The sequence below is a fragment of the Acinonyx jubatus genome, chromosome B4 (assembly GCF_027475565.1).
Source record: "Acinonyx jubatus isolate Ajub_Pintada_27869175 chromosome B4, VMU_Ajub_asm_v1.0, whole genome shotgun sequence".
NCBI lineage: Eukaryota > Metazoa > Chordata > Mammalia > Carnivora > Felidae > Acinonyx > Acinonyx jubatus.
The window spans coordinates 93,888,394-93,944,431 of record NC_069387.1 but is presented as its reverse complement, the minus strand read 5'-3'; the positions used below and the strand labels follow the sequence as shown (position 1 = coordinate 93,944,431).

General features: G+C 37.8%; 2 long non-coding RNA genes across 2 annotated transcripts; both read left to right on the top strand.

The window, feature by feature from the left end:
* Window positions 1-15,653: 15,653 nt before the first annotated feature.
* On the top strand, window positions 15,654-30,143 carry LOC128316435 (uncharacterized). The gene is made up of 3 exons (XR_008300348.1): window positions 15,654-15,748; window positions 22,215-22,576; window positions 30,037-30,143. It is a non-coding gene; the product is annotated as an uncharacterized LOC128316435 (long non-coding RNA).
* Window positions 30,144-30,235: 92 nt separating this feature from the next.
* LOC128316434 (uncharacterized) lies at window positions 30,236-40,279 on the top strand. The gene is made up of 3 exons (XR_008300347.1): window positions 30,236-31,836; window positions 36,828-36,875; window positions 38,649-40,279. It is a non-coding gene; the product is annotated as an uncharacterized LOC128316434 (long non-coding RNA).
* The last annotated feature ends 15,759 nt before the right edge of the window (window positions 40,280-56,038 follow it).

The window sequence follows — 56,038 nt, the reverse complement described above, 5'->3', positions numbered from 1 at the left end:
GTGAGAGAGAGAGAGAGAGAGAGAGAGAGAGAGAGAGAGAGGGATTTCATTTATCCTGCTTTGATGTTTTAATTTGAAGACTTCTGTTTTCAGTTCTGATAAATATTATTTTTAAAAAATCATTATTATTTCCCTTCTCTCAATTTTACTTTTCCTCTGTTTCTGGAACTTTTAAAAGAAAATTGTCTGATTCTGTATCTTTTGTCATTATTCTCTCATATTTTAAAAATTATATCTTTTTCCTTTACTTGTATGTGATGTTAACTTTTTCCACCAACTTTCTATTGAAAATTTATTTTGGCTTTTAGACTGTTATTTTCCAAGAACGCTTTCTTTCTCATCATTCCTTTTTAATATTTTCTTTATTTATTACTAAAATTTCCTTAATATCTTTGATGGCATTAGTTAAAATTTCTCTTGATTGGATCTGAATTATTTTTGTTTCCTCTGGGGTCAGTTCTGTTTGTTCAGCTTGATCCTCCTCTTTGGTGTTACTGGTCTTCCTCAAATGTCTGATATCTTGGTTTACTATACATATTTGTGCATGAAGAATGAGGTTGATTCATATAGGTACATGCTTTCTTATTCACCTGACAACCAGCCTGTGTCCTGAATGACAGTTGGCTGTGTTATGTGTAATGTGGACAACTTATTGGCTGCTAGATCTCACTCTAGGTTATACAGGCTTGGGACAGGAAGGCAGAATTTTTCCTCCTCCAACCTCGCACAAGACTTGCCAAAACAATGAGGGCCCTACTATGTGGCTCCAGTCCCTTACTTGGAATCCTTAATTCCTTCAATGCAGATAGCTCATTTTATTCGCAGCATCATTTTCTGCTTTCACTTGGGTGCATATGACCCTGCTGCACATGAAGGAGGGGGAATGTCAGCCAATGCAGGTATTCAGTCAACAGATCTTCAGCCAATCGCCCTGTTTTCTCTCCTTCTTTCTTCTTACTCTCACTGTTTATTCTTACTTCTGCTTTCTGTTTATCTGCTGCCTAGATTGGGAGAGGGCTGGCAGAGCTCAACAATTTTTTCCACTCCACTGTTGTCTTCTCTTGTGGATCCCAGGGTTGTAATGACCAATATTCTTTAGCATACTTTTAGTGTCAGTTAAATGAGGTGGTCATTAGGTTACCTTTTATCTTGGTTCAAATGACAGGCCTAGTCAATTCTCATTCTCTACTAATACCTGGAGAAGATAGCTTTAATGTCTCATGACAACCAGATGGCAATGTAGACAGGCACATCTACTGACAAACTAATTGATGAAGCATCCAGCTGAAGAATTCTTAAATGGCCTGCTTTTTATGTTTCAAACATTACCTGAGGAAACTTGACACATAGACCTTCAACCTAAGTCAGTTAGAGAGAGATCTGGAGTCACCTAGAGGCACAGGGAAGGAACAATTTGATTCAGTGAATGCATGTGTTACGTTTTTATAACAGCCTTCTAAAATGACCCTCTCCATGATGTACATAAGCCTTTATGAACAAAATACAAAGGTTTGCCAAACGATATTTTTAGGAAGCATTTAGTGAATGCCAGAATGCCTACAGGACACTGAGAGGAGAATAACAAATGCTGCATTTTATTGATGTCAGCAATAACTTGTAAACCTCAGACGTGACTTCACACCCAGAGATTGCTTCACTGCCCAGAATGAAAAGCCATTTTCAAGGGAACTCCTGGCATCACTTTTAAGAGCACTTTGTGCCTGGCCATACCACTAGGCTTCGTGCAAAGGGCAGAGGAACAGCAGCTGGTGAGTACATAAGCCTCTCACTTCTGCAGGTCTGAGTCCATAACTTAGCCTTACTTTGGCCACAAGAAAACATTTCCTTGGTTCATTCTCTCTCTGCTCAGCCTCATTAGAAAACCACCACACCATTTGGCTCAGTTTGCTCCAACTGGCAGTGTCTGTTGAAGAAGGGGCCAAGGATTGGGTAAACATGGTCCGGTGAGGTGTGCTGGCTCTTCTGAGTGGAATTCTGCCCGCCACCTGCCTGGGCTTGAGTTTTCTTCAGGCCAAACTCTATTAATCCTTCTCTGTCGTGAACACTACATCCATGTCAAACTTCTGTTTTATCTTAAAACTAATTCATTAGGCATTTGCTCTTCTTAAATTGGAATTGGTAAAAGTTTAAAACATGAGGCTGATTGGTAAGAACTGACTGGTAAAACTATTGACTGGGATGGGATTCTTTTTTTTTTAAGTTTACTTATTTATTCAGAGAGAAAGAGAGAGAGAGCAGGGGAGGAGCAGAGAGGGAGGGAGAGAGAGAGAGAGAGAGAGAGAGAGAGAGAGAGAGAATCCCAAGCAGGCTCCATGCTGTCAGTGCAGAACCTCATGAGGGGCTCAATCCCACAAAATGTGAGATCATGACCTGAACCAAGATCAAGAGTTGGATGCTCAACTGACTGAGCCACCCAGGTGTCCCGGGGTTTTATTTTTGAAAACATTATATCTTCATCTCACCAGGGTATTCATGGACTCCCTAGTGTGTTACTGTAATTTGTGTGTGTGTGTGTGTGGACTGGAAGTAAGATGTGGGTGTTTAAGGTTTTCCATCTGAGACTTTAAAAATATTAGGAAAAGTGCAAGTCTTTTGAAATAGCTTTAAGGGAAAAAAAGGGTTATTAGTTCAATAGGATGGAGAGATAGTGACAAATTCTGCCCTTTTTGCACCATGGATCCTAAGGAACTTCTGGATCCAATAACAATATGAATCTAGCAACGTTTTAGATTCGAGTAGGAAGTTCCCAAATGGGCTCTTCTGTTGCTCCATGTCAGAGCCCCTCTTAAGTCCAAAATGGTCCTCACTTTCTGTCCTTTTGTGGCCACCATCAGCCACACCATCCTCTTCCTCTTGCCTCTGCCCACCGTGGCTACTGCTCTCGGGCTCTTTTAGTTTTAAAAGGATGTTCAAATTAGCCTCAAACCTCCAAATGCTTTAGAGGAATTTAAAATCTTTTTCTGAGAATAGTGTAGTATGCTGTGCATCATGAAGTGGTCATGAAGTCAGACCAAGGAAACTGATGAGGAAACCTTTTTAAATTTTGAAAAAAAATTAATTTCAGCATTTAAAAGTAATACAACCTGATTGTTCCTTGACAGACAGATTTTTAAGGTGAGGCGTAAAAGACCTGTCATTCACTGTACTGCTCCAATTCTGTCTTTTGAAAAGGAGAGTGGAACTATTTAAGAAGCCAAGATCGAAGAGGAAAAAAACCCCACACACTGTAACTTAAAGGATACAGAATCTCTGAGGTTATATTCTGTGATCTACTAGAAGCAAAGAAGTGAAGATATAAGGTGTGTTTCTGCTAGAAATCTAAAAAATTAAAGGGCTTTTGGAGAGGCTTGGTCTCTGAATGATATTTTCAAATTCTCATAGCAGAGTACGGGGGAGACTGGATGCAGGGGAGCAGTCAGAGTTGACCTTAAATCTCACTTCTTTCCTTGAAACTTTTGTCATCAGGGAGCCCCCAGGAATTACCACGCCTCCTTTTTTGAATTTAGATCTCTACTTCACACTTACGAAAAAAAATATTTATTGAACACCATCTATTTACCAGCAATGGTCTAAGTGTTGGAGATACAGTGATAAACAATGTGGATATGGTGTCAACTTACAAGGAGCTTACATGCTGGTGGAAGAGACAGCCCGTGTGTTCTGAGTTTCACCCTACAGGCCACCTTTTAGTGAATGCTGTTAGAAGCGATGAGATGCCTGGATCTGAGATGAAAGACAGTTTATTACTCATAGTAACAACAGTCATAGTAGTTGCCAGAGAGCCAGCATTTATGTGCAAGTTCTCCAAGCCCCCATTCCCACAGGGGGAATGTGAAGAGAGTCAGATGATACCTGCCTATGCAGGAGAGGAATGCTCCTGTTTAGTTTAGGAGCCTGAATCCATAATAACGAGCAGCAAGCTGGACTGCCCTTTGTTTTGGAGAGAGATATTATCATTTTTATGCTGGATAGTAAACATACCTGCCCTTTCCTCCAGAGAGAGACCTTACCTTTTGCTCTCAAGACTCTTCATTATACAAACATCCTGGAGAAGGTGGTCTGAAACAAAGAGCAGTCAGTGCCTCATTTGCAAGACATGCAGAAACAGGAGAGACCCGTGGAAAATTCTGTTCCATCAGTTCAAAGCCATGGCTTGATTTGTCAGATTAGAGACAGCTCTGCCTACAGGAGTGAGAAGTAATTTTTTTCACATGCTGCCTTCTGGGGCTTATGGATGTGACCACAATACTGAAAAGGGCATGTCTTTGGGTGGGATAGAGGAGGAACAAGGCTAAGCCAAGGAAATCTCTGATGTGACAATTCAGTTGGCAGCTCCTAGAAACCTTCGCAGTCCTATGACAACATGAAACATTAGCTACGCATCTCAGGGTCAGAAGTGTTGGGCTGCAGGTGGCAGCCAGGCCAGCTACCAGGGTGACCAGGCATCCACCTGGGGTGGGGGAGGGAGGGCTGAGCCACTTGGAGGAGACATGGGATCCAGTCATGGAATAATTGCATTAAAAAAACTTCTGTTTTTGAAGTGAATTAGCCTAAATAAGTGTCTCATGTTGGCCAGGATTTATTTTATTTAAGCCTGATATACAGGAATTTAGAAACAGCCATATGGATTTTCTTGAAGGTTGGTAAAAACAAAATGTGCTTCTTTGCAGTCTGCCAAGTTTCAGCCTTAGTTAATTTTTATGGATGAGTTTCAAACTCCTAAAAAACAAATGTATAATAGAAGTGCTGACGTAGAAACAGATTTAACTATAAAAACATGCAGGGGAAGCTGAAATATATATCATAGAGTTTTTGCAGGACAAATTCGATAAAGGTGTATTTGGCATAATAATAAGTTTAAAGCAGTAATAAGATGTAGTAAAAATAAGAAATACCGATACTACTGGTGGGAAGAATGTATAAAGTGAATTGAAATGTCTCTTAATCAGAAACTCAAGGATATTTCCTGAAATGACTGTCTTTGAATTAGACCCCCTGACTGAATTCTTCCTTACTAATAGTGTTAACAAAATAGTAGCTGTATAGCTAATTTCCTAGGCTGCCTAGGAATAAAGCTATTGTGCATTTAATTAGTCTTACTTAAATTTAAATTTTAATTTTAATTCCTCTTTTCTACACTCCCTGTGCCAAAGTTTGCCATAGACATGCTGGAGAAGAGTATTTGTGTTAAAAAAAATCTTTTCTTTAAATTTACAAAGTGCTTTTGAATTTTTTTTAATGTTTATTTTTGAGACAGAGAGACACAGAGCATGAACGGGGGAGGGTCAGAGAGAGAGGGAGACACAGAATCCGAAACAGGCTCCAGGCTCTGAGCTGTCAGCACAGAGCCCGACGCGGGGCTGGAACTCATGGACCGTGAGATCGTGACCTGAGCCAAAGTCGGACGCTTAACCGACTGAGCCACCCAGACACCCCAACAAAGTGCTTTTGTATAAATTATTGTTTGACCCCATTTAGTCCTAACAATTACACTTTGCATGGAGGAATTATACTTTTTGCAGCTGGAGAAACTAAGATAGTGAAACTTCAGTGACTGCCTAGAGCTAGGTAGCCAGTGAGAGCAGAGAACAATGGATTGTCAAAAAATACACTGATTTGGTTTCTCCTGAAACAACCTAATTATTATGCAAACAACTTATTCACTTGGTAGGATGACAGTTTCTAGTTTAGAGTAACATGAGAATGGAAATATCTCCATTAAGAAAAGTAATAAAAATATGTAGACAAACCACCACCACCACCACAACACACACAGACACACACACACACACACACAGTATTGTCTGTGATTCAATTTTGAATTAGACCAGTTTTGCCAATGCTTCAGAATGAAGGAAGAATGAAAATTGAAGGAGAAAAGGATGCCAGGCAATGCCTGAGATTCTTTTTGGACGTAACCTTCTGGCTTGTGATAACCTCAGAAGTAGGGTCAGAACTGCTGGAAGGTTTAGGATTCAAATATTGACTTAATTTTAATTTGCACATTCTGTTTTGTTGAAAAATTCGGGAGGGAACCTTAAGAATTCATTTACTTAATAAATAGACTTTAAGAAAGCAAATGTTTTTAATAAGGAGATCAATTTTAACACGCAGGAGGCATAAAATACATTAAAACCAATTTAATTCTAGCCCCTACAATTTTGAATTACTTCCCTTTCCAGTTTAAAATATAAGCAAACTTTAGGGCTGGTGTAGTACTAAATATAATGGCAACTGACATTTTCATGGCGAAGAAAGCTTCACTATCAAATGGGTATTAAGTTCAGCAATAGCTTAACAAACAGAATTAGAAAACCATGTTTATTAACATAATCACAAAACTTTTATTTATTTATTTATTTATTTATTTATTTATTTATTTAGTATTTATTTATTTATTAAATGTTTATTTTCAGAGAGAGAACATGCACATGCACGTAGGGGAGGAGCAGAAAGAAAGAGAGAGAGAATCCCAAGCAGGCTCCACATTGTCAGCCCAGAGCCCAACTCAGGGCTCAATCTCATGAACTGTGAGATCATTACCTGAGATGAAATCAAGAGTTAGTCGCTTAAGCGACTGAGCCACTCAGGCACCTCAGAAGTTTTTAATCTTAGTCAAAGAAAGTTGCAGCCAAAAGGGATATAATGTAACTGTTATAACTCTTCTTATACACAGAGAATAATGACAGTCGTAAAACACAAAATAGTATGAGACCACAGAGATTCATTCAGCATATGTTTCTATTTCTGAAAGTGACAAAATCCATTGTTTTATGTAATGGCTATGGTAAGCTTTTAAATGAAAGCTCCCACTCCCTACCACTTCCTTAACCCCTCCATATACAGTTATAGATAAGTGTAAAAGGGATATTTTGCTTTCTCCTGAAAACTTGTTCTGGAAGAAAGTAGAAGGAAGTTGAAATTTAATAAGGCTTATGGGATTTTCCAAAGTTCAAAATACTATTGTGACTATTTGTGTGGTTCCCTGCCCCAAATACATGCCCTACCAGATATTTGAGTGCTTAAAAATTCACAATGGACTTATTACTTTGGGTTTTAAGATGTCTTTGGATCATTGAGAATCTCTCTGGGAGTGATAACACCCAGTATGACACATACTGAGTGTCCAATAGATGTTTTTAAATGGAAACTTTATTACATTCTTATGGGGATTAGTTCACAGCCAAGTGAGGTTAAATTAGGTCCTCAGTTAAGACAAGGAGAGCAAATAGAGAGTACTTCAGAGGCCCGGAGTGAGGGAAAGGAAAATGAAAAGAGAGCACACAAAAAACTTTGTTCAGTTTATAGATGCATTGAGGCTTTGTCTTTCCCATAAATAATTTGCCAGAACTTACTTTCTCTTCCTTTTATTCTTCCTCCTTTACTGATTTTTTTCCTTTCAGATCCCTTTTCTCCTTTCCTTTTTTCCCTCATCTGTCTACTCCCAAAACAGATTTTTTTTTAAAATATATGAAATTTACTGTCAAATTGGTTCCCATACAACACCCAGTGCTCATCCCAACAGGTGCCCGCCTGGAGAGTGTTATGCTAAGTGAAATAAGCCATACAGAGAAAGACAGATACCAAACAGATTTAAAAGTGTACTAAAAACTTTTTTAGAATCACAGGTAGCATGAAGAATAAGTAATTGGTACAGATGGTAAATTAGAATTATTTATTGGGCTATGCATCAAGTCAGAGATTTTTCTTAGGCCTTACTGCACTACTCTTCTTCAGGATATTTGGGGACATTAAACATACTTGAAAATAGTGTGCATTTTACTCTGTGAATTCACAAATGAGCAGTGAACTTGCCTTACCTATTTTTTAAAAATCCCAATAGTTAGCATTAAATAAATCTTTATTGAACTGCAAAGGGTGTTGAGATCAGTACTTAATATCTGAAATAAAAACACAATACTGAATTTATTTCTCATAATGAGGGAAGACTATGCCAATCACACACAGTGTCTCTGAAAAGAGTAGACTTCTGATCCTATGCAGGGTTCTTGAACACCATGAGGTTCAGGGATTGGCATACTTTGAGAGGTGTAAGTGGGTTGACTTTATCCATTTCAGCGTGATTACTCAGGTGAGATGGTTGTTGATTGGTTGGCATTCAGAGGCATGTTTCTTGAAACAAATCTGTTTCTCACTGGCTGACTTTCAGAAGTGAGGGACTGTTATTGACTGGTTAGCTTGTAAAAAAAGCATGTTAATTGAGGCAGAGTTGTCAGTGGTCAATCAAATAGATTTAAAAATGATCCTGATGGTTACTTGCTACTATGGCTAAGGAACAATCATTCTTTTCCCTAAGATTGTGTGAACATTTTTATTCACACTCCCACATTTTGGTCCTTATCCAGATAAAGCTGCAGGAAGATTGCCAAAATATTCACTACTGTTGTTTATTCTCATGAAGATGAGATTTCATTTGATCAGCACGTTTTCATTTCTGAATCATTTGTTAAATCATCTGTTTGGATAGTGGCTATGCAGAATCATTCAAGAAAATGGACAACAAATATTGAATAACTGTGACACAAATGAGTGTAACCAGAAGTGTTATAAAAAGGGCCTAGATAACATTTTGGAACCATGACATAGATTTCTCAGGTCTGGTCAGGAAAACTAATTTCCTGTGTCTAATTAAGAGAATCAGGATGTACCTTTTCTTTTAGCTTACATATAGATTGTTCCATCTCATCCATAGCATTAATCCAGGTATAACAGGAAGTAGAATCCCAGGTGACATAAACAAACACACACACACACACACACACACACACACACACACACACACGTAAATAAAATCCAGGGCTATTGTATTGAGTTAAGGAATTAAATTGGTTTATTGTGCCCTTCTTGTCTGGGCTTATTTGTTACTACGGGAGTGAGGAAACAAATATTTTTGGTGACTATATCAAATTGGCTAGCTATGGATGGAGTCCTTATCAGGTGATTTATTATTTATTCCCTCAATTATTATTTGCTATATATTTATTAAAAATATAATAGAGGTTAAATAGAGTGGTCTGATTTAAGAACAAAAAGAAAAATTATATAATATCAGGTATGATAAATATAATTATAGATGGTATTGAATTTAATAAAGGTTTTAAAATGTTATGTACAACAGTCTGGTTATAAATTAGAAAATTTTTTAAAAATCTGAATGTAGTAGATGCACAACATTACATTAGTTTCAAGTATACAGCTTAATGATTCAATGACACTATACATTATGCTATGCTTAAATTAGAAATTTTATTATATAATTTGTTAGATAATTTATCAAGCAAAATATAAATGCCAGACTTTGCCCCAGAAAAGATAGAAAATCTAAATAGACCAATTGTTCTAGAAGAAATTACAAATGTTATAAAAAGTTGTTACAGAACACTCAGTATTTTTAAATACATGAGATCCAGATGGTTTTACACTTGTGTTCTGGGTAACATTCAAAAAGAGGTAATTCACACATAATGCAATTATTCAAGATTATGGAGAAAGTACACACACCATTTGCAAAGCTAGCATAACATTAATTTCAAACTCCATACTGAAAGTATAAAAATTGTAGACCTAGACATATATAGGCAAATCAAATTTATCAGTGTATTCAAAGAATAATATATGAAGTAAGTTTTGTTCCAGGAATGCCAGGATAGTTCAACTAAAAAAGGCCAGCAACATAATTCATTTCATTATCAAATGAAAGAAAAAAGCACCACCATTCTGTCAATACAGTCTAAAAAAAGAAAATTAAATAAAATTTAAAGTTAACTGTGTTCCTAATAAAAATGCTAAGAAAAATAGTGACAGAGAAAACTATCACAGCATTATAAAGACAATTTATCTAAAAGTTCAGTAGCATGCCTCTTAGTAAAATATTAGAGTTATTCTCATTAAAAGTAAGACTAACACTAGGATAATCACAGTTTTTTCTCATTATTAAATGCTATTTTGAATTTTCTAGATAAAGCCATGAGACAAGAAAACAAAATAAATAGCATAAATATAAAAAAAAGACAAATATCTTTATTTGCATGTAATCCAAGTGATTCTACTAAAGGTGTTAGAACTGTATACAGTAGCTGGATATAAGATTAGCATAAAAACAGATCAGTTGCTCTTCTTTATTTAGCAATCAGAGTAGGGGGAATACATTTAAAAGAAAGTTTCAGATTATGTGTGGACATAATGTTATTGAAGATTCCAAATAAATGAAGGGACATGCTCTGTTCCTGAACTGAAAGAGTATTATGAAAATATTAGTCCTTCAAAAATGAATATGTAAAATCAATTTATATTTGTTCAATCAGAATTTCCACATGTGTTTTTTAAGATTAGACAACACAATTTTAAAGTTTATCTGGAAGCATGTGTGTTGCAGAATTACCAATAATTCTAGGAACAATGTTAATGATGGGATCCTTGCATTGCTGGATATCAAAACTTACCATAAAGTTACTATAATCTAACTTGTACTGTTTGGCCCAAAGATAGATGAGTAGAAGAGAACCAGAAAGAGAGCCCCTGTATATAGTAGAGCCTAATATATCATGAAGATGGCATTTCAATGAGGTGGCAAAACATGGTATATTTAATACGTGCTACTAGCAGAATTGACAATTTTGTTGAGAAACAGAAAGCTAGATTCTTCTGTGGTGTCATATACAAACAAATTTTAGATATCTTAAAGGTTTAAGCTATAAATAAGTGAAAAAAAAGGAAAAAAGAAAATTAAGAAGGAACACCAGAGACCTTCATGAAATAAATATATGGAGGACTACAGAAAACAATTAAATTTATCTATATGTTGAACTACATCGCAAAAAAGGTCAAATGACAAATTCAGATAAAATATTTCCTTTTTTTTTAAAAAAATGTTTATTTATTTTGAGAGACAGAGACAGAGGAGGGGGAAAGGGCAAAGAGAGAGGGATAGAGAGAATCCCAAGCAGGCTCCACACTGTCAGGAGCCTTGAAAATATTTTCAATACTAATGACAAAAGGTTATTATTACAAACATTTAAAGTATTGCTAGACATTGGGGCACCTGTGTAGCTCAGCTGGTTAAGCATCAAATTCTTGATTTCGGCTCAGGTCATGATCTCATGGTTCATGAGTTAAAGCCCCGTGTTGACGCCAGTCAGAGTGGCCAAAATGAACAAATCAGGAGACTATAGATGCTGGTGAGGATGTGGAGAAACGGGAACCCTCTTGCACTGTTGGTGGGAATGCAAAGTGGTGCAGCCACTCTGGAAAACAGTGTGGAGTTTCCTCAGAAAATTAAAAATAGACCTACCCTATGACCCAGCAATAGCACTGCTAGGACTTTACCCAAGGGATACAGGAGTACTGATGTATAGGGGCACTTGTACCCCAATGTTTATAGCAGCACTCTCAACAATAGCCAAATTATGGAAAGAGCCTAAGTGTCCATCAACTGACGAATGGATAAAGAAATTGTGGTTTATATACACAATGGAGTACTATGTGGCAATGAGAAAGAATGAAATATGGCCTTTTGTAGCAATGTGGATGGAACTGGAGAGTGTGATGCTAAGTGAATTAAGCCATTCAGAGAAAGAGAGATACCATATGTTTTCACTCTTATGTGGATCCTGAGAAACTTAACAGAAACCCATGGGGGAGGGGAAGGAAAAAAAAAAGAGGTTAGAGTGGGAGAGAGCCAAAGCACAAGAGACACATAAAAACTGAGAACAAACTGAGGGTTGATGGGGGTGGGAGGGAGGGGAGGGTGGGTGATGGGTATTGAGGAGGGCACCTTTTGGGATGAGCACTTGGTGTTGTATGGAAACCAATTTGACAATAAATTTCATATATTGAAAAAAAAATAAAATAAAAATGCACATTAGAAATGTTCAAACTAGATCTACAGACAGAAAGTTGCTTTAACTGGTAAGGGGGGAAGTTAGGAGGAAATGAGGAGTAAGTGCCAAAGGGAAAGATTCTTTTTGGGATATGAAAATGTCCTAAAATTGATTCTCGTGATGAACACACACGTCTGTGAATATATTAAAAGCCATTGAGTTGTATACTTTAAATAGATCAAGTACATGATATGTGAGTTATATCTTAATAAAGCTGTAATTAAAAATGTAAAAAAAAAAAAAAAATTAAAAAAAGCCCCGTGTTGAGCTCTGCACTGACAGCATGAAGCCTGTTTGGGACTCTCTCTCCCTCTCTCTCTTTCAAAAAGAAATAATTAAACATAGAAAAAAATAAAGTATTGTTAAACATTGATTAACAAAAAGACAAAAACTATTAGAAAAAGTAATAAATTTAAATGTCCAATGAATATTTGAAAATATGATTAACTTCACTAGTACTCAAGAAAATATGTAATAAAGCAATAATGAAACATAATTTTTCACCCACCATTTTGGAAAACATTGAAAAGTTTCATAACATCAACACTCACATATACCTGGAATGAGCTCATTTAACCCTTCAGGAAAGTTATTGGCAGCAAGTGTCTCTTTTGGAACTAGGTCTTAGAAGAATACTTGCACAAGTGCGTAAGAAAATATGTCTACAGATGTTTGTAGGGAAAACATCTGGAAGAAAAATCTGAATGCCCACCAGTTTAGAGAAATATTTAATATATATATATAATATAATATATTATATTATATATATTATATAATATATTATATAACATATATATATTATATATATATATATTCAGCATTTCCAAGATACATTTTTTAAGTGAAATAAAACAAGTTGTGAGTAATATCTAATGAATAATATGAATTTTTAAAAAAATGGAGTAAGCAAAAATCAATATATGGATATGCATGTTGGTATATGCCTTGATGATTATAGAAATAGGTGTGGAGATTAAATACCACACAGGTTACACTGGCAATTTCTTTTTTTCTTTCTTTTTTTTAACATTTTACTCATTTTTTGAGAGACAGAGAGAGACAGAGTGCGAGCAGGGGCGGGGTAGAGAGAGAGAGGGAGACAGAATGCAAAGCAGGCTCCAGGCTCTGAGCTGTCAGCACAGAGCCTGACACGGGGCTTGAACTCACAAACTGCAAGATCATGACCTGAGCCGAAGTCAGACGCTTAACCAACTGAACCATCCAGGGGCCCCTCACTGGCAATTTCTTGAGATAGGATTGGTTGGGGGTTAGAGGAGATTATTAACTTTTATTTTTCTACTTACTGTTTAATTTTTACAATAAGCATATACTACTTCAAACAATTATGATAGTAAAAAACAAAATAGATGTTTATCCATAAATCACGCAAAGCATTTTAAGATATTAAACCTCTAAGAAAATGAGGAGTTCTATGTAAAAGAATAAATGCTATAGGGGTGCCTGGGTGGCTCAGTTGGTTAAGCGTCCAACTTCGGCTCGGGTCATGATCTCGTGGTTCGTGGGTTCCAGCCCCACATCGGGCTCTGTGCTGACAGCTCAGAGCCTGGAGCCTGCTTTGGATTCTGTGTCTCCCTTCTCTCTGTCTCTCCCCTGCTCACACTCTGTCTATTTCTCTCTCAAAAATAAACATTAAAAATTAAAAAAAAAAGAATAAATACCATAAACCAAACACGTATACTAAACCAAGGGAACCAAGGGAAGGAAGAGAGATAATAAAAATCCTATGAATTTTTGGAGTTCCTGTAAACCATAGCAATACAATTATTACAACACTAGATAACTAATGCTACCAGATGTTAGTTATTATATCTTACATCTATATATTCATGGCCAACTTGAATTAATATAAAAAAAAACAAGCGAGCAACAGGCAAACAAGTACCTTGAAGACAGACTTTTTGAGATGTATCTAATGGTAGGGATCTGGAATTATCAGTCCTGACTGTTCTTTTGGTTCTCATCCAGCTTTGCTGTCTGTATACTGATGTGGGATTAAAGTATTCTCTGAATCCCCAGAACTTGACCAAAATAATTATTACAAGAAATTAACAATGAGGAAATTTGTGACCCAGAAGGTTCCAACTTGCCAAAGTTGAGGTGAGTCAGTGGTGATGTTGAGATGTGCCCTGGACAATCATTTTAAATCGAATCCTCCTCCTCTGTCTTCTAAATTTTAGGTACTAAGATTGATCCTTATAAGATAATGCCTTTTCCCCCCAGCCAACCATAAATAATGCTGTTTAAAATAAAAATGAACACATGTGATAAGACTGTACTTGTTTGATTTTTTTAAATACCTAAAGATTGTCTCATTATTCATAGTTTTGGTTTTCAGTTTGCTTTCTACAGCCAATGTATAAACTGACTAGATTAGTAGAGATTTAAATCTCAACAGATATCCTGTTCCTGTTTTTTCCTGCATTGACATTTTACAGGAGACAGACCCAGAGATAACAGAAATGCAATATAAATAACAATGTGGATGCTTATCTAAACTCTGTAAACATACATAGTTAATTCATTTAGATTCTGTACATAAGTTTAAAATGCACACACAAAACGTATATCATGAAGTTTAGGCTCCCTCAGGAAGACTCTGAGGGGCACCTGATTACTCTTATATTTCTGGAATAACCATTGGTTTTCCCAATAAGTGATCATTTAGAAGAAGAAAATTGTATATCGAGGGAATATATCTCTTAACATAATATATTTTTCGACTTACGTTCACAGTAAAGGCTCTCGTGTCTATCCCATGATGTAAGTATATCAGGTCAACCACTGAAGGTTGAAAACTAGAATAAACTTACCATTTGTATGTATTTTGAGTTTGGTCCCATGTTAAAAAAAATACTTAGGAGCTTTGAAGAAATCACTTTAGATTCATTCCTACTGGAAATAATTGGAAACAGCTTTGCATGGAAACATTCACTGATACTTGTTGCATGGACTAGAGTCTTGCTTGTTTTTCTATGGCCCACGAGTTAAGAGCGATCTTTGCATTTTTAAATGGTTGAAAAAAACCACTATTTTATGGCGCATGAAAATGATAAGAATTTCAGATTTCAATGTCCATAAATCACACAAACATTCCTTCATTTTTGCATTGTCTATGGCTATGTTCTTGCTATGTGCAATGGCAAAGTTGAGCATGATCACAGATACTATGTGTCCCCCAAAGTTTAAAGTATTTACTGTATGGCCCTTTACAGAATAAGTTTGCTGACTTTTGGATTAGAAAATCCCTGAAGGTATTTGCTGTGAGGAGTTTTTATGTAATGTTTCTTTTGTGGTAAGCTGTATGACATTAAGTAATTCATTCATTCATCCTTTTATTCTTTCGCTCAATAAAAGCTTTTTTTGAATGTTGACACTGAACCAGCCTGAGAAATAGAGAGAAGCGTGGGACAAGTTCTTTGTCCTAGTGATTATATGAAATGATTGCATGTCAATAAGACAGTTGTCCAAATTTCTACAAATGAATGTCTTATTGGGCAGAGAACCATAGTAATTTTAGGTCTTCCAAATTCTTTCCTAAGAGGAGCTCAATCCCAAAATGTGGTGCAATACATGCAGATTCTGAGCTTTTCTTAGTATCTTCTACGTCAGCATCCTGAACTTCCTTTTCCCTGCCCACAGGGTTACATGAGTTCCTTGCTCTCTGGAGATGAGCACTGTGCTTCCCTATCAGGACAGTTTTAGATGTCCAGATTAGCAGTCACTATTACGGAATATTTTCTATCTGACAGGTGCTGTGTGAGGAGCTTGACTTGAAATAACGTCACTGAAACCTCACACTCTGCAAGGTAAACGTGATCATCCTCATTTTTGTTTTTTTAAAAAAACTGTTAATGTTTATTTACTTTTGGAAGGGAGGGAGGGAAGAAAGAGAGATAGAGAGAGATAGAGAGAGAGAGAACGAGCAAGGAAAGGAGGGGTAGAGAGAGATGGAGACAAAAAATCAAAGCAGGCTCCAGGCTCTGAGCTGTCAGCACAGAGCCCAACAAGGGGCTTGATTGAACTCATGGGGTGTGAGATCATGACCTGAGCCAAAATTGGACGCTTAACCGACTGAGCCACCCAGGTTCATCCTCATTTTTGTAAATGAGAAAACAGAATTTCAGAAATGTCAAGTAAACTGCTAGTAAGTGGTTGAGGCAAGGCTTCAAACATAAGTTTGCCTGTTTCCAAAGCTAATCCTTTTAATGACAATTTACTGAATTTGCTTTGTTTTCAAGACTCAAATTCTCTCCACACGACGTTATCTTTTGGTTACTCTCGAGATGTCAATAGTTATCTAAGTCTTTTAGGCTGTGCCTATGTGATGGAAAACAAATATTTTTCAGTAAATATGCTGTTCTCATGTTTTTGGTGACAGTGTCACCCTGTAGGGGGCAGAATTCACCCTGAATTCCACTTTTGTTTCCTACCTTTGTTTTTGAAACAGCTGTGTTGACTTGAATGAGAAGAATTTTCCAGGCTGTCATGACTCATTCTAGGTCAGAGCCACAGGATAGGTGACAGAAGGAACACGCATTCAAATTTATACTCTTGTCTTGATGTGAGCTTTTGTCAGTATCACTTCTCTTAGTTTCTTCATTAATAAAATTATTCGTGGTGGAATTTGAGGTATGTCTGTGTGTTCCACATGTGCGTATGGCCATCTCTGGAATTAGTTTCCATTCAATGCTATTAATAGTAATCTATTTGGCTGGTAGGATCATAGAGTCTCAGAGTTGGGGTGAGCAGTCCAATGTATAATTTCTGAAGGCAGATAGACTGAAATCATTACTAGTTGAAGGATCTGAGGGAAACTGACTTCTTTTGTTTAAGTTTCAATTTCTGGATGTATAAATGGAGAAATGATAGTACAACTTCATAGTAATCCTAATCTTGAGTCCTTATTGTGTGCCAGGCACTGTTCTAAGCACTTTGGTTGAACTGAACAATTTAATCCTCATAACAACCCTGTGAGGTTGTTGCTAATATGAGCTCCATTTTTTGGGAAAGGAAATTGAGACATGGAAAAGTCTAGGAAGTGGAGAAGCCAGGATTTGAAATTTAGCAGCCTGGTTTTTGAGTCCAAGTTCTTAAAGATTATGTCACAGCATCTACGGACTGTGTTGAGGTTTAATTAAGAAAAAAACATATAAAGCCCTTAACGCAGGGTGGGTTTTCGGTAAATATTGGTTATTTTCCTTCAAAGAATGTTTTTAAAAGTGTGACTCACATGCACATGTACTGGAATCACCTGTTATGAGAGGTGTATTTGTCAGAAATGCTGATTCTTGGACTCCAGCCTGGACCTACTGGATTCTGGGAATTTTACATTTTTAAAACATGCTTCCTGACTGATTTTTGATGCAACAAAGCTTGGGAGACTACCTTAGAATAACCCAGCCCAGTTCACTAACAATGAGGAAATCCTTTCATGGCACTGCTCCAATTACTCCCAGGCTTCTGGGGAGCTCCCAGTGATGGTGTGCCTCCAAAAAACTTGGATTGTTAGAAAAATTTTTCCTTGTAATTGAATGAAAAAAAATCTTCTCCACCTTATTTTATCTCCACTTCACCTATTCAGGCTTCTGAATCACACAGATTATCATTATGGGGAGGCAATGGGAAAGCCATTTTGGGGTGATTGGACTGCAGATATGTTTATGTACCTGGCAGGTAGAACAGTTTTCAGGGTCGACAGTTACCTAAGGTCCTCAAGGTGATGACTGTCCCAGTTGAGTGACAGGGAGACTGTGAATGGATCAAACACAAAAATCCTAAGGAGGGAGGCAGACAGATGATGACATCATCAGGAAGATGATCAGAGCATGAAGAACAAACAAAGACTCACATGCTGAATGGGGAATGGAGTTATAGTTTGGTCATGGGGATAGAAGTCCATAAAGTTATTGTAGAGTCACTAACAATTTCACTTGACCCTGAGACAACTCAGTTACTAAATCAGGTTTCTTTAAGTTTCCCTTAGTTGGCATGAGATTCGTATTCCCACCTATTGCACATTAGAGACGTTTATTGAGTGAATAAAAATGGTGGCCAGGTGGCCCTAGCCATGGAGATTGCAAGGCAGGGATCAGAGCACATTTTTCCCATCCAGTCATCAAAATATTCAAGGAAAACCTTTCCTTCTCCAGCTTAAAATTTTTTGAGTTTTTTCCCCCTGCTATCCATCATAGGAGCATATGATCTGGTTTCTGGAGCATTTTCCAATTGGCAGTCATCTTCAGGCACTTGGTTTGTCAATATCTCTCTTAAAATGTGGTACTCAGAGCTGAATATAGGGTCCTGATGTGGCATGACCGTACTGAGTGCCACAGGTCCTTCATCTCTCTTGTTCTATGTACTATATCGCCACTAATGGCCACACCAAACTATTTTTTAATTAAGTGGGCTGTATGTACATTGTGAATAACTCACTTCTGCTGAGGTAGCCTAAGATCACATTAGCTTTTCTAGCAGCCAAATCACGCGCTTGGCTCATATTAAAACTTCTGTCAGTGAAATCCCTGAAGTTCTTTGTCATATAAAACACAACTAAACTGAGACAAATTTGGTTTGTATTTGTGCAACTGAGTGTTTGAACGGGTTTTTACATCTCTTTCTGTTAAATTGCATCTTGTTAGTTTTGGCCTGATTGTCATGCCTGTGGAGATATTTAAAAATTCTATTTCTATCACTCAATATATTTAGCTTCCATCCTTGTGCCATTTAAAATATTAGCAAGCCTTCTATACCTTCGTCTAAGTCACTAATAAAAAGCATTTAACAGTAATAGGCTTGTTGTATTTTTCCGGGATCTCCCTTCAAGATGACATTATTTCATTTGTCAATATTCTCTTTGGTACCTATTATTTGCCAAATGCCATGTTATATCCTGGGGATAAATATATGAATATGGCCTAGACCCTGCTCTCAAGAGATTTACAATCTAATGAAGAAGACTAACAAATTAGTGGACAAATGCAATACTGTGTAATGAGAGATGTACCAGAGGGGTACATAAGGGATAATGGTAAAATCAGGACTTTGGTAGAATAAGCATAGAATGATGAAAATCCATTTGGATCGAGTAGACCATAATTTAGAAACACTTATCTCATGTAGTTCCAATCATACAAACTCTTTCTATCACTCTTATGAAACACTTTAAAAATTACCACCACTTTTTCTTTGGGTAAATACCCAGTAGTGGAATTATTGGATCATATGGCAGCCCTACTGTTAACTTTTTGAGGAACCTCCGTACTGTCTTCCATAGCGACTGCACCAATTTGCATTCTCACCAATTGTGCTTGAGAGTTCCTTTTTCTCCACATCCTTGCCAACACTCGTTATTTATTGTCTTTTTGATTCTGGCCATTTTGACAGGTGATCAGGTGATATCTCATTATGGTTTTTATTTGCATTTCTTTGAATGACGTGGAGCATTTTTCAAATGTCTGTTGGCCACTTGTATGCCTTCTTTGGAAAAATGTCTATTTAGGTCCTCTGGCCTTTTCAAATTTGATTATTTGGATTTGTTTTGAGTTGTAGAAGCTCTTTATATATTTTGAATATTAGCCTTTTATTGAATATATGATTTGCAAGTATCCTCTTTTCTTCAGTAGGTTCCACTACTGAGTATTTACCCAAAGAAAACAAAAACACTAACTTGAAAAGATATATGCACTTCTATGTTTATTGCAGAATTATTTATAATAGCCAAGATATGGAAGCAACCCAGGTGTCCATCAATAGATGAATGGATAAAGAAGGTATGGTATATACAGACAATGGGATATTATTTAGCCATAAAAATGGATGATATCTTGCCATTTGCAACAACATGGATGGGCCTAGAGGGTATGAAGTAAGTCATACAGAGAAAGACAAATACCATGTGATTTCACTTACATGTGGAATCTAAAAAGCAAAACAAATGAATAAACAAACAACAAAAAGCAAAATCAGACTTATAAATACAGAGACCAAACCAAGGATGGTTGCCAGAGGGGAGGTGATGTAGGGCAAAATGCGTGAAGGGAGTTGGGAGATACAGGCTTCCAGTTATGGAATGAATAAGTCATGGGAATAAAAGGTACGGCATAGAGAAAATAGTCAATGGTATTATAACAGCAGTGTGAGGTGACAGATGGTAGCTACATTTGTGATGATCATAGCATAACCTATAGAGTTGTTGAATCACTGTGTTGTACACCTGAAACTAAAGTAACACGTGTGTCAACTGTACTAAAAACAAACAAGCAAAAACTAGCACAACTGTGTTTTTGTTAAACATTAAGTTGAAGGCCCAGCTATGATATGGTGCTGTCAACTGTATTCTTTATCTTCTCTGGATACTCTTACCAGCTAGATGCGAACAACTACTTATTGCCCTCCTGTAAAGAATGGTTTTTATCCTTTGCCTTTTATGTAACTTACCTATGCTCCCCCCACTTCCCCAATTCTGCCCCATACCTGTGACTAAGGAGACTTCACTTAGTCACAGATGGCAACAATTAGCTCTGTTTCCATTTCAAATTACAGTGTGTGTGTGTGTGTGTGTGTGTGTGTGTGTGTGTGTGTTTGTGTGTGTGTGTATTCTTTAAATGCAAGTGGCTGTAAGGTCCCACCTTACAGTCTTGTTCAGCCTAAGTTGGGTGCAATGCCAAAACTAGTTCAGAGGAGTTCTCATCAGCTCTCCTGCACAAGGCAAAGTAGTTGGAGGAACAGTCAGCCTGTTGTTCTTCACCCACTTAACATCATTTAGGCCAAGAATTTGGCTTCAAGTTCCCATGGAAGATATTAGTTATTTTTATATATACAAATCAGTTCTGAATTAGTTTAGAAGCATATTTTTCTTTTTTTTCACCATAAAATTAGGCTAGAGAAATTTGGAGAACCACTAGATTAAAATTGGGCTAATTCAGTATGTGCAACTTGTACCATTTTTAGTCATTCTCATGTGTTAAAAAAGGAGACTGGGCCCCTCAGGATTGAGCATTGGTGCTGGGGGTTGGGGAGGGTAAGAGCTGATTAAGTACAATTGGGTCTCATACAGTAACTTATTAAATCTTATTCTTTCTTTTTTTGGGGAATTGCCTTTAAGTTTTCTCCTCTTGTTTCTATTTTCTTGCTATTGCGGAGAACACTGGGGATGAAGGACTTGCTTCTGGAGTCAGAAACAACCTGGGTTTGTACCCCATTTCTCTGTAGCTTTGTGACCTGGATGGGTCACAACTCCTTATGCCTCAATTTTCTTTACTATAGAATGGTGACAACAGTTTATTCCTCATTGGTCTGCTAGGAGGATTAAACAGCATATGAAAATGCTTAGGATAGCACACTGTAGAGGGAAACTGCTCAATAAATGTGAGTAATTTTGTTGTTGCTGTTGATAATGCTTTGAGGATATGGATAATGGAGCTGACAAAAATAGAAGTGACACCAGTGGATTCCCACAATTGCAATACAATAGCTCTAGAATATTTCTAACAGTGTCTCAAGGACATTGTTCTCTGAACTATTGATAAATATATCAATATATCAATATATTATTTGCAACAAATAATTTTTGTTTTGCTTTGTTTTTTCCCTTTGGTGGGTGGTGGTATTGTGTTGTGCATGGTAGAATGATTAGTAGCATTCCTGGTCTCAACCCACTATATGCCAGTTGCACCCCTTCTCCCCCCAGTTGTTAACAATCAAAGCCAATGTTTTCAGACATTGCCAAGTGTCCCCTGAGGAACAATAACCCCTAGCAGGCAAAGCATAATTGTAAGTCACTTTCTTCAGCCCTAGGGTCACACAGTTCCCCTTATCTTTACTGAGAGCTATAAAATTGAGTTTAAAAGGATCCCCTTGGCTTTGATGGACTGGATCCCTATAACATTTAAGTAGGTGTGGTCTTTGGAAATGAGATGAATGCTTTCTTATTGCTGAAGTATACCCATCTGGGATACATGCAACACTCCAGTGGGTTCTCTTGTACAATTCTGAGAACAATTGTGCATTGTGTTTGCATGTTATTTCACTTGCTACTTTTGATCCAGCACTCAGTTCTGAAGGAGGAAAGAAGGAATTTTCATTAACAATAAATGCCATTTTCAATAAATATTCTTAGGGCTCATTAAAGACAAAACATTGAACTAGGGAAAATAAATGGCATAAAAATGTTATTCATGTAAAATAAATGTGCTAATTGACAAGAGTGGTTCAAAAAGACTTCTCCGCTCTCCAGACACTTTGAACTTTGCCCATTTTTTTTCCTTAGCTAAGTGTGGTTTAAAAATGGAAATAGATTCTTAGAGCCTCTTGATGACATCTTGTTGGAATATAAGACATATTGCGTTGAGATTTGTGATCTGCAAGAATTCCATCTGCACGATTCACCGGAGACAGTGCCACTGATGATGATTCCAAATGGTCTATTCTGCTTATTTATTTACCTGCTTAATAATAGCAAATTCAACTGAAAGGACAATTTGATTTGGAAGCTTCAGTCAATTATTCTATTTCTTGGAATGGCTTGTGTGGAACAAAGAGTGGTCCACATTTTGTTTGAGGCAGTTAATTTTATTCTTCCTGAATATACTTCAGGGATTTGTAAAGAAACCACTATCCAAGGACCATCTTACCAGGTGAGTGCTAGAGGAAAACAGCCTGATAAAAATCCACGATTATTTAAAAACAATTTCTTTTTGCCCTCATCCCAACCCAAATGAATAGTGTCAATGAATTTAATGAGTCGACATTGTACCATTTCCTAGATTCTTTCAGGGACAGCCCTCATGAGAATGAAACATGAGTTGCTGGTTCAACCTTGGGGGACCAATTATGCAGCTTCGGTTAGCAGCTATTGTCATGGCCACTTAAGTGTCAAGGCTTTTGATATCCATTTGTAACCATAACCTTTCATTTAAAAATACTACTACTTTCTTTGGCAGTCATCCTAACCTAATTAGGAACTAACGCAGACTTGTACATTTCTTATAAACACATCAGCCGACCAGAGGATCCGGCCAGGGCTAGAGCACGATTTGAGCTTGATTGAGGGGTTTATCTTTTCCTCCTTCCTATAACACACGTATAGGTCTGGATTATATTCAGCAGAACTGCTTTTCCTCTTATTTTCTGGTTTTGACATTCTGCATTGATTACTCTCTTGCTCTCATTCTCCTGCTTTTACTCTTCCCTGGCATTGTTTTCCTTTCTCCTACAACTTTGTTTTGTACCCTTTCCTTTTTTTTTTTTGATTGTTACAACTTTACCATTTGAACATTTACAGAAAAACTAGTCTGACAGCCTCTGGACAGTAGAGAACAAGATTTAATGATGACATCAGAGGTGATCATTTTTTTTTTTTTATGAATTGTATATTTCAAATTTGATTTTTTAAAAAACTTCTTTGAGAAGGGGGCTGCTCTGTTTCCTGCATGGCTTTAGTGGTAGAAAGCCATCAATGAGCACACACAATAAGATACCAGGCTTGAAGGAAACCTTGGTGAAATGGGTAATTACAAGTGGCCAGGGGCATACAGTGCTACCCTAGAGATGAGTTGTGTGGGACCATGTATTTTAGGTTTTGCAGATCACCAGTAGTAAGGACATAATCATCAATTTGGACTATAAATGTAGTGATAATATTCCAGCCAATTTTGTCTATTATATGCTAGGTTCTATGCCAAGTCCTTGACCTACTCTTCATATAATCTTCACAACACTGTAGAGACAAAAATCATTTCCTCACCATTTTGAGATGAACTTACTCTCAAGGAAGTTAAGTAGTTTCCGTGCAATCTTGCAGTGACCAAGTTTGATTCTAAAATCTATATTATCAGCTAATAATACATTTGACTGTCTTCCTACTAATTTGAATAGAATTCTTTTTATAATCCTCTAGAATGAGAGTATGAAAAATTGTATTGAATAAGATAAAGATGAGCAAATGCTTCTTTTAGTAACTGTCTACTGGGCCAAGAAAAATCTTGTTGAGTATTGGTATTTTCTGTGCTTCATATTATTCTGTGGGTGTATTAATAGGTTTTAGCAAATATGGAGCTGATATGCTTTTCTTTTAGTCTTTGGTTCATTTCATCTGAAAAACTTGTTCTTTCAAACTAGCTCTTGAGAAAGAAAATACTGTTCAGCACAGAAATAAGCATAACATGAAAATAAGATCTTTTCTGTGGCCCTTGTCTTAGGAGTGAGTTTTCAGCTAATGAGAAGGGATAAATAATGGAGCTGGAATAAGGACACAGTTATTGGACTTCACATGGTGAACTAGGTAGTGTTGCTGTTGGCCAACACATCCTCTAGGCTTTGGCTTTTAAGATAAAAAGGTTTCATGGCTGAATAGTTGTTTCAAGAATAATGTGAAAGTAGTAAAGTAGACAGTTAAAGCCAGGGCTTTGTTGTTGTGATATTTACAGGATGATATGCTCTAGTACAGGAATCTAGTCCTCAGTGGCCCCTGTGTGCCTTCGGAATGCCTATGGGTATACCAGGAACAAATGGGGACAAAGGAAAAAGCAAGAGAATAAGAAAAGGATGAGAGAATAGAGCAGAAAAAAGGAGGATGGAAAGAGGAAGGGAGACCACCAAGGGAGTCAGATTGATGGAATAAAAGGAGATCAATAGAAGAAAGCTGTCTCCCTGGTGGGAATAACTAACAGGTTATTCCAATGGTATACTGGTGTGTAGAATTTATTTTATCATTGAATGATATGCATGATGGGATAACAAACCATTTGAGAAACCATTTAAAAATTTCCTCTCTCTTCCATTAAACAAAACTTTAGCAACATAATATACAGTTATCTTCCTCTTGCTTGTTGTACATCATGATATATCTTGGAGGTCTTCTATGTCAGAACACTGAAGTCCTCCTCATATAAGTGGCACAGTGTTCCTTTGGTGACATAGACTGGTGTATAAAATTGGTCTCCTGTGTTGTTTCTACTCATATTTTCAAACCACCCTGCCATTATCAATATTGTGCACGCCATGTTGTGTTGTGTATGAGTAGGTTTCTCTATGGAACAAATGCCCAAATACAGGATTACTGAGTTAAAAAGTGAATGCCAAAGTGAGCTCCATTGAGCGCTACCATTTTTGGACTTCCCGATGTAGGATATGATTATTTTTTAACCCATTGTATTAATACTGAATGACAATAAACATTTAATGATTGCTTACTATTTGCCATATATTGTTCTAAGAGCTTTAAAGAACATCACTGCATTTACTCTGCCATATGAGGCAGGTAGAATTATCTCTTTTGTACACTTAAGGAAAATGAGACCTAGAAGAATAAATAACTTGCACAGTGTCAAAGATATTGTAAGTGGTAGGGTTAGGCTTCAAATCCTGGTGGCCTGACCTCAGAACCTGCATTCTTTCTGTCAGCCGCTGCTCTGCCCAAACTGGGAAGGTCACCAATGACCTTCTTGTCTCCATTTCTAACAATTCCCAGCCCTCATTCTTATTTATTTTTTTTTTTTTTCAACCTCATGCCTCCTGCAGCCAATGCAAGGGACTACAGGCTTTGAAGAGCCACACCTAAATTGCCTCCCATTATGTGTATTTTAGGCTTTTAAATAAAAGCAGAAGAGAGAAAAGAAAATGTGTCATTTCCAAAATTATTGAGGAAAAGAAATGGTATGTAATACATCAGTTCAGACCTGACAAAAAAGCCCTGAATAAAAGATGAAAGTGTCAGGAAGAATTCTTGAAAATGTTCTACCATTTAATAATAATGCTAAAAGTTTGAAGAGTCTCTAGTAAAGCTAAGGATTTTAAAATTTGGAAATATATTACTTCAACATTTATTTAGCTGGAGGAAACTTTTTATGACATTCTTAAATATTTATACTTTATTAGTCACATAATTGCTTAAGCAATATTTATTTATAAGACTAAAATTTTTGACACTTATACATCAACTTTTTGGCCTGGCCCTCAGAGTTCAAGATAATAAATAGGAAAATATAGTACTTCTGACTCTGATTTAATTTGAACAAATAAAGGATCAATATAACATATATTGATATTTTTTATTTCCATTATTAGGTGGAAGGTAGAGGAAAGTATAAAATATAGTTATCAACAAAATGATATGTTAACTAGTAGTTAATTACACATTACATCACACATCATCAGGGAAATGCAAATCAAAATAATGAGATATATAACTTCACACCAGTTAGAATAGCTATCATCAAAAAGACAAAAGTGGTAACATGTATTGGTGAGGATGTGGATAAAAGGATTTGTGCATTGGTGGTGGGAATGTAAATTGGTGCAGCCACTATGGAAAACAGTATGGAGGTTCCTCAAAAAATTAAAAATAGAACTGCTGTCCCACTTCTGGGTATATATCTAAAGAAACTGAGACCAGGAAGTCATAGCGATATCTGCACTCCCATGTTCCTTGCAGCATTTCTCACAAATAGCCAAGATATAGAAACAGTCTAAGTGTTCATCAGCAGATGAATGGATAAAGAAGATATGGTATGTATACGCAATGGAATATTATTCAGCCATGAAGATAAGGAAATCTTGCCATTTGCAACAACATGGATGGAACTTGTGGCCATTATGCTAAGTGAGATAAATCAGAGAAAGACAAATATCATATGAAATCACTTTTACGTAGAATCTAAGAAAAAAATGCAAACTCAGAAACAGAAGAGTGGTAATTACTAGGGGTTGGGGGTGGAAGAAATAGGGAGATAGGGTCAAAGGGTACAAACTTCCAGCTATATGATTAACCAGTTTGGGGATCTAATGTGCAGCATGGTGATCATGGCTAATAATACTGTATCATATGCTTGAATGTTGATTGTAGCCAATAATAGTATATGCTTAAATGTTCTTACCACAGAAAGTAAATGGTAACTAACTGTGTGATGTGACGGAAGTGTTAGCTAATACTAAGCTGCTAATCATGGTATGGTTTATAAATGTATCAGATCAATACTTTGTATGCCCTAAATGTATACAATGTGATGCACCAATTATATCTCATAAAGTTGGAAATCTATATATGCATTTCCATGAGAAAAGGACTAAAAAATTGACTAGAGTAAAAAAAAATTTTTTTTAATGTTTATTTATTTTTGAGAGAGAGAAAGAGACAGACTGTGAGCTAGGGAGGGGCAGAGAGGGAGACATAGAATCTGAAGCAGGCTCCAGGCTCTGAGCTGTCAGCACAGAGCCCGACGCAGGGCTTGAACCCACGAACTGTGGATCATGCCCTGAGCCGAAGTTGGACGCTTAACAGACTGAGACACCCAGGTGCCCCCCAAATTGACTAGAGTTTTGAAGGAATTTTTCTTTTTCTTTGTTTCTGAGAAGGTGAATGGACAAAAATATAAAATAGACTTTAGTGAATTGCTGAGAGCATCTGATCTCTCCGTTCTACCCCCTCTCCTTCTCTATATTCCTCTCCACATTTGGGGCTGAAAGCCTGCAAGCTATTTTCCTGGGATTCCATCACCAGTTGCCTCCCTGTTAGGTTCTACCAGCGGGAGACATTGGCAGGTAATTGGGAACTGGGAAGAGGGAAGAAACCTTTTTTTTCCCCCCTTGGCTTCTGGCAGAAGCTTCCGGTAGTAGAGGCCACTGGCCAGTGTGAGCTCTGGGTTCTCATTCAGTGTGTCCACTGGCAGTGGTGGGGAGTGTTTGAGCAGGCACTGGCACCACAGGCCGCAATAGCCGCATTGACAGTAGGGAGCTCTCAGCAGACTCAGAGGCTCACACTGTGGGTTCTGGGTCATACCATTTCCCCCTTCACTTCTTGTCTCCTCAGCATAATAGTGATTCTCTGCAGTTACTGCTCTTTGGGTGAACTTCTCTTTTCTGGCTCATGTAGCTCTTCCAGTATCTTTGTAACCAGTTTCCAGTGTTAAATTGTCGCTGTTTGAAATGACCAGACTGGTTTCTGCTATCCTGGCTGCATACTGACTGATATAGTTCATGGAAGTTTTTCCCTTGTCCATAAACGAGAGCTTATTATCTTTAAGACAGTGGTACCCAAACAAGGTGGTGTCACATTTCTATGCCAATGGAGATATTTATGATATAACTTGACAAGCCAAAGCAAGTGACTGTGAAACCAAAGTGAAAAGAATCCGTCTTCTTGTGCTCTGTATGGTTGCCCGTGCTCCACTCCTGTCAGCATGTTCTTGGATTGAACCTCCAGCAACTGGTAAATATATTTTTTTCGTTTTTATTTTTTTATTAAAAAATTTTTTTAATGTTTATTTATTTTTGAGAGACAGAGTGTGAGCGGGGGAGGGACAGAGACAGAAAAAGACACAGAATCTGAAGAGGCTCCAGGCTCTGAGCCATCAGCACATAGCCCGACGCGGGGCTCGAGCTCACAAGCCGTGAGATCATGACCTGGGGTGAAGTCGGACACTCAACCCACTGAGCCACCCAGGCGCCCCTAAAATATATATATTTTAATGTTTATGTGTGAGAAAGAGAGAGGAGACAGAATCTCAAGCGAGCTCCGTGCTGTCAGATCCATGAGGGGCTTGATGCCAGGAACTGTGAGATCATGACCTGAGCCGAAATCAAGATTCAGACACCCAACTGACTGACCCACTCAGGTGCCCCAGTAAAATCTTTGATACTGCACACATATGGATGTCTTTTTCTCCTTATCTGGAGGGCAATAAAGTTGAGGGGTGGGGGAAAGACCACCGAGAGCAATACTAATTTCTACCTTTTGTGGCTGCCTGTCTTATTACAGGAGCTCGTCAATATTGTTGTGTAAAACGATTGTCGACAACTTTGTAAAATCTATGTGTACATAGGAAATTATTGTTAAACTTCTGAGACAGACATTTGCCTCACACTTTTCATTTTTATTGTGTTTTATGAAGTAAATGGTTCATTCCTGGTCTAAAAAGTGTTATGAATGTCAGAATGTAAATCAATTGCATCACTAAGCACACAGACTTAGTTCATCAGTTTTATAGCTATTTTTTGGTAATAAGATTTTCCTGATGAAGGAAGCAGTATATTGACTTATTTTATTTTATTTATTTTTATTTTTATTTTTTTATATTGACTTATTTTAAAGAACACTGCTTTGGAAGACTTTAATAACAAGTTTAAACTTAGTGCTTTTTAAAAAAAATTTCATATCATTTTACATATACCATGATATAGAATTTAAGAATAATATAGCATAGAATATTATAAATAAGAATTGTAAATATAAATACAAATATTTATATTATATTATACATATTATAATTATAAAGAATATATTATAAATTATATATGATAACATAAATAAGATTTAATTGATTGGGATTCTGTCTTCCTTCTTGATTGTGACATCTTTGAAAATAGCCTGTGGCCTAATGATAACCATAACAATTTTTTCCCCTATCATTTATTTACCATTAGGCACCTGGTTAGCATATTGTAAATATTTGTTATATAAATGAACACATGGATATATAAAGATACATTTAATTCTTATCGAGAGAATAAGAATTATTAATTCTTTTTCTTTCTTTTTTTAAAAAACATTTATTTATTTTTGAGACAGAGAGACAGAGCATGAACGGGGGAGGGTCAGAGAAAGGGAGACACAGAATCTGAAACAGGCTCCAGGCTCTGAGCTGTCAGCACAGAGCCCGATGCGGGGCTTGAACTCACGGACCGCGAGATCATGACCTGAGCCGAAGTCGGACGCCCAACCAACTGAGCCACCCAGGCGCCCCTATTAATTCTTTTTCTTGAGAGAAAGACTTTATCTTAAAGGTAAAAGAATAAAACTATTTACGTATATAAGGGACAACTCAAGTACAGTTTATTTAAATAATGGACTATGAAGTAGGAACAGTGTCGGAACCAAGGGTTCATAGCTCAATTTTTATCACTCATTGGTACAAAGGGATGAAGCAGAGAGCAGTAGAAAGAACTACAAAGAACCATGAGGGAGAGAGGATTACCTTGAGTTGTATAGAGCAGAGCAATGAACTTTGGTGGAAAAGCAGGCCAATTCAAGGCGATCTCCAAGAAGACAAAGGAATGCTCACTTTGATTTTGGTTTCCCCTCTCTGTCTGATTTCCTAAGGGCTCATCATTGGCTGAACCCAGCCAGAACCCAGAGGGTGTGGAAATCCTGTTGATGCAGAGGATAAGTCAGACTTCCAAGATAGAGAGCAGAGGGCAGAAGTTTGGCAAGTAGAGTGGAAGATGCATTATATACAACTATAGCTTTCTTTTCAAGAGATTTTTCTTTAGCTCCATTGAAAGAAAGGATTTCTAAAAGACATAAATATACATTGTACATTTATTTAAATGGAAGTCTCTCTCTACACAGTATCGCCATTTATTCCGAAGTCATTTAATGATTTATTCATTTTGGAAAATATTTCGGACATATATAAGAGGGTTTGTATAGAAAGAAGAGTTATATAGCTAAAATACAGCTTAATATATAAAACATTATGAAAAATGAATCAAAGTCCTTAGATGTTCTCTCTATTCACATTCTTTTCCTCCTCTGCAGAGGTAGCCAGCCTCTGGAATCTGGTGAATATTCTCATTCATTTCTTTGATTGTTAATATTTATCTTTACCCACCCAAACAATATATAGAATTGTTGTTGTTCAGTTAGTATAATTCAGTTATACAAGATGCATACATTCTAGAGATCTAATGTATAACATAGAGCCTGTAGGTAACAATAATGTTTTGTGTAACCAAACATTTGTTAAGAGGGTAAATATCATGTTGTGGTCTAAGAAAGAAAGAAAGAAAGAAAAAAGGAAAGAAAGAAGAAAGGAAAGAAGGAAGGAAGAAGAAAGAAAGAAAAAAAGAATAAAGGAAAGAAGGAAGAAAGAAAGAAAGAAAATAGGAAAAGAAAGAGACAAAGGAAAGGGAAGGCAAGGGAAGGGAAGGGGAGGGAAAGGAAGGGAAGGGGAGGGGAGGGAAGGGAAAGGGAGGGGAGGAGAGGGAAGGGAAGGAGACACCAGAAAACTTTGGATTGAGGCGATAGTTTCATAGGTGTAGGCATATGTCCTAACTTATTAAAATGTATACATTAAGTTTTAACTCAATAAAGCTGTTAGAAAACCTTATATAAATGATATCACATTTCATGAATTAGTCTGCAACTTGATATTTTTCACTCAACATTTTAATTTTGGGGCATATATGCCCCAGGTTGGTATGTTTAACACTCTTTCTTTCTACTTCACTTTCATTGTCCCATAATTTTCTGTGACTTAATGATGCAAGTCCACTTATTGTTCTCATTAGAATCCTATGATTTTAAAAATCAGGGTCTTCATTGTAGTCATGGTTTTCTTTATACTAGTTTCCTTATCAGAATGCATGCTGCACTAGTGGAGATTAATGAATTGTAACTATTTTCTTTTTAAGAAATTTACCTCAGAAGAGAGGAAGCCCTAAGTAAATTTTATTTTCCTCTATCCCTATCTGCACTTTCAACCTTGAATGTGTTAACCTATGCAAAATACTTGGAAGGGAACCTGGCAGAGGGTAAGTGCTAAAGAAGCATCATCTGAAGGATGCTGGAGCATTAGGATAAGGAGCCAGACTGTCTGGCTTTGAATCTCCACCGTGCTGCTTAATACCTGTGTGGCTTTGGGCAAGTTACTCAGCCTTTCTGTGCCTCAGGTCCCTCGTTTGTAAAATGAGGGTATAACAACAGTCCCTACCTCACAGGGTATTTTGGAGGATTAAATGTGTAAATGAAAACATGCAGAGAACATAGAACGCACCCAGCCAATAGTAAGTGGTTGTGTTTGTTATTTCAGGTTCCTTGGGCACTTGCTCTGGACCTCGTGCTCTTTGGACCCTGCATTCTCTGCTGTCTTGGAACTTGGATACACCAATTCTTGCCAAGGTTGTAGTGAGTTGATGAGTCACTCCGTTCCGTGGTATTTCCCTTTAACACACTTGTGCTGAATGAGCCTGAAATATCATGTCCTGAGGGTGAGCATGTCTTCCCGGCACTGATAGAGTGGCACCACACATCTATTTCCAGTCTAGGGGACACCATCTCCATCCCTCCCCCTTCCTTCACAAGCGTTATGACATGGAGACTTTGTTGTTTCTTTTTATAGGAATATACATTTTTGTTGAAAAAGCTACTAGCAGCCGAGTTGGTGACATGACCTAAACTTTTAAAGATTTGTTTCTTTCCTCCCAGCTTAATGCTTCTTCCTCATATAACTTGTATTTCCTCTAGCTGGAGGTGGTGGGTGGGAACCAATGTTGTGAGCATTGTTCAGTTGGAGTGCCAGCCTTTCTCACCTCATGGAGCTTTCACCAAGTCCAGGGAGGTCTCACACATATGTTCTTGGATCCGCTGTTCCATGACTCCTTTGTTCCAGTGAGCAGCACTAATCTGCTGCCACCCTTGCTGCCCATTTGCTGGTAGCCCGCAGGTCCCCTGCTCCCCTCCACCCGGGCTCACACTAGGCACCGACCCAGCAACGGCACATAGTTCCTGGAATCTGGCTTTCTTGAAGCTCACTCTGCTCACTCAGCCTGGCTTTGTCTCCACTTGGGCAGTTTTTCTTTCAATGCTCTGCCTTTCTTCCTCCAGTCTGCTCTCTTTTGGGGAAACTCAGTCCCGTGTAATGGAAGCACACTGGAGCCACAATTGCTGGCAAACTTTAAGTTCTTTCCTACAAAGCTCCTGAGCCCCACCTGGATTAGGGTCTTTGGACGTGCCATGTCAGGAAAGAATCTGGGCTGCTCAGAGCACCCAGGAGACCTCTGGAGTGCAGTGGCTTGACTCTTTAAGTTATCCTGATGGGCTACTCTTTATACCTAAGTTAAAAGCAGTTGCTTGAGTTTCCATGAGGGTATGGCCATCATTTTGGAAGCAGAAAAACCTAGAACCTGTAAAGCTTAAAAATGACAAGTATTTGAATATTCAAATAAGAGTGTTCTTATGAGACCACATGAATCAAAAATATCAGTGATGAAAAATTTAGAAATCACTATTATATAAAAATCTTAAACTGTGTTTTGTCTCTAAGGTATGAAAGGAATATTGGAGCCTTTATAGTTTACAAATATCTAAAAAGACTGATATAACACTGTTCCCTTCATCTTTTTGCATACTAACACAGTATTCTTTTGTGTCACAAACTTTATTGAGACTAGTACTGACTCTTGCCAGACACTGTTCTATAAACTGAGATACAATGATGAACACAAGGAAACTCCTTTCTGTCATGGAGCTTATGTTCTAGTAGTTTTAGGATTTGACTAGACTACATTCTAGAGTATTTGGGAATCTAGTCATTTCACATCTAGAAAAGATGGCTATTCCTAGTGTGAAAGTGTATAGTATGAGAGACAACTGTCCAGTTGGGGACAAAGAGCAAAAATATGTTCACAGTCTAGTTGGGAAGTCAGATGTGGGTATAGCGAATACATAATATGGAAGGTGCTATGATAGCATATGAACAAAGTATAGCTAAGAACAATGGACATTAATCAGATTTCACAAGAGGATAAATTTAGGCTTTAATACACTAATAAATGAGTTTTAGAAAACAGCACAAGACTGGACCAGACTACAGTCTTCCAGGGCTGGAAATCAAGGAGATATCCAGGGAGTAGTTATAGGATAGCTTGGGGCATCTGAAGCATAGAAGAACATTTTCAGACACCAGATTCTCACCAGAGGGAGAAGCTTCCTCCTGCAGGGTCAGGGATAAAGGCAGGTCATCTAAGGGTCCTAATATCAAGGAGGAGGGTGGTGCTACCAATAATGGTGGAGCCATTATTATTTACCTAAAATAGTAAAAATATTCAGAAGCTCAGTTTCATAGGTTGAGAAGCTCTGCTTTCTGGTTAAGCTTTGTGTCATTGCGAAACAGAAAGAAAAAGTTGATAAAATAATTCAGGTTCTTACTAATTGTAAGCATTATCAATAACAGAAAGCTCTTGCAGGTCAACGTTTATTAAATGAAAGTTACCCACTAATTGTGAGGATTTAGAAGGATGATATATGAGTTCCTTTTCCAATTCCCACTTAAGAAAAGGAAAAGACTTTAGTCAAGTTGGATGGGGTCACAATAGGGCAGGAAAACTTTATCCAGCTCCAGAATACTCTTAATTTAGTTGTAATGGTAACATTGTCTTTCATACATGAAGATGAAACTACTGAACCACAATAAGGAGGGAATCATCTTTTGAGGGTTCCCCTAACCATGCCCTCAAAGGTGAGGCAGCTGGGTCGATACTCTGTCCTCATGTGACGCTAACATGCGGGCTACCAAATACAAGTGTGCAAGGGACTAGGAACGTAAAGAGTCATAAGATGTGGTGTAATGGTCCCACCTTTCATAGAACTTCAAATCTTGAGGGGTGTGTGGGTGGTTCCGTCAGTTAAGCATCTGACATCAGCTCAGGTCATGATCTCATGGTTCTTGAGTTCGAGCCCCGCATCAGGCTCTCTACTGTCAGCATGGAGCCCGCTTTTGATCCTCTGTACCCATCTCTTTCTGACCCCTCTTCTTTCCCTCTCTCAAAAACAAATACACATTAAAAAAAAAACCTTAAAATCTTGAAAGAACATAAGATAAAAAAAATCAGTACTATGTAGGATAGGGTTAAGGTACAAACTAAACTTTTGGGTCACAGACCAGCTATCATGCCCATACACAAACCTGCATTCTTCTTTGATGGAATAATGTGTAAGCAACTAAGGCTAGATATTTATTCAAACTAGAATCAGGACAATTCACTGAAAATCAGTTTCCAAAAAGTCAATTTGTCAAAATTGATGAATTCTGGAAGATTTTTTCAAAGTTTTAGTTTTGCCCTAGGCTTTACATCTCAGCTATTTTACTAAGGATTCATCTGTTCAACTTAGCTGGATGCTAATTTCGTGCGTATTTTATAATTTGGATGCCTGGTATTGCTCAATGCTTAATGCTTTATCCGTGAATGGGTGGTCTTTTCTTAAACCCAGTTTATGGCCTTCTCTATTTTGGTAGGCTCGCATCCCACCCCTGAAATTGCCCTCAAATGGTTGCAACCAAGTTTCCTATTACCTCAGGATATGAAGCTGACAGTCCTCCAGATGGTCTTTTGGTGGGTTTGCTGTGTGCTGAAATAGCTTTGAATCAATTGGCTTTCAACAAATTAACCCAAAGCAGGTTCAAATGAACCCAGAGCACTCCAAACTACCTCTTAACTATCTATCTCTTAATGTTTATTTATTTTTGTGTGAGAGAGAGAGACAGAGCGTGAGCAGGGGAGGGGAAGAGAGAGAGGGAGACACAGAATCTGAAGCAGGCTCCAGGCTCTGAGCTGTCAGCACAGTGCCCACAGCAGGGCTTGAAGTCACTAACCCTGAGATCATGGCCTGAGCCAAAGTTGGACACTTAACTGACTGAGCCAACCAGGTGCCCCATTAACTATCTTATCTCTTAAAGTGAAGTCTTCATTTCCCTGAATTATAAAGTTAGAAACCACTTAACTTATTTTTTAGTGATGTAACAACTTTCCCATTATCTTTTCTCCCAGTACTGATGATAAATAGTAGTAAAAATAACTCTTAATATATTTTTTAAAGCTTCCCTTTTAATTCCTTCCAGGAAAAGAATCCTGGATCTAATATAATCTAAACAAGCGCTAAACAGGTATCAGAAGCTTAGATTCCGGTCCCCAAACACTTAAGTAAACTTTTAAAATCCTTGACACTCAAATATTTCTCTATAAAATAGAAATAAAACATCAGCCTCTACCTTCCTTGTAAATAACATAGTAAAAAGGGAGTGGAGGTGATAAAGTAACTACTTTGGAGAAGAGTAGATTGATAGAGCTTCACTAATGGTCACCAATTTGATGTATTCCAATGTAATATTTACCTAGCACCTCTGCTCAAGAAATGGTGTTATGGACTATTAAAAAATTTTTAAAAGTGGCCAAGACACAGATCTGACCCAGGAATAATTTTTTTTAGTCAAATGAACAAAATAAATACATAAAACGACAGGGCCCAGTACAATAAGGGCTGAAAGATAATAGAAATGAAACACATTGTTGATTCCAAGAAGACAAATTACACGGGACACGTGGCCAGAAGACCAGAAAGTCCTGAGTAGATGAAAAACAGAAAGGGCATTTCGAGGAAGGGCACAGAGTTGGAAACCATAGCACCCATGTGTAAAAGGTGTGTTCATGGGGGGAACAGGAAATGGTGGTGGAGATTCATTGAGGGGCATAATGTGTAGGGATTTCTGCTGCATTTGGCAGCAGTGAAACACTGAAGGTTTTCAAATGTAAGAGATGAAATTCAACAATATAGTTAATCTGGCAGTAGCGTTTAGGGTAATTTGGAGAGGTGGATAATGAGATTGAGAGTATAGCTAGGAATCAAAGGAGTTTCAAGTACTGAGTGGCAAAAATGAGACAGCAGACAGAACGTGGAACCTCTTTCCCAGTGCTAGTCAGAAGCCTAGTGACTATAGCCACACACAAGGAATGGGTGGGACAAAGGGCAAACTCTTCAATATGCCATACAAAGTCCCTTCTAAACTGGCTCTTAACTGCTTTCTTAGCTTCATCTCCCACCATCTTCCTGAACTTGTCTCTATAGCCATATGGCACCATGCACATCACCCCAACCATACCGTAAGGACCTCAGTACCCCACTCTGCTTTGCTTTGCCTTCTGCCAGGGGCACTCTGGTGGCCCCCCCCCTCCTCTGTCAAGCTAACTTCCCCTGGTCCTCCTCTTTCCACTCTCTCCTTCTTCCACCCTTTTCTTACACTGATTTAGAGGGTTTCTTTGTTAATTCCATATCTGCCTACAGATTTTGCACTCTGGTGTAACTATCTGTTTTCTTGTTTTTCTTTTTTTCTCTAGACTATGAGCTGTGGGAAGCTGGGACCACTTGATTGAGCAGCTAGCACAGTGAGTGACACTGAATAGATGATCACTAAATGCTCGATGAATGGAATAATGACCAATTTAATACAGTACCTCAAACGTCTATTCAGAGTTGCATTTCCAGTATTTGCATAGACAGAAATCATGATACAAAAGAAGACAGAGATGTTTGGCTGGTAAGCCAAGGCAATTATCAGCACACACACATGTACACACATGCATACACACACATCTAGCAATATGTTTACAACAAATACACAGTGGTTGATTGCATATTTAATGTTTATTTTGTTTAATGTTTATTATTATTTCTTCACTTTTGAGAGAGAGAGAGAGAGAGAGAGAGAGAGAGAGAGAGAGAAGGCAGGGGAGGGGCAGAGAGAGAGGGAGACACAGAATCTGAAGGAGGCTCCAGGCTCTGAGCTGTCAGCTCGGAGCCTGACGTGGGGCTCAAACTCACAAACGCGAGATCAGGACCTGAGCCTAAGTTGGTTGCTCAAATGACTGAGCCACCCAGATGCCCTGGTTGATTCCATATTTTAGATGTAAATGCTAGGGGATGGCAAAACAGAGGGATGTCTCATGGGGCCATTAGTCACGGAAGGCTTCAGATCCGCTGTAACAATTTGGGGGAGGAGGAATTAATGATTGAAAAAAGAGAACAAAGGAGAAAATAGGGTCAGTGATGTGCAAAGAGGACCATTTAAGGTTTATGTGTTATTGAGACAGGAGAGGCGAGTATGTATTCTTTCAGATCTCTCCTCTGTTCTTCCTAAGGTCCAAGTAAACAAAAGGAAGACCAAAATGGGAGCGGGAAAATCTATTCAAAGCCATGAAACACAGACATCACAAAATTGTTTCAGCAACATTTTATTGTCAGAAAGATTGAAAAGATAAATCAGCCAGGGGCTGCCTGGGGATTATGTTATGGGAGTTTGGACAATCAACTAACTAAGAATTACTCCAAGAGGCATATTTGTAGTCATTCCTTGCTAGGGATGAAAGAGGATGATGTAAGCTTCAAGAGTAAAGTAACGTGTGATGAATTTTGGAAGAAATAAGTGGAAAAAAATAACAAGAACTTCTGGCTTGATGTTCCAGGAATACAGCTAAGCAGGCCAAGATTTTATTAAAAGAAAAAAAAGTGCATATTACAGAAATGAGAAGACAATGTTGTGTGGGTAAAGAAGCACTGTGATGTTTTAAGCTGGCTGAATAAAATAGAACATGGCAATGGAAATATGAATCAAAGGCACAGAAATGGGGACTAGAAAAATCCAGATGTAGAATGTTTTTTTTTTCTGGGAACAGATAGAAGTTGATGTTGATAAAGGAATTTACTGTGAACCTGCTTCATAAGGGAATTTGTAAATTTTGAGGAATTTGTTGACTTGGGTTCACGTGGTTAGCATACTGGGAACATTGCATCTAATGCAGGCTTAAAAATCTTAATCTTGAGGAGGAACATATTTATTCTAAGCCTTTCACATATTTGAATAGAAAACATGAGATAAAGATAAACATGAGATAAAGAGAAAATGGAAAAATCAGAGGTAACAAAATTTGAGCCTGCCTGTATTTTGTAGAAGCAGAGGAAGGAACTCTTAAAGGGAAAAGTAAAAATAATTTTATTACTTTAAAGAGAGAACACTCATTCAGAGGGACTGGAGGACATAAGGTATGGGGAAAAAAATCCCAGAATGATACAGTATAGCAACTGGATTCTTATGTTGTAGCCACTAGCCTGCTAGAAGGTACTATCTGTTTTAATGTGTTTTTTATTTTTTATTTTACAAGAACCAAAAGGACATTGCTATAACTCAATTTAGATGGCAGCATTATATTGGGACAAAGCGTCCAAGAAGTTCCAGTCTTGCAAGGGCAAGATTCCATAAGAAAAAGATAAGATATGGAAAGAAGAGAGAAATAATGAAAATTGATACCATAACTATGTTCTGAAGGGGGCAATAAAATTTAAAATGGAGCACTGGGGAAAGCAGTCTGGCTGAGGCCCAAATTGTCAGGAAAAGCCTTTAGAAAACCAAAGGATTCAGATGGGATGATGGGTCAAGTCTTATTTAATATCCCAATGTGTATTAGTCCAGTGGGCAGTAGAAAGTTAAAGAATCTGTATATTTAGACAGAAAATCCCATGATCAAGCACCCACAAGTTAACTACCTTCGCTTTTAAGTGGGTACCTTTGTACCCTGCAATGTGATGTGGGATGCCAAGTCAGTAGGTCACACATTCTGTAAGCACTTGGGCAATGGTGCTGGCTGAGGTCATGCAGGCAAGGAAGGCAAACCCATATTGGGAATACGTGTTGATTTCAGTCAAGATAAATGGCTACATTTCTGAGAATGAAAGGAGTCGAATGTAATCAACTTGGCACCAAGCTGGTCTGGAGAGTTGGTGCCATACTGGAGGCTCAGCATTGGTTTCGATTGCTGGAAGGTTTGGACTTTTGGCAGAAGTGGTATTTAATCAGCTGTGGCGGGTGGGATCCCACGCAATCAGGCTCATGCTTCCAACTCTGCTGCCGTGGTGATACTGTTCATGTGCCCACTGTGCCAAGAATAGGTGGTCTAGGACAAGGTTGCTGATGTTCATTGGAAGTCATTCTATCTACTTCTTTATTAATTAATTTCATAAAAAGATGTATGTGAAAGACTTTTTCACATACATTGTGTCCCCCAATCCCTCTGAATAAGTGTTCTCTCTTTAAACTAACACAAATATTTTAATTTTCCCTTTAAGAGATCCTTCATCTGCCTCTGAAAAACATAGGCAGGATCAAATTTTGTTACCTGCATGTTGGATAACATGCAGTGCTTGTCCCCACTCCCCTTCCCAGACCTCATTGTCTTCAATTTTGTTATTTATTCTTTATGCCATATTTATTCTTGCCTTAAGCTTCTTCTCTTTCCACAAAAAGTGGATGACCAGGTAGACAATCTGAAGCCCTATTTATTGGGAGGATTTCCTTCCCCACTTACATTCAGGGCCACCTGTTTTTGGTGTACAATCACTTATTGAACCCGTCAGTCTGTGGAAACAAGCTTGGCCATTTTTTCCTCCTCCATTAGTTGATCATAATGGACTTCCCATGAAGCAGCAGGTGCAAGCTGGGGGAAAAGGTGCTGGAGGGAAGGTGAGGGCACCTGCTTTACAGCCTACTTGCTGTTCCACCAGCAGCTGATCCCAGGTGTACCATTTCCATTGTATGGGATACTGTGGGCCCACCCAGCCTTGTGATTTGGCAGATCTGGTGGGACTCAGCTTGTGATGGACCAATAAGTCAACTCTCTCACATCTTTTCTGTGGGAGAAGAGTCCCCTAATTCACTTGTTATTAGGCTCTCTGTTATTAGCAGCTGAACATAATTTCTAACTGACAAAAACCTGACGTTTTACCACATGCTCCTCAAGCTGTGTTGTATAAGCTACTGTCAGTCCACAAACTTTGCTATCTGTTGCAGTAAAATCAGAAACCAGCGCCAGAATATAGACCAATTTCTTTACTAAACACCCTGTAATTCAATTGACATTTCCCTCCTCCTCCTCCTCCGCCTCCTCCTCTTTCTCCTCCTCCTCCTCCTTTTTCTTCAAGCGGTGGGGGGTGGGGGGTGGTTGGGAGATGTTTTCAATGAAGGGAGCAGTATGTTGATTACATTGCAGCATAAGCTCTTTATCTCATAGTGGACCAGCAGCAAGCAGTTTGGACAGAGACACCTTCAGTAGCACCGATCTAAGACTTACATCCCTCAAAGTGTAACTTTGAGATAGATGCACTTGTTTATAAACAAAAATCTCTTCATTTAATTGTTGATTCTGTTTTGAAATTTAAACCTGTGATTATTGACTGGGGCTACTGCTAAGTTTTCTTTTAAGTAATCTCTTTACTTCACTATCTTGGTCGTGGATAGTGAAAAATTATTACACAAGATGTGGTTTCACAGACTTCTGTAATCACAGCAGTGCCTGACATTTTGTTTACTTCAAAGCAGAATAAAAGCCTTTCATTACGTGCTTCTTTTTATGCTATTTGTCTATCAAACTTTGCTGTACCACAAAGCAACTGTTTTACACATAGATTCTGCTTCAGTTTCAGAGTGGAGATTGAATTATATGGTTTAACAATACATGTAGGAAGGGTTCTTTCATTACTGTTCAACTCCCCCACTGCCTCCATAACCTACTCTAGATCCCATTGTGTTTATCAGAAGATGTTTTGTATGGGTATCAGTAAATAGGCAAAGATGAGTAAACTAACGGCAGTCTTTATTAATGCTAAAATTTCTTAGTTAAGCCCCAACCGAACCACTACAGCTCTATCTTTATCTGTAGGAAATTGTGGAATAACAGCCAATAGCTATTCACTGCTCTAGATACCATGGTTCTAAACTTCCTTGTGAAGTCAAAAAATAATCTAAGTTCACATTATTCTTGGGAGCATTTTATTCTGACTGTATGCACAGCTTTTCTCACCGTGTAAATTCAATTGGCATTAATTCCATTAGAAATTTGGGGGTAGAAATCTTTCCTTCTCGAAAATGATTGAATGGTACAATTCTCATAATCCTTGTAGTCTAAGGAGGACAGCCTTCAAGATACGGCAAGGATAATGCTTTTTAACTACAGACCTTGATTTCCTTAGCCCGACTTTCAAGGAAATGTACTGTTTGAAGGAATTCTATGACTGGTAAAGTAGAAGATATTTCTGCTAGATCATCTGCAAATTAGTGGAGAATGCTAATATTAAAAGGGACAATAGCTGGAGTTTTTTCACCTTTGAACAAAAACTGTCTGTGACACCTGGGCATGACTAGGTTAGCATCTTAAGTTCCTGCAGAATTAGAAAGGGAAAGAAAGTAAGGAACAAATACTCTCAACAGTGAATAAACCTGAAAGAAACCAGGAAAGAGAGAAGGCCAGGTGGGAGAGAGGGATTGGAGAGGGTAGAACTGAGGAAAACCTCACAAGTGGGACTCAGAAATAACCAGGTTTCCGTACTTTTTCAGGTCAGTCCTTTGGGGGTGAATCAGGCTCTTTCCTGTCTTGTTCTCACTTTTCTTATTCTAAGTTCTTAGTGTATATGCATTTAACTCAGTTTGTAGAAGGAGAAATCATGTCACCTTTCTGGGCTTTTATTACCTTATAGGTATATCTGATATTAAAAATATTTAAAAACCGGTATGGCATGGGCACTGGCTAATCAGGAAAAACACTACAGTCCATCAGAATGATCATAGGCCACAATAAAGTGGCCATATAATTAATTGTCCCAAAGAACCCAAATGAGGACACTTTTGAGAATGAAATGAGGCACTATTGATAATTGTGCCAGGATGGGAGGCATAGACTGAGACCGTCCCAAGAAAACTGAAATGTACAGCCACTCTAGTCATAAATAAACAGTAAGACTCCACTGGTATGTCCTGGTTGAATAAAATTAGAAGATTGGCTTGGGTCTCTTTCAAATATGTAACATTTTATATACCTACTGAACATATTTACTTTTTAAAAAAATTTTTTTTTAACGTTTATTTATTTTTGAGACAGAGAGAGACAGAGCACGAATGGGGGAGGGTCAGAGGGAGGGAGACACAGAATCTGAAACAGGCTCCAGGCTCTGAGCTGTCTGCATAGAGCCCAACGCGGGGCTCAAACTCACAGACCGCGAAATCATGACCTGAGCGGAAGTTGGCTGCTTAACCGACTGAGCCACCCAGGCGCCCCTGAACATATTTACTTTTAAGAGTATTTGATAAATTTATCCACAACAGGCATGTAGATCATGTTGCTGAAAGAATACAGCCCTATCCAAGGAAAGAGCCTATAGACACAACTACATGAAGAATGACAATGGGATTTAGATTCTGCTCTACCCTAAGCAGATACATAGATATAGATGTAGGTATAGCTACGGATGTAAAAATAGACTGATATAGATACTCAAAAGTACCATAATATTTCTTATGCACTTTCTATGAGCCAGGCTTTTTCAACTTTACAAATGACGAAATTGAAGTATCAGAAAGGTCGACGATGTGACGACTGGGCACATTGCATACAGTTGGTATGTGATGAGACTGGAGTTTCTACTCCTTAATGATATGTGACAGAGCCTCCCCATCCTGGGCGCCTACCTTATTGCTTACGCTGCTGTCTTGCTTAGAGTCGTATAGAGTAGAGGACAGACAAATAAATCTACTACTTATAATTCCATATAAAATTTGCTGTGACACATGGAATGGATAGAGATAACTAAATCGCATGGGTAAGGGAAAACTTCCTTCCTGGAAGAGGGTGGTTCAAGGTGAAATTTTAGGGATGGTTAGGAAATGAGCAGATACAGAGGGATCTGTGTGTGCAAAGACACCCAGTGTGAAACCCTGCATGACATGTTGGGGGAATTACGAGTATTTTGGGATAGCTAGAAGTGAGGTGATGGATTGTGGGTTGAGCTAATTAAGGTGACAGCATCCTGTACACCTTCAGGAGTTATTTCAAAGGACTTCTAGTATAGTAATAGAGTGATATATTCATATTTTAGAAAGATCTTTCTGGCAGAGGTGTGGGGGCCAAGTTGGTGGCAGAGGAATCACTTACGAATTATAGGAATTTTGATGAGAAACTAATGTCTTGAAAAATGACCCACCACCATTTTCCTTACTTCCAAAGCACTAAGAATCATAAGTGAAGAGCAAAAAAAAAAAAAAAAAAAAAAAAAGAGAAGAATAAGAATGGCACCTTGAGGATCTAGGTTATTAAGTGGGAGAGACAGCTTAGAAGTTTCATAGGAGACAAGGAAATCAAGAATTTGGAAGATGAGAGAAGGGGAGAGAGGGAAGTAGGGAAAAAGAGAGGGAGGGCTGGGGAGGAAGAAAGAGGGAAGAAAGGACGGAGGGAAAGAGCTGCTCACTTCCCATCTTTGACTTATCCTTTGTTTTCTTTGCCTAATTGTCTGTCCCTGCAACTACTCTCAATATTTCTCCCTTTGCTTCCTTCTGTCGATTCACATGGTAAATGCAATTACCTCAGTTTATCTGTACTTTTAAAGAGGGGATTGTGCTGCAGTGAGACAGGAGCAAACTGGAAAAGTCACCGCTGAGTTGTGGACTTGTTGACAGCTTCTTTTTATCTCCTCTACTCTAGAGGTTTGGTGTCCTACTTGTCTTTGAGAAAGGTGGTAAGTGAAATTGAGGGAAGGAAAGGAAAGACATTTGGTGAATGTAGTGATTAACTATTAACCAGGCTGAAACCACTTTTGCCCTTCACTATGCTTCTTGAATCGTCTTCTGTCTTGCTTTCTTGCCATTGCTAGTTCAGTTTTCTTCTCTGACCCTCATTGTTTAAGGTTTTGTCTTTCTGTATGTTGTTATCTTTACTCTCTGTTTAATGTGACAAAAGCTGCAATCTGTATACTAGCCAGACTATTTTCTTTCGCAGAGGAAGGAAAATAATCCTTTTTTTAATAAAGAAAATAAATGTTTACCATAGATGTTGAAAACACAATGCTTATATTTAGGTTGAAGTTAAAGGTGCCTGGAAAAACATCAGCAACTGAAAACGTTTACTATATTTAATGCATCTTTGTGTGTGTGTGTGTGTGTGTGTGTGTGTGTGTGCGCGCTTGTGTATGGTGGGGGGTGGGTGGTGGAGTGTGTGCTCAAAAACAATGCTTAACTCTGTCATCAGGGAGACAAAGATACAGAATCAGCTTTTTAGAGCTATAGAAACAGAACATTTTTTTTTACTCTGATCTCTTTATAAGGATAAAAAGCTGAAGGAAAGAAAATGTAAGTGAATTACTTATGGATATGAGAAAATTACCCTTTCAGATGTACTAGAAAGTGTGAAACTTTTATATTATTGTATTACATTTCATATAGGGGGTATTTTGAATGGTGTATTAAAAGGTAACTTTCAGTTGAAAAGTATGTAACTTGCAAAGGATTGTTATCTTAAACAAGATTTTTGAATGAGACTTAAATTCATTTATTAGGGCTGTCAGAAGAAAATACAGACTAGGTAGCTCAAACTATAGTAATTTATTTTCTCAAAGTCCTAGAGACTAGAAGTCCAAGATTAAGATATTGGCAAGGGTGGTTTCTTCTGGGGCCTCTCTCCTTGGCTTGTAGAGGGCCATCCCCTTTCTGTCTTCACATGGTCTTCCTTCTGTGTCCTGATCTCTTATAAAGATAGGTCATATTGGATTAGGATCCACCCTAATGACCTCTTTAAAGACCTTGTATCCAAGTACTGTCACATTCTGAGGCCCTAGGGGTTAGGACCTCAGTATATGAATTTGGCTATTGGGGGAACTGAATTCAGCCCATAACAATACTTATGCCATTTTTTTTTTGTTTGGGGACACATTTATAAAAATAGTAGGTAAATCCATACAAAGATAGAATTTATACATAATAGGTAACAAGATTTATAAATAATTTACACCAATCTTTTTAGAAATGCACTGACAAAATGAAGCAGGCCTGGACAGAATGTCGAGAAAAGTTAGAAGAAATAAGTGAACTATGATGGAAATAAGCAGGAGAGAGAAAGAGAATGACTAGTAAAGAAAAACAGAAGATAAATAGAGGTAAGACTATAGAAAGTGACCAGAAAATAGAGCAGCTTTGTTTGTACATTTGTGGCTGTGTTTTTCTAATAGTGATATTGGAAGTGTTCCATGTGGTTCAATTTATTCTATTAATAAAACCTGATGATTTAAGGCATTAGAAAGAAGGAATGGAAAAATATTATATTTTCCCAGCCAAACCAAATCCACCCCTTGATTCTTATTTTCTGAGGTTGGCCCCCTATAGACATTACTTTTGCCAACTGCTAGTATCACAGAAACCACCAAAACCTCAGATTTGAAAAAAAGGGGGGCTCTAATGATTTTAAATTAAAAAAATTCAAATTTGAAAATGAAATATCTTTTTGGATTACTACGTGGGTATAGACTACTTATATTTCCAGCCTTTTCTTACTATACATTTAGGATAACACTGGACCAAAAACATTTTAATTTAAGTGTTAGAAAGACTGATCAAAGCAAAAGTTCTAAGGAAAAAAGCAGAAAATAAGCACATCCCTTCGTCGGAGTTTTGGACTGAAAATACCCCACCATAAGGTAGAAATAAAGTATGAGGTACTTTTTCATGCTTGACACACACTTTTAGTATAAGATTCTTCTAGAAGAAGCTTCTAAAGAATAGAAATATTCATAAAGCAGCTTATGCAAGTACCATATAACTAATCCATGAACAATTTAGTTCCACTCAGGCATTTAGAAGATAAATGTTATCCATTTCCATATATTTAAAATTTTCAGCCAAAAATATTTTAACCATATAACTTTACAGCACACAGGAAAAAAATACACATAAAAGTGAAAAATATGTTTTGCAATAAATCTGCCACTGATATGATATGAGTGTGCAATTAAATGGGCCATGCTGGAGAGAGGCAAGATTGGCTACTGGGTGAGTGCCAATGATATCCTTTGACACTTCCCAGCCTCATGTGTTCCTGATCAGGCAGCCAGGGCTCTGGCAAATCCAAGCCAGGAAGGCAGAAAACAGAACACATCTTCCTTTCAATTGGGGGTTCAGAGGGAATGGGGCATAGGACACATACTTGATCTGTTGTTAACTATTTCATTTCTAAGCTGAACACTAAATTATACCATAGAATTGGATTACTTTTAAGGAATCATTTTCCACTTTTTTCTTACTTGCTTATTCCAGAATTCACAGTGGCACTTTATGGTGGTATAGCATAAGGAGTACTGAATTGAAAGATAAAAAACCTGACCAGGTGTGCTAGCTGTGTGACCAAAGGCTAGTCACTTAATCCCTCGAGGCCTGTTTCCTTGTCTAGAAAATCAAATGATTGGTCTAAATGAGTATAGATTATATAGAGTGCCCCTTAAGTAAATCTGGCTTGCAGATGTGTTTTTGGCCTTCACAATAACACAAGATGTGTTAACTAGTAACCAATATCAAAAACGCAAGGGATTTCGTGAAAATGTAGATTTCTGGCTTCTCTTGAAAAATAAGAATGTCTGCTAACTTAGGTCCCACAGCTTTGCAAAACAATATGTTCATATCAAGTGCAGAAGACTCTTTTTGATATACAGTAAAACCTTGGTTTGTGAGCATAATTAGTTCTGGAAACATACTTGTAATCCAAAGCACTCGTATATCAAAGCGAATTTCAAGAACCATTGGCTCAGTTGTGATCATGTGATGTTCGGCCTCATGTACTACTTGTATTGCAAGACATCACTGGTTTATCAAGTTAAAATTTATTAGAAATGTTTGCTCATCTTGCGGAACAGTCGCAGAACAAGTTACTGGCAATCCAAGGTTTTACCATAATTGGAAATGTTCTCTTGAGGTTGTTCCACTGCCAGCCTCAGGACCCAGTCAACTTGCTACATTTATTTACTTTAGGTGCCTGACCTTTTTAGACATTTTAGTTCTTCATCCTTTGTCTAAAGCAATGGTTTCTAAATGTGTCTTACAAAGCCATAGTTCTTAGAGGAACCTTATGAGGACTCAAGAGGACATGGGTGGAGGGTCCAATCTCTCTTCAATCACAGTTCAGCTTTTATTTGTGTTAAATATTAGGACCTAAAATGACCTCTGGGACACAGACTTTTGGTTAATCCTCTAAAATCTGTTCTTCTTTTAAAATAATTGAATTTCCTGAATGAGACATTGGATCAGATGGACTTGACAGATATATTTAGAACTCTGCATCCCAAAGCAAGAGAATATACTTTCTTCTCGAGTGCACATGGAACATTCTCCAAGATAGATCATATACTGGGTCACAAAACAGCCCTTCATAAGTTTACAAGAATTGAAATTATACCATGCATACTTTCAGACCACAATGCTATGAAGCTTGAAATCAACCACAGAAAAAAGTCTGGAAAACCTCCAAAAGCATGAAGGTTAAAGAACACCCTACTAACGAATGAGTGGGTCAACCAGGCAATTAGAGAAGAAATTAAAAAATATATGGAAACAAACGAAAATGAAAATACAACAATCCAAACTCTTTGGGACGCAGCGAAGGCAGTCCTGAGAGGAAAATACATTGCAATCGAGGCCTATCTCAAGAAACAAGAAAAATCCCAAAACAAAATCTAACAGCACACCTAAAGGAAATAGAAGCAGAACAGCAAAGGCAGCCTAAACCCAGCAGAAGAAGAGAAATAATAAAGATCAGAGCAGAAATAAACAATATAGAATCTAAAAAAACTGTAGAGCAGATCAACGAAACCAAGAGTTGGTTTTTTGAAAAAATAAACAAAATTGACAAACCTCTAGCCAGGCTTCTCAAAAAGAAAAGGGAGATGACCCAAATAGATAAAATCATGAATGAAAATGGAATTATTACAACCAATCCCTCAGAGATACAAACAATTATCAGGGAATACTATGAAAAATTATATGCCAACAAATTGGACAACCTGGAAGAAATGGACAAATTCCTGAACACCCACACTCTTCCAAAACTCAATCAGGAGGAAATAGAAAGCTTGAACAGACCCATAACCAGTGAAGAAATTGAATCGGTTATCAAAAATCTCCCAACAAATAAGAGTCCAGGACCAGATGGCTTCCCAGGGGAGTTCTACCAGACGTTTAAAGCAGAGATAATACCTATCCTTCTCAAGCTATTCCAAGAAATAGAAAGGGAAGGAAAACTTCCAGACTCATTCTATGAAGCCAGTATTACTTTGATTCCTAAACCAGACAGAGACCCAATAAAAAAAGAGAACTACAGGCCAATATCCCTGATGAATATGGATGCAAAAATTCTCAATAAGATACTAGCAAATCGAATTCAACGGCATAAAAAGGAATTATTCACCATGATCAAGTGGGATTCATTCCTGGGATGCAGGGCTGGTTCAACATTCGCAAATCAATCAACGTGATACATCACATTAACAAAAAAAAAGAGAAGAACCATATGATCCTGTCAATCGATGCAGAAAAGGCCTTTGACAAAATCCAGCACCCTTTCTTAATAAAAACCCTCGAGAAAGTTGGGCTAGAAGGAACATACTTAAAGATCATAAAAGCCATTTATGAAAAGCCCACAGCTAACATCATCCTCAACGGGGAAAAACTGAGAGCTTTTTCCCTGAGATCAGGAACACGACAGGGATGCCCACTCTCACCACTGTTGTTTAACATAGTGCTGGAAGTTCTAGCATCAGCAATCAGACAACAAAAGGAAATCAAAGGCATCAAAATTGGCAAAGATGAAGTCAAGCTTTTGCTTTTTGCAGATGACATGATATTATACATGGAAAATCCGATAGACTCCACCAAAAGTCTGCTAGAACTGATACATGAATTCAGCAAAGTTGCAGGATACAAAATCAATGTACAGAAATCAGTTGCATTCTTATACACTAACAATGAAGCAACAGAAAGACAAATAAAGAAACTGATCCCATTCACAACTGCACCAAGAAGCATAAAATACCTAGGAATAAATCTAACCAAAGATGTACAGGATCTGTATGCTGAAAACTATAGAAAGCTTATGAAGGTAATTGAAGATTTAAAGAAATGGAAAGACATTCCCTGCTCATGGATTGGAAGAATAAATATTGTCAAAATGTCAATACTACCCAAAGCTATATACACATTCAATGCAATCCCAATCAAAATTGCACCAGCATTCTTCTCGAAACTAGAACAAGCAATCCTAAAATTCATATGGAACCACAAAAGGCCCTGAATAGCCAAAGCAATTTTGAAGAAGAAGACCAAAGCAGGAGGCATCACAATCCCAGACTTTAGCCTCTACTACAAAGCTGTCATCATCAAGACAGCATGGTATTGGCACAAAAACAGACACATAGACCAATGGAATAGAATAGAAACCCCAGAACTAGACCCACAAACGTATGGCCAACTCATCTTTGACAAAGCAGGAGAGAACATCCAATGGAAAAAAGACAGTTTCTTTAACAAATGGTGCTGGGAGAACTGGACAGCAACATGCAGAAGGTTGAAACTAGACCACTTTCTCACACCATTCACAAAAATAAACTCAAAATGGATAAAGGACCTGAATGTGAGACAGGAAACCATCAAAACCTTAGAGGAGAAAGCAGGAAAAGACCTCTCTGACCTCAGCCGTAGCAATCTCTTACTTGACACATCCCCAAAGGCAAGGGAATTAAAAGCAAAAGTGAATTACTGGGACCTTATGAAGATAAAAAGCTTCTGCACAGCAAAGGAAACAACCAACAAAACTAAAAGGCAACCAACGGAATGGGAAAAGATATTTGCAAATGCCATATCGGACAAAGGGCCAGTATCCAAAATCTATAAAGAGCTCACCAAATTCCACACGCGAAAAACAAATAACCCAGTGAAGAAATGGGCAGAAAACATGAATAGACACTTCTCTAACGAAGACATCCAGATGGCCAACAGGCACATGAAAAGATGTTCAGCGTCGCTCCTTATCAGGGAAATACAAATCAAAACCACACTCAGGTATCACCTCACGCCAATCAGAGTGGCCAAAATGAACAAATCAGGAGACTATAGATGCTGGCGAGGATGTGGAGAAACGGGAACCCTCTTGCACTGTTGGTGGGAATGCAAATTGGTGCAGCCGCTCTGGAAAGCAGTGTGGAGGTTCCTCAGAAAATTAAAAATAGACCTACCCTATGACCCAGCAATAGCACTGCTAGGAATTTATCCAAGGGATACAGGAGTACTGATGCATAGGGGCACTTGTACCCCAATGTTCATAGCAGCACTCTCAACAATAGCCAAATGATGGAAAGAGCCTAAATGTCCATCAACTGATGAATGGATAAAGAAATTGTGGTTTATATACAGAATGGAATACCACGTGGCAATGAGAAAAAATGAAATATGGCCTTTTGTAGCAACGTGGATGGAACTGGAGAGTGTGATGCTAAGTGAAATAAGCCATACAGAGAAAGACAGATACCATATGGTTTCACTCTTATGTGGATCCTGAGAAACTTAACAGGAACCCATGGGGGAGGGGAAGGAAAAAAAAAAAAAGAGGTTAGAGTGGGAGAGAGCCAAAGCATAAGAGACTGTTAAAAACTGAGAACAAACTGAGGGTTGATGGGGGGTGGGAGGGAGGAGAGGGTGGGTGATGGGTATTGAGGAGGGCACCTTTTGGGATGAGCACTGGGTGTTGTATGGAAACCAATTTGACAATAAATTTCATATATTTAAAAAAAAATAAAATAAAATAATTGAATTTCAGCTTCACACATGAATGTTTAGAATAAACACTACTCCCAGCCTCCCTTGCATCTAGGTATGGCTGATTCCCAGCCTCCTTTGTGTCTAGGTATGGCCCTGTGCCTGATTTCTGGCCATTGGTGTAGGAGCAGAAATGATGTGTGCAATATTCAGTCCCTAAAGTAGGAATTTGGTGATGATTAATCCTGACCATGTAGTCAAAGTATTACACTAGCAATGGCAGGGCAACATGATAGACAAATCCTGAGTCCCTAGATGACTTCATAGACCGGAGTAATCCTACTAGCAGCGTGCACCTAAGTTTTCAGTGTTACATGAAAGAAAAATTAACTTTCATCCTGTGTAAGCCAGTATTAATTTGGGTTTCTATTACATACTTCTAAAACTGTATCTGAATTAAAACAGCCTCTTAGATTCTTTCAAGCTCCAAAATGCTTTGATTATTTTACCCCTGGTTGATTTTGAATTTAAATGTGTTTGAGTACTTTTGACTGACAAAAGACAAAACATTGTTTTTAAACTTTTTTCAATTACTTCCTTGAATGCTTTTTTTTTTTTGAGCGGAACTTAAATAAATTTATTTTCGGTCATGCACATGGTTATATTTTTATGAATCATTATGCAAAAATGCCAGTGACCTAATACATATCGAATAGGGAGTATATGTTCTGTTTCCTTCTAAATGATCCAGTGTTATGGACACCCTTTGCAGTTCCATTTCATTCAGAGAATGATTTTGTCCCAAAGGAGTGGAGTCCAATGTGCAAAATAAATGATGTGAGTTTGTTCTGTTGAACTATGTAGATGGCTTGAGTAGAAAAAGATAAAGTTACCGAACTACCCAAGAGAGGTCTTTGAGGTAGGCTGTTTCAGGCTCATTTCGAATCTGGCAGTGATGGTCCCTGAAACTTGTACTGCTGTAGCTGTTGTTATAAACAGAGGACTTCATTCTTTGAAGTGTGAGGAACTAAATTTTCTATGGCAATGAATTTTATTTTATTTTAAGAATAATGTACCTTAATGGGGATTACAGTGCAGCTCATCGTTCTGAATACATGTACTGCCTAAGAAAATTCATGCATTTTTCTCAAGATCAGAAAAGAAATCCATGACAAACCAACCTTGGAGGGTGATTGGAAATGATGTTTTTAGTAAGGTTAGCGTCTATCCCCCTCCCTGCCCAAAAACCTGTTATATATATTCATAAGGTCCTAGAAATTTTTGAAGTCCTAAAATTTTGAACTAAGAGAATTCACCGATAGAGATGATAAAGTTAGAGGTGGTTTTGATGTTGGGACAGACATGTGCTTGGTCTTTGGAAAATAAAATCCTTTCTTCGTGGTATTTACAGGATTGGAAGTGATATAAGTATTTCACAACAAGAAACTATTTCTTGAGCATAAACAAATTCTTTTAAATGGATAGATCATCATAAAACAAGTTATAGCTATTTTTCTTTAGTGACTTAATTAAGCTTTCAAATGTCCCCAATTTGCTCACTTCAAAATTTGGCTTAATGAAGTACAGGAGGCCATTCTTGTAACAGTTGGGCAGAGCAAAACAGTCATTTTTTAGGGTGGGAATTATCTAAAAACACATCATTACATGTATAGAATTAAAAGAGAAACCTATTTTCTATGTGGGTCAGATCACAATATTTGGAACTAAGAATTATTTTAAAGGCATTAAATAACTTCTTTGCCCAATGGTGAGAAGGACATTAGGTTTCTTCAGTTAGATTTCAAAATTGAGTATGCACTCTCAAGACTTCTTGAAGAAAACCTTAAGGTTTCTCCTTAATTTGCTGAGTCAGAGAATGAAATAATTGATGAAAAATCAGTGTCTCTCAAGAAAGTTTATGAATAGACAGCTGGGTCCTTTGATTTTATTCTGAAATAAGTGTATTTAACTGTAAACTCTCCTTTCTTATAATATGCAACAGTGATTGAGAGAGCCAATTGGCCTTGGATGTTTATGTGTTATCTATGTTAACATCCTGAAATTGCTATCGTATTTCTACATATATGAATGTAAAAGGGAAGGAAACTTCTTTTTTTTTTTTTGAGTTTATGTATTTATTTGTTTTGAGATGGGGGGAAGGGGCAAAGAGAGAAGGAGAAGAGAGAGAATCGCAAGCAGGCTCTGCACTGATAGTGCAGAGCCTGATGCGAGCTTGAACTCACAAACCTGGAGATCATGACCTGAACTGAGATCGAGAGTCTGACACTTAACCAACTGAGCTACCCGGGCACCCTGGGAAGGAATCTTCCTATACTAAAACCACAGTGATTTGGATTCTAGTTTGATACTTATTTTTAACTTTGATATGTGCTTTAGCTTCTCCATACCTCAGTTTCCCTACCCAAACAATGGAGGTATATGCTTACCTAATTATTGCCTGGAGCTTTTGCCATGGGAGACACCTGGTCATCTTACATCAAAATCTGCCATCAAATAACTGGGTGGCTATTTTGAGGAAACATTGGATAGATGCTCTTTTATAAAATGCTCTATTTTGAATGTAATTAAATACTGATGCCTGTGGCAGCCAGGAGAAAGAGCCTCTCCAAGCTCCTGCTGTAGAGGGCATAATAACTGATGGTCCCAGCTGCTGTACTCTACATCTACCACTACCTTCATGTGGAAGCCACACTTACCATGGGCTGCTTCAAATCTGTGATAGAACATGGTAGAAGTACTAAGGCAGGATGATTCCTAGGAGAGAAAGGATTCCTTTGGTGTGACACTTTTCTCAAGGACTTCCTGGTAATCTCTCTGGACTTCCTTAGAATTGCACTGCAGTTTAAGATGCTTCTGACCCAAACTTTCTTCCTTCTTTCCTTTGTGGGGGTCAGACTTGCATCATGGTCTGACAGGTTGCCCCAGCCTCCTCTGGCTCCCTTCCTAATCTTCCCTCACAGGTATTTCTTCCAGTAAACCTCTTATGTCTAATCCTATCTGGATGCCTGATTTTACACCAGACCTTTTTGAAGAAGGATCCCTTTGAGATTGCACTGGGACACTTTTCTATGATTGTGTAATTTGGTAGCTAAGTTTCCTATCAATCTGTGGTATCCATTTACATGGGGATAAGCAATAACCTGTTTTATACCATATTGCAACACAGACATTCCCAACTATTAGATTTTTTCTTTATGAATATAGGAATGGTTTGTAAGAAACACATTTGATACTTTTTATGATACTGTTTCTAAAGAGCTTGAGTAACTATCCTCTTAAGAATAATGATAACATGCAAGCAAAGGAAACATGCGTAAATGACATGGTTTTGAGTCATTGTGATTCATTCTCTCATTTTTCCCCAAACACCTATCAAAATAGAAAAATCAGAGCCAATGAAAAGTATTTTTATTTCTTCATAACAAAGATACAATTATTACATGATCTCACAAAAACAAAGTAAAGTGGAAATTTAAGGACAATTCAGGCACAAGTTCTGTTTTCACTGAATTAACAGAAAAATTGTAACTGGCAAACAAAAATACTTTAAGTCACTAATTATTCATAGTTTTTATATATTTAATCATGCTACACTTAACATTTTATATTATTTTTAGGTATGTCATAAGCATATTTTTTGATTGCTTATTTACCATTCTCATAAAAATTATATAATAATCTAAGAAGAGAATGCATCATGTCTATTCCATTGAAGTTTTAGATTGCTTCTCATTTTTTTTTTTACTGCTAAAAATAAGGTTGTTTTGTGTAGTTTTATAAATCTCTCACATTTAGAATTGTTTGTGTAGGATGAGTTCCTAAGGGTTATGCCCATTAAAATTACATATCGATTTGTTTCAAAAACATTTGGGCCAATTTAAACTTAACTTATATGGCATTATTCCTATCACCATGCCCTTGCTAAAGGGCTAGCAGTGCCTTCTATTAGAAAACAGGGGCGCCTGGGTGGCTCAGTCGGTTAAGTGTCCGACTTCACCCCAGGTCACGATCTCGCGGTCCCTGAGTTCGAGCCCCGCGTCGGGCTCTGGGCTGATGGCTCAGAGCCTGGAGCCTGCTTCCAATTCTGTTGTCTCCCTCTCTCTCTGACCCTCCCCCGTTCATGCTCTGTCTCTCTCTGTCTCAAAAATAAATAAACATTAAAAAAAAAAAAGAAAACAAAATTTCTCATTTTACATGGATAAGAGGTTATTTCACTGAAGTGTAGCTAATTTGCCTAAATGTTTACTGTAGAGTCCTATTTACACTTTCGTGAACTATTTTTCCTTGTCTGGTACACATTCATATATTGTATTCATTTTTTTGGTATCAGTCATTAGCTAAAAAAGAAATTACTCTTGGTCTATTGTATTGGAATCAAGTATTTTCCCCCAGTTGGTTGTACCCTCCTTTTTGTTTCTTTGTGTTTTGCCTTATCCGTCTGTTCAACTAGCATCTATTGAGCACTTAAGTTTTGTCAGGCTCAGTGCTGGGAGCTGAGGATACAGTTTTGAACAAAGACAGACCAACCCCAGCTCTCTTGTAGCCTCCAGAGTATATGAGAAAAAACATAAAATTAAACAAGCAGCTATCAAAAAACATATGATTTGTGCTAGGTTAGGGAAGTAGGTACAGGAAGCTATTGGTGTTCTTCGTAGGCCATCTTATTCAGTTTAGAGGGATCAAGTTGATGCAGGTGGATGAAGAAGTAAGAACGAGCAGGACATGGAGTCAACAGATAAGACTGGAGGAGGCAGAAGGAGGCAAGGTGGGAGGGACTTAGACCCCTTTAGGAAGTTTGGCTTTTATCTCAAGGGTTGAGGAAGATAATTTAACGGTTGTTTAGCAGGAGAAAAAAAAAAGATGATATTATTTTAGAAAGATTATTTGGCTGCTATTTGGACAATGTCCAAAAGGAGAGCAAGCCTG